At 34.4% G+C, this 72,089-nt stretch overlaps 5 protein-coding genes across 9 annotated transcripts; 3 read left to right on the top strand and 2 right to left on the bottom strand.

Moving 5' to 3' along the window:
• The first annotated feature begins 5,403 nt into the window (after positions 1 to 5,403).
• On the top strand, positions 5,404 to 6,124 carry LOC122587577 (serine/threonine-protein phosphatase 7 long form homolog). Its single transcript, XM_043759757.1, has 2 exons — positions 5,404 to 5,745; positions 5,846 to 6,124. Exons 1-2 carry the CDS (start codon positions 5,404 to 5,406, stop codon positions 6,122 to 6,124), a joined length of 621 nt encoding a protein of 206 aa, XP_043615692.1.
• Positions 6,125 to 16,761: 10,637 nt separating this feature from the next.
• Positions 16,762 to 23,759, bottom strand: LOC122589470 (translation factor GUF1 homolog, mitochondrial). Its single transcript, XM_043761761.1, has 11 exons — positions 23,222 to 23,759; positions 21,739 to 22,468; positions 20,516 to 20,672; positions 20,378 to 20,432; positions 19,708 to 19,775; positions 19,531 to 19,635; positions 19,319 to 19,390; positions 19,091 to 19,204; positions 18,331 to 18,471; positions 18,192 to 18,251; positions 16,762 to 17,673 (listed from the first exon to the last, which is right to left on the bottom strand). Exons 1-11 carry the CDS (start codon positions 23,567 to 23,569, stop codon positions 17,508 to 17,510), a joined length of 2,016 nt encoding a protein of 671 aa, XP_043617696.1. The 5' UTR covers positions 23,570 to 23,759; the 3' UTR covers positions 16,762 to 17,507.
• A 1,191-nt stretch (positions 23,760 to 24,950) lies between these two features.
• Positions 24,951 to 37,289, bottom strand: LOC122590191 (renalase). 4 transcript variants are annotated; one of them, XM_043762525.1, is made up of 11 exons: positions 37,214 to 37,289; positions 36,060 to 36,519; positions 31,347 to 31,613; positions 29,167 to 29,293; positions 28,510 to 28,571; positions 28,196 to 28,426; positions 27,631 to 27,752; positions 27,387 to 27,525; positions 26,127 to 26,306; positions 25,813 to 25,938; positions 24,951 to 25,208 (listed from the first exon to the last, which is right to left on the bottom strand). In XM_043762525.1, the coding sequence occupies exons 2-9, from the start codon at positions 36,414 to 36,416 to the stop codon at positions 26,148 to 26,150; spliced, it is 1,464 nt and encodes a 487-aa protein (XP_043618460.1). In that variant the 5' UTR covers positions 36,417 to 36,519; positions 37,214 to 37,289; the 3' UTR covers positions 24,951 to 25,208; positions 25,813 to 25,938; positions 26,127 to 26,147. The 4 variants fall into 4 exon arrangements, with proteins under 4 accessions (XP_043618460.1, XP_043618461.1, XP_043618462.1 ...); XM_043762526.1 differs by lacking the exon at positions 37,214 to 37,289 and adding an exon at positions 37,169 to 37,191; XM_043762527.1 differs by lacking the exons at positions 24,951 to 25,208; positions 25,813 to 25,938 and having other exon boundaries at positions 26,213 to 26,299.
• An 8,187-nt stretch (positions 37,290 to 45,476) lies between these two features.
• Positions 45,477 to 50,628, top strand: LOC122587250 (protein IQ-DOMAIN 31-like). 2 transcript variants are annotated; one of them, XM_043759363.1, is made up of 7 exons: positions 45,477 to 45,560; positions 46,495 to 46,612; positions 47,303 to 47,569; positions 48,232 to 48,435; positions 48,797 to 48,865; positions 48,942 to 49,845; positions 50,271 to 50,628. In XM_043759363.1, the coding sequence occupies exons 2-7, from the start codon at positions 46,538 to 46,540 to the stop codon at positions 50,300 to 50,302; spliced, it is 1,551 nt and encodes a 516-aa protein (XP_043615298.1). In that variant the 5' UTR covers positions 45,477 to 45,560; positions 46,495 to 46,537; the 3' UTR covers positions 50,303 to 50,628. The 2 variants fall into 2 exon arrangements, with proteins under 2 accessions (XP_043615298.1, XP_043615299.1); XM_043759364.1 differs by lacking the exon at positions 50,271 to 50,628 and adding an exon at positions 50,174 to 50,258.
• A 19,145-nt stretch (positions 50,629 to 69,773) lies between these two features.
• On the top strand, positions 69,774 to 71,873 carry LOC122587576 (protein FAR1-RELATED SEQUENCE 5-like). Its single transcript, XM_043759756.1, has 3 exons — positions 69,774 to 70,458; positions 70,576 to 71,313; positions 71,419 to 71,873. The coding sequence occupies exons 1-3, from the start codon at positions 69,774 to 69,776 to the stop codon at positions 71,871 to 71,873; spliced, it is 1,878 nt and encodes a 625-aa protein (XP_043615691.1).
• Positions 71,874 to 72,089: the final 216 nt, after the last annotated feature.

Here is a 72,089-nt window from a genome sequence, read left to right as displayed (position 1 = left end):
ATTGCTAGATGATCGTCCCGAGGGAGATAATTGGCACTTTATCCCAAAGAAGTATTGGAAAGACACTTGGAGTTCTTACAAGAAAAGAGCTTTCTGGGGATCTAAGATTGACAAGCCATCAACTTCAACTGCTGCACAAAGTTATCAAAAGAGAAAGAACAAGAAAAGAAGAGCAAGCAAGAGGAGAAGACAACAAAGGAAGAGATGATGATGGATGAACAAGATAACAACCAAGCACTAAGGGGGAGAATGTTAGAGATTCAAAATAGTGCTTAGTTGTAATTTAGTTTATAAACATTTGTGTAACATCTATAAGGTTGAGGGGGAGCTTTTGTAAGTTTTCCATGTGGTATAAATACCCCTCAATCCTTTATTACTTGTAACCTTTGAATACCTTTAATAACTTTTCAGTAACAGGTTAACATTTCAAGGATTGAATCAAAACACACACACATCCTTCTCTCTCAAGAACACACACAAACACACACTAACCTCCATTGATGATTACCTAACTTCCGCACCGTAACACAAACTTTTCTACATTTATCAAAAATGCATGAAGAAATGATGGGGAGCAAAGTGGAAATGTGACTAAGGAAAAAAGATGGGAGGCTGGCACCCTCCTGTAATGCCATGACCCAAAATAAAAATAGTGGGTATTTTACCCGCTATCCGCTAAAGTTCCAACTAAATAAACCCCATATCCAAAAATAAAATACTGGAAAATTATTTTAATGTCAAAACTACAAAAAGGGTTAATTTATTTATCTTAAAATTATTGGGGTGTTACACAGAATCTTTATTGTGTGCACAAACTTGTTAAAAATGTTTAAAGTTATGCAACTAACTACGCCGACAAATAAAAAACTTGTGTATGATAGCTCATATGGGATGCCACGTATTTCATGTTCCATGATTTGAAACTGTTCACTAAGTTCATGCATACAATAAAATTTTGATAGCTTGTGCACATTATAATTTTTTATAGGGCTAAGTGTGTGCACGAGCTCTAGTTCGGCTTTATTGTATTCAAGAAACTTAAAATTATGTTTATTGTGAATATAAAACGGATGTGGGATCGATTACTTTACATAAAACTTGTTTATTTATATATATATTTTTTTATTGTGTGCATAAACTAATCCCAAAAAGTTATTGTGTGCATGCCACGTAAGCAGTCAACGTCATAGTGATGACCGGCTAACTTCTTACCTAGTAACTTTTGTTTACTATGAGACTCTTGAACAAGTTTCCTGAATATAATAAAGCCGACCTAGAGTTCGTGCACACAATAACTTTTCAGGATTAGTTAACTCTATTCCAGCGCACTTAACCCTTTTTTATATGTTGTTACCTACATTTCGGTCCATTTTTCCTTTTAAGATATATGATCCATAGTTCCATACACACATCCTTACTATTTTATTGATCCATGACTTTCAGAAAACTGCACATGAAAAAATCGAAAGTTCAAGCAAGGAAATCAATCTTTGAATTGTTCGTGGCCAAATATTATTACTAGATTCTTTTTTTGTGTGTGAAGGTTTTTAAATTGGATAAGGTAAAATTCAGGAAGAGGGCAAGGCTCGAACTTTTACAAAAAACTTTCACTCAAATATGCTTGGCGGCAAAACAAACTTTTCTAATGGTAAAGCTTGAAATTGGCATTGTAGTTAGAAATATAGATCTCGAATATACAAGTAGCTTGTATTATTTTTCTTCCTTGGGACTTAACTTATGTAAGCATAAAATACCAATATAAAGGTTACTTTTTCATTTAATTTGCTTAGACTTTTTCTCTTTCATATTATACTTTCTCTCTCTTAGATCACATTTATAACCCCACTCTATTACAAAATAACCGAGTTTTTTTTCTTAAGTAGTGTAGTTGATAAACTTATTTACCAAATTAGTATAGTTTTAAAAATATTTACCAAATTAGTATAGTTATAAAAAAAATTTCTAACACATTTTTATTGTTTATAATTCGTTTGATTTGAAACATTTTTGCTATTTGATTATTACAGTAGTATACAAGATATATATGATGTAATTTTGTTATGTTTGATTTATTCTGAAAATGGTCCTGCATAACATTTTACAACCTTGTATCATGCTTTTATTTTGTTAAAATTTTAACATGCGATTATAAATCCGTTGATTATTTTAGACTGATGATGTGTCTACAACATTATAACTGGGTATTCTTATAAAAATCTATTCAGTTTCATGTTAAAATCACAATACCAAGAAACAATATTTGGAGTAACTGAGGACTTAAACTCATAAACTTGTTGATGACATAGATGAACCACCGGTTTGCTAAGTATATTCATTAGATGAGAATGTGATAATGAGTCATCTGATTTACTTATTTAAACAATCAGATATAAGTTATGCAGTCCTTCACTGATTATCTCAGTGGTTGGACACCCGGACTTTTGTCCAAGAGGTCACAGGTTTGATACTCTCGGTTTGTGATTGCCGGTCAGGATTTTGTCCTAGCTTTCATGGAGCTTTTACCGGGTGGAGCGGGCGGGGGGAGGGGATCGGGTAGGTCTATAGTATCTAGTCCGGATACCCGTGATTCGGCCCTTGCTGTTCTAAAAATAAAAAAAGAAGATATAAGTTACGCAATAACTAAATTTCCATAGGAACGCTTTAAATATTGGAAATGAGAAACCAATACAATTTATTGCAATACTTGTTTAGTAATATATACAATAAAACATATATTTGGTTATCATATATTATACTTTTGTATATAAGTTGTAATGCAATCAGGTGGCTTCAAGTGTTCAACCATAAATTTATAGAAAATCTTGTTTTTGTCAAATATTGAATAATATTGTGAAATTATACTAATTTAGTAAATATTTTTAAAATTATACTAATTTGGTAAATAAATTTACTCACTACACTACTTTGGAAAAAAACTCCAAATAACCTATTAAAAGAAAAACATATAGCCAATGTGTTAAAACCCCAGCGGCATTCCAAAGTCCTGCAATGATGCTTGGATTCTGGGTGACCAGGGTTCGAGTCTGAGCATGCGAGGTTTTACCTCCAATTTAACGTCGTGCCTTCGGTAACGGTTAAATTGGTGGGTTTTTCCTCCCCTGTGGTCCCTGACTTCGTGGATCGGTCGCTAGTGACTACCTGCATGTATGGATGTAACGGCTAACCGTCCCATGACACGAACGTTCATAAAAAAAATAAAAAATAAACAACAAAAAAACAAACAAACTCGATATTTCCTTTTTAGCATTGGTAAATCATTTTACCTATTCATCTTCACCTAATCTCTTAAAGTTCACATTCATTTCATTTATCTTTTTCAACCATCCTTAAAAAAATTTTATTTGATTCTCAACCTACTCAAAATATCTATTGATATCACCTACTCACTTAATATTATCCTTTATTTCACCCACCTTGTAAGATTTCATTTCACAAACATTTCACTCACCTTTTTCATCTTCTTAAATGAATTATTTCACCGAATCAACTTAATCAAATGATTTCACCTTCCATTTTTAAGTTCATATTCATTTCATTCACCTTTTAGGCTTTTATAACTACCCTTATAAGATTCACCTTCATTTCGTCAACTTTATTTACTCTCCGTTTAAGAGATCCTCTTTTGGTTTTACCTTAAGCTTACTTTTCATTTTACTCACTTACATTCCTTTCCTTTCCCTTCATTTCACTCACTTGATTTACAACTATTATGATAGTAAACAAGATCTTCGTTTCAAAGGTAGTTTGCTCAGATTTGTTATGTAAACTTTTTGTTCATATATACTAGTATCAGTACTGCCAGCTGCACTCAAGTTCAATATTCCCACAGACCAATAATTTTGTGTGTGTATTTATTAAACGCAAACCATAAATGGAAATTTTTTTAGTTTTGTCACCCCTTTATTTATAGTATAAAATCTTCATCACTGGGAAAGATTAGGTTCCATATACTTGTTTTTTGAGTTTCAGGATTTAATATCAAGGAATATTACCAAAATTTTCTCTACTTTAATCAAAGTTTTTGTATTACAATTCAAAACCAGAAAAGGCTGTAGGTTGTTTCGATACTAGGATATTCTATAAGGCGACTTGGATGCTCACATGTAGGATATTCAGCTAGCCCTTTTTGCCCTAGGGCCTCCCCCCAAGGCTTGATCTTTTATTGTGATTTAGCAAGTTTTTTATTTTATTATTGAAACTAATATCTTTTACCCTTTGGTTTGTATATATAGAACAAGTTCAAAATGTTAGAAACGAAGAAAATCATGTTGAGTTTGACGATCTAGAAGTTCTTATATTCAAGTATGATTGTTATTTCTAACCGTTCACCCTTATCACATGCACTTTAATTTCCTGTCACATCGGCGTCACCTTGTCATATTTTTCACTTTTTCTTTCCCCTTAGTCATTCACGTTCAAATTTAATACCTCACCATACAATATATCCAATCAAAATAAAACAAATAGTACAATAAAATAATAACAAATGGACTCCATATTTATCTCTTTCACATAAGTGATTGTTTTCCGACCTACACCCTTTCATCTACCCTCTTCACCTACCCAATTCACTTATTTACTATCTCTTTTCACTCATCTTTTATTAGTGGTCTAAGAATGGTTGAAACTTCTAAAAATGGTCCCTTGTGGATATACACTTTTAATGGTTATAAACTTGTAGTCTTGCCTTAACCTCAACCTTATTGTTTAAATGAAATATATATTAAGAATAGAAAAAATTTTCGAAACGGGCGTATTTCAAGGGTGTTTTGTCAAACAAGTTTTGGAAAAAAAAATTTATAAAACCAGTCAAACCGGTATTTGAAATACCGGATTCAAATTTCCCGGTCAAATCCGGTAATTGAAATACCGGTTTCAAAAAGGGGAATTTGAATCCGGTATTTCAAATACCGGACTCAATGCATGATGTGACAAGAGAGAGAGAGTGGGACAGTGGTGGAACAGAGCACAGTGATCAGACAGACAGACGTGCAGGCAAACAGAGACAGAGTGTGCAGTGATACTTTTGAGTCCGGTTTTTCCAATACCGGATTCAACCAAACCCTACTTTGAGTCCGGTTTTTCCAATACCGGATTCAACCAATCCCTAACACGTGTCGATGCCTGGTGATACCCTGGTTGATGTGATGTGACCTTGGTTCAGAGGTGCAGGAAGATGGCAGTAGGAACAGTACGAAATGACTATGAATCCGGTAATTCCAAAACCGGTTTCAAGTTCAGACAAAAAAAGCCCATGCAACGTAGCAGACTATGTATTATATATATACATGCATATTTTCTCATAGATGATCACCCAAAAATATATATTTTTCATAAACAATCAACTAACAATTTATCCAAGTAGTATTTTCATAAACAAAAATGGCCTTTATCAATGTTAGTTGTTTTCCTAGAAACCCAGAGTTGTTGTGGCTACAAGCTGCAGATGAACATCGGTCATACAACATCTCCCATGACCGTGCCCTCACAGAAAAGCCACGTTGCAGAAGAGGTAATGGAGGGCTTAACAGACTACTGCAAGATGGTGTGCCCGACGAGGTTGTACGTTATATCAGGAGTGCTGGGTTTTACGAACTCTTCCAGGCATATACAAGCCAACTTGATCATTCTCTGATCATCACGTTGGCTGAGCGATGGCGTCCTGAAACCAACACGTTTCACTTTCCTATCGGTGAAGCGACTGTCACCTTGCAAGATGTGCAGGTGATATGGGGTTTACCCTTTACCCATACAGGGACCACCGGTGTGTGGTAAGTGGGTTACAGAGACCCGAAATGTTGAGTATTGGAAGAATTTGTGTCAGGAGTATCTGGGTATTTACCCGGAAGATGACGACTTGCGCAAAGGTCGGATGAAGTTTAATCGGTTGGCGGGTTCAATTACTTTTGAACATTGGGACCCGAATGATGAGGAGCGTTGCCAACAAATGGCTAGACGGGTTATTCTAGCTCTTATTGGTTCGCAGCTTTTTCCTGATTCTAACAGCTATGATGTTAGTCTTAACTATTTGTCGTTTTTGGGAGACCTGAGCACAGCGGGTCCAAGGAGCTGGGGTTCAGCAACCCTTTTGTTGTTTGTATAGGAATTTGTCTAAGGGGACTTGGCCTACTAGACAAGGCATTGATGGACCCTTGTTGTTGTTGCAGTATTGGGCGTGGGAAAGATTCCCCACGCATTGCCCCACGAGTCACGCCATTCAAACCGAATGACGGAGAAGAAGAAGAGGTGTATGAATACGGAAGCTGTTTAGCAAACAAGTGGTGTGGAGACCACTCAAATCGTGATACACCGGGACACTGTATAATTTCGTTTCGTTCTTTTTTCAATGCGCTAACACCTGACCAGGTAATAATTAATATGTTTTAATACGTTTTAAGTTATATTTACTTATTAATCTCTAAGTTATAATATGTTAATATCTTTGAATACTTTTTAATTAATGCAGTTCGAATGGACTCCGTATACCAACTTCATCAACATACTCCCCGCGAGTTGTAAGACTGGGCGAAGCATATGGAGATACATAGGCCCCTTGATTTGTTGGGAGGAAGTGGAGTTCCATCTAGCAGATAGAGTTGCTAGACAGTTCGGCTTGATACAAGCCATTCTTGGTAATGATGCTTTGGTGGCCCCAGCACAGCATAAGACCCTCATCAAAATGAGAAAAGCGAGGGTCGATTACTGTGAAGTACATGCCGACTATATCGACCAGTGGAACAACCGGGCGCAGCGGATCCACCAGGGAGACCGAGGGGCCACCTGTGTACCAGGGTATATGCAGTGGTATTTGGAGCGTACCGTCTTAACAGTCGGTAAGCCCGGTCAGCAACAGCCTCCAGGCCAGTACCCTCAATGGGGCGTTACCCAACAGTTTTATGTAAGTGTATTTTTGTTAAATAAACCTTACTATTATTAAATATTTATTTGTTACTAATATTTAAATGTGCGCAGCAAGACAGTTTGGTACAGGTTGACGAGCGAGCTCGTCAACAACAAGAAGCAAATCCGCAGATAAGTCACTTGTTTGGGGATTTTAGAACAATAACGAGGGAGACATTTTCGTTGACTCAACAGGAAAAACGAATGAATTATTCGTCTCAAAATTGGCAGTTTCCTGAGCCACAGCCATTTGAAATGCCTCCCTCCCAAAGTTATCAAGCTCCTTCCAGTGCTGGTCCTTCTAATTGGGCAGGTGGTCCTTCCAGTTTTAATACCCAAACTGTGTTTAGGCCGACACCCAATTCAGGGTTTCAAAGTTACCAACCGGGTAACCCACAGGCTGGAGCCTCGACTTCGCAACCCATCAAATGTTCCCGGGTAATTTCTTCATGGGTAGCTTTCAAACCCCGAATTATTATACCCAAAATGCAGGACCAACTAATTTGTTTGATCTACCTCCACATCATTTTAATCCTGATTTTTACTACAGAACTGGTCCACCGACTCGAAACATTTCTCCTTATCCGATGCAAGACTTCTCTCCTTATATTGGTTCTTCTCAACTGCCAGCTACAAATCTGGAAAATGATGAAGGAGAAGAAGAGGACGACGTGTTCGAACCAAGAAGAAGTAATCGAGAACGTGGCAATCCACCGGGATGTGGAACTAGGGGGCATAGATAAATTATATTTTTCTTGTAATTCTTTGTTAGGTTTGTGTTAATAACTATCTGTATATTTTATAAATAATATATTTTTTTAATAATATTGTTTAATTGAATTATTAAAAAAAAAAGCCAATGGATATAAAACTTACATCAAGTTATATTAAATTAATATATTCAAAATAAAGATATCAAAGTAAGGATAAATGGAATACGTAAACTTAAATAAACATAATACATATTTGAAATACTACATAAACCTTTTAACTGAAACCGTCTTCAGCTTCCAATTTATAAATTGTCGCCAAGTCGATTTTTTTGTTAACCAACTTTAACATTTTCTCAAGTTCAGATGTTATTTCGTCGATACTTGGTAATGCCGTCTCAAGATAATCCTTATGCATTTCTTCACTTATAATCATTCCGATGACCTTTTTGCTTATTTCTTTTATTTTCTTGTTATGTTCGAGCTTCCTTTGTTCCATAAGCAGCTTACAGTCATTAATTTTCAAGTAAAGTTCATACCCGTTGCTTATATCTTCTTTACATTGCGCTTTCAATGCATGAAATGTTACCGTAGGAGGTGATGATGGGTCAGATGACGATGAAGAAGCCATAACTTACAAATCGTTATGGGTTTTTAGATGTCGGATATATATGTTACAAATGCTTGAACACCCGAGTTATATATATATATACTATATTTAGAACCGGGATTTGGAATACCGGTTTCGAAATTGATGCACGCGACCACTGTAGCCAACAAACTGTAGCCAGTCAACAGACTTGTCACATCACCTGAAGACAACAGGCTTAATCAATGTTGCTTTTTGAATCCGGTTTTTCAAAAACCGGATACTGCAGGTTTCTGTCAGGTTGATATGATCGTGAATAGGAGTAATATTTCAGGAAAAACAGATAAAAACAGATAACCAATTAAAAACAGATTAGGAATTTAGGAAAAAACAAACCTAAATTTCAAATTCATCAATACAAAGAGAAATTTTAATTTCAGGTAAAACAAACAAAAACAACATTTTAATTGAGGTTGAAATTACACGGCATGACATATTCAAATTTCAGGGCATGTCTTCCTGTTATGGCCCAATTGACCGCAAATACCACAACTAGCTTCTTGTCTTGAGGTTGAAGATCTGCTCGTAGAACTCTCATCCATCTCATTCCGGTACCGTCTGGTGCGTCTCCTACCCCTTTGCGTGACCAGTTTTTCAGGGTCTCCCTGAATATGCCAATCTACCGACGCCCAGTAATTCACCTCTCGAAGGGGAGAAAGTGCAGCATTATACTGATTTATCCATGTCCTAGTTGTGTACCTTTTACTTGGAAGATTAGCAGCTCTCTCTTATCTATACCCGCAAACAGCAATGGCATGAGAACATGGAAACCTTTGATGCTGCCAAGCTCCACAAGAGCATTTTTTCCTATTCTCCCCCATGACAACATTATATGTGTACTCGCCTTGTGCATTTCTTTGGTTTGTTCTGACCGTGTAATTACCTGTTCGTTCATCAAACACTTCCACTCTATGGCTTGTTGACGCTCGTTCACGCATCTGATAAACCTGCCACATTTTGCAAGCTAGTGGTGGGTTCCAGCTACTTGCCTTCCGGTATTGGCTGACAAAATGGTCTCTTGTCCAAGTAAAAGTGCTCTCAATTAAAGCTCTAATAGGTAGCATTCGAGCCTTACCAAGGATATTGTTTTAGCACTCGGCAATGTTTGTCGTTAAGTTACCACAACGACGAAGCGCCGAGTCGTGCCATAGAGTCCACTTGTCCAAACCAATGTTCCTCAAATACGGCCAAACAGCATCATCTTCACCTTTGATTGTGTTTATCGCCCAAGTATACTTGGATGATTGGGAGGTGGAACCGATAACCCAAGCCAGATTCTTTATTCTCCTGTTCTTGAAGTGCGAGTTGACGTTGCTACAAATGTGCCTCAAACAATACCGATGATGCCACCCATCAATTTGGCTCACTGCATTAAGAATGCCTTGGTGACGGTCTGAAATGATACACAAATCACCTTGCCTCTGCGACCCGACATGCTCTTCAAAGAGATTTAGAAACCATCCCCAACTTTCATTAGACTCTTCATCAACCAAGCCATAAGTAACTGGCAATAGTTGTCCATTGGCGTTCTTTGTCACTACAGTTAGCAACTTACCTTTGTAGCTGCCTTTCAAATGAGTGCCATCGACAAAGATCACCGGAATACAACGTTGGAATGCCCTAATTGCCGGTCCAAATGCCCAAAATACATACTTGAATGTATGTATATGGCTTGAACTGGTTGGAGAATGGAGCCATTCCACAACAGTGTCTGGGTTAGCACGTTGTAATTCAGCAACATACTTGGGCAGTGCATCAAAGTTACTCGGCCAAGTTCCATACAACCTTTCAATTGCTAACCTTCTTGCATTCCACGCCTTGGCGTAGCTCACATCAACATTGAACGTTGTTTTTACTTGGGCCTAGATCTGTCTAACTTTTAAAGTTAAATCCTCCCGCACTTGTGACAAAATTTCATAAGTAATCATACTTGCTGTCATACAACGATTGTTATTAGATATCACTTCTCCATAACAATTGTGACTCTCCACCCACTTTGTGATCTGAAACAATCCTAATATGTTTCTGTTAGATCCAGCTACAACCCACCTACACGGGACCCGGTCCAAAACACCACGATAATTCTTCCCCCTGGTCATGCACTGTGTTTTCCAAAACGCTGGCCTTGTATCCATAACAATAAGTTCCCTGTTTTCTCTTATGTTCCAAAGCCTAACAGCGTGTATAAGTTCCGCCTTGCTCTGAAAAAACATTCCTTTTTCTATCACATTTCTATCCGGCGACCAAAATTTCACATCTTCTTGAACTTCATTGAATGGCATTAGACGATCTTCATTATCATCTTCAAGATTAACAAGTTCTTCATGCTCCAAAGGACCTTGTGCATGAGCCCCTTCTTCTACTTCATCTCCAGATACATCCCCATCAACGCTATATGCGTCGATGGTATCATCACTTGTATAAGGTGCCTCGTCGCTTGATCCACCAACCATTGGGTCAATTTCATGATCTTGAACATGTTCATCGTCTTCATCGTCATTGTCTTCATCATCATCATTGTCTTCATCATCGTCATTGTCTGCATCATCTTCGTTATCTTCTGGTTCGTTACTTCCTTGGAAATAACATTGGCTTTGAGTCAAGCTTAACAACTGGTTTGTAAAAGTAGGCTCGAACTTCACTTCAAATTGCGCTTCACCGAGATGATAAATCATTGCCAAAGTATTATCATCCGTAATTAAGTTCCTAAAAGGAACACCCTTAAATTCATACCACAAATATAATTGCAGTTTGAATTTTTGTTTTGAAACACCAAAACAACTGTAAATTATATCACAGATTTGTGAATAAGTCATCATGTGGAAAATGGGAAAACTTCTTCTTTTCGATGGATCTGTATTTTGAAAGATTCCATTTATGAATGATACTTGATCATCCCATACTAACTGAACTACAATGGGTTTGAATGATGAAGAAGAAGCCATTTGTTTTGAAAGTGTTTGAAATGTTATCTGAAAATGTTTGTTTTTTTTTTAAAGTGTTTGAAATGTTATCTGAAAATGTTTGTTGACTGTTAATGTTTACTAATGAAGAAGAAGCCATCACATACTATATATATACAACAAAAATCTAATTAAGTTAACCTAGCATATTAGGGTTTCACCACGAGATGACACGTGTTAGGGTTTCATCGAAACCGGTTTTTCAAATACCGGTTTCGAGAAACGTGATGACAACCACTGTACCACCAGTACAACCACTGTACGACCAGTACCACGACACTGTACCCCCTCTGTCTCTGTCTGCCTGCACGTCTGTCTGTCTGTCTGATCACTGTGCTCTGTTCCACCACTGTCCCACTCTCTCTCTCTTGTCACATCATGCATTGAGTTCGGTATTTGAAATACCGGATTCAAATTCCCCTTTTTGAAACTGGTATTTCAATTACCTGATTTGACCGGGAAATTTGAATCCGGTATTTCAAATACCGGTTTGACTGGTTTTATAAAAAAAAAATTTCCAAAACTTGTTTGACAAAACACCCTTGAAATACGCCCGTTTTGAAAAAAATTTCATTAAGATTACCTAGGTTAATATGATCCACTAACTTTGTTTTGATATTGGTTAGGAAAACTCTCACTTTTACTGATGCAGGAAGCAACGCTTAGAAGATCCTTTAGATAATGTGTCCTTTTCAGATGCTTATGTCAACGATAAATACCGTTTGAAGTTTGATATAGATAGCAAAGTCAAAGAAAAGGTTTTTTCCCGATTAACTTTTCTTAGTTGTGTGATAGTTTTCCATTTTATACATAATCTCTATAAAGTCCCTTATTGATCGGCTACATGAACTAGTTTTTCACATTCCTGATCACCACGGCCCTCCATCGGTTTGCATGGGAGGCTAGGGATCACATGTTGATTTTAAATCCGTAACTATATATGATTTAAGAAATTGAAATTTTGCTCACATATGTATAACTATAAATTAATGTATTCTCACAAACATATAAAGATAACTAGTAATTATGTTTACAAATGTGAGAAACACGATATATACTAGTCATCTTTTAAGTTCATATATGTAACAATAATATGTTTGTGAGAATCACACTTATTCACAGTTTCACATATACGAATACACTTTCAATTTTTTGAATCAAAGTTACAAGATACGGGATTTGAAACCAGTATGTGCTCCTCCCCTGCAAAAACTAAGTTGGGGGTAGGAAGGTAGAAAACTAATTCATCATTCATGTTGCTGAATAAGCGACTTCAAATGATTAGAGATTATGCATAAAAAGCAAAACTATCACATAAATGAGAAAAGTTAATTGGGATATAACATAAACATGAACATGAGACACTGTCTAAAGGGATTTCAAAGCGTTGCTTCCTGCCATCAGCGAAAAGACGAGTTTTCCCTGAACAATATCAGAACAAAGTTACTAAATCATATTAACCTTAGAAATCTTGACATATATATTTCATTAGTGCAATAGGATTGTTATTAAGGCTGGTATAGAACTAAGAAAAATGGGAGACGGGAAGTCCACGGCTTATTGGTCTTGGACTGATTGTTGGATTGGAGAGACACCTTTAGCAAGTAGTTCCCCTCAACTATATGTTGTGGATCTCGGCAAAAAGGCCACGGTTGGAGACAGATGGAATGGATTGACATATTGGTGGCAATGACGCAGAGTAAGGGATAGAGCTGGGAAAGCTTAATCGGAACAAATCATAGGTTGTAAAAAATGTAAATTTCCCTGACAGGTGGGTTTGGAATTGTGGCCAGTCTAAAGATTTCACGATCAATGGCGTAAGAAAATATTCTTGATAACATCCTCATGCCGCGTCATTATATTGCTACTAGGTGGAATAGAATTGCCCCATCGGGAAGTTAACATATTCATAGATTACCAACTAGATTCAATATATGGTTTAGAGGTGTTCCGAAAATAGCTATCGTTTGTCCTAGTTGTGGTAATGGAATTGAGACTATATATATACCATGTGATGATTGAGTGCCGATCGATTTGCAATGAAAGTGTGGAACATGATTTCCAAGTGGTTGGACATCTCTATTCCTTTCACGCAAGACCTCGAGAAGTTGGATTTTGTGGGATTAATGAAAGTGTAGTGGCCCAAAAATTTACACGTGGAAAAAAGAGTGAGATGTGTGTGCATAGTTTGATTTTAAACGTGCAATATATACAACGGTCTATAAATATCGGCTTTAATTTGATACCTAATTAAGCTCACTATCTAATCTGATTAAATTAGTTAAAAGGTCGATCAACACAACCAAATAAGTGGTGCTAATTAAGAGGTCAATATATAACCGAATAAAAGATATTGGGTGCTAATAATATAGAGTCTAAGCACTTCAAATCAGTAAGAGCTTATAAATCTCAAAAAAAAAATTATAATACTCTTGATGAAGGTCGGACAGAGATTTATTTTGAGCTTGATCCAACTTCTCTCTTCAAACGCTTTTCTTTGTTTCTTTTCTTTGCAACTCTCTCGAGCCACTCCTTTTCGATCCTCAAAAGCTGGGCTTCATGTTCACTTACCCTCTTGACGAAATCCTTCCATTGACCTCGCTCATCTTTTTCATCGGGATCCATGGTGTTGGAATAATCTTGACATTAACGGGTCATTCTAGTATGATATTAAGTTTTAATTAGAAAAGTCTCTTTAGTTGTTTAATTCAAGTGTCTTTATTTGCATGTGTCTAAGTCAGTATCTAGTTGGTTATTTTGCAAGATATTAGGATGGTTTTATTTTAAATGTAGTTGGTTTGCTTCATTGTACGTGGTATATGGCTATGAATTAGGAGAGAACATGGCTAGGGGTTGTAGGCGGTTGTAGTCTTGTAGGCTATTTAAAGCCTCACTTTGTTGAATGAAAAAGGCAGCCTTCACATTTTGCAACACAAAAGTTTCATATCTTTTATCTCTGCAAATACTATACATACATATATATAACATATAGTGAGCGTGTAACTGTTATATGAGGGGCCTGATCCTACACATGGTACCATTGGGAAATGCAACCTGGGTCAAGCTTGGTCGCATGACGCTTAGACCTCCACCCGGAAGTCCAAGAAACACTGGCAAAGAGGATGCCTGATCGATGTAAAGTGTTATTAACATATATATGTAAAATTAGCTAAGATACTATCTCAAAGGCACATACCCAGTATTGTCTAGGATTGCTTCTTTTTCAATTTGCAAGAACAAACTTTCCATGATTGTACTTCCCTATAGCAATAGGTTCACACAATTGATGCCCTCTCGTGGATGACAGGTTAACGGTCATGGAAATACATATTGTCCTTGATGCAACTGTCCAACTTTAATCCACCTTTTTTTCCTTTCATATTCAACATTCACCCCTTCTTCTAGCTTGGCATGCCTTTTTATACCACAGTTGAATTTGGTAACTAAGTACAATTTTGTTATATGTGTTATAAATAGGTGTGTCAAGCTAGAAGCAGTGGTGTTAATGTTGAATATGGAAGGAAAAAAGGTAGTCTAAAGTTGGACAGTTGCATCAAAGTTAATGTGTTTTCCATGACTGTTCTCATGGTCATCCACAAGAGGGCTTCACTTGTTTGAACCTATTGATAGGGAAGTACAATCATGGAAGGTTTGTTCTTGCAAGGAAGAAGTTAAGAGGCAAATCTAGATAATACTGGGTATGTGCCCTCTGAGATAGTATCTTAGCTAGTGTTATATATGTGTTAATAACACTAACTTCCATCATGCACTCTTTGCCTGTGTTGCTTGGATTTCCAGATGGAGGTCTAAGCATCATGCGACCAAGCTTGACCCAGGTTGCATTCTCTCAAGGGTACCATGGATCCTGATTAAAAAGCTGCCATGAAAAAGGAGTGTGGTCAATGGAAGGATTTTGTCACGAGGGAAAGTGAACATGAAGCCCAAATTTTAAGGATCGAGAAGAAGTGGCACCAAAGAGATGCAACATAAAGAAACAAAGAAAAGGGTTTGAAGAGACAAGTTGGAGCAAGCTCCAAGTAACCCTCTGCCCGACCTTCATCAGGAGTCTATATGTTGTTTATGAGATTTATAAGCTCTTTCTAATTTGAAGTTGTTGTAATCATGATCGTTACTAGACTCTATATTCTTAACACCTAATTTCTTTTAGCCGCTCATGTGTTGACCTCTTAATTAACACACTTATTTGGTTGTTTTGATCGACCTCTTTACTAATTTGATCAGATTAGATAGTGAGCTTAATTAAGTGTCAAGAAGCATGTTTAAAATCAAACTATGCACACATCTCACTCTTTTTTGCACGTGTAACATTTTAGGCCACTACACTTTCTATCATCATCAACTTGTAGACCATTTATTTGGAGTCTTTTTATTTGTTGTTACTAACATCTCTGGGCTGATTAGGACCATATTAAAAACACCCGAGAGTGAAAAACCGTTGGCAAGGCCTATGTTGGTGGGGGTTTTTACACGTCTTAAATCCCTCTAATATTTTTCTTATGCTTTTTATAGTATTCATAGTTAAGGTCTCATATAGATATTTCTTCGTTGTAAGTCTAGATTGTATTTTTGTATCTTTTAACTTTCTAGTGCTTTGCAAGTTGGTTTATTAATATAATTCATTTATGCCGTTCAAAAAACTAAATTAAAAATACTATCCACAGGACCACAAAGGACTACTCTTAGAAGATAAAACTTTGACATGAAATGGTGTGGGGGTTAGGGTTTCGCAGGTTTGATTTGGTATAGAGATGGGTTAACACTGTAAGCCGTTTATGTTTTCGGGTTGGAAAATGTCAACCTGGCCAAACTGCTACACGCTTGCAAAGTGTTAAGCAAGCAGAAACTGAGATAATCACATTTTTGTAGATTTTCAAATAAATTTTCCTAAGCCTGCAGGATTGTTGGAATGGGTAATCAATCTCAAGTGAATTGTTGTAGATTGAAAATCCATTATAACACAGACATCAATTTTCTTCATGAAGATATGGTCACATGGTGCCATATCAGACAAGACTTTGATGTTATTATTTATAAATAATAATGTATGTGATTCAACATACTTTCTAGAGCATGCCAAATCGGGATGGTCTCCAGGTTGCAATGATGACCTGCTTTTGCCCAAATGCTTGTCAACACGAACAATACAAACCTAGAGGATTATGCAAAAACAGACTCCTCGGTAAAAACTTGTCCCTAGTTCTGGTAGTTTACTTTCACATTGATAGAATCGGAATTTTAGGTGAGCTGTGTTTAAAATCCCAGAATTTTACATATCTGATCAGACTTGATGTTCAAAGTTCACTTCATGCAACCACAACTGTTCTTCGATATAACTGTGAACAGTTTAGAGTTTGTTACATTCTTATCTTCTTGTAAGGAAGGGCTTATTAGCAACCGAATGTACCAGAAATGTTACAGGGTTCTGGTTTACCGAAAACAAATTCTTGAAATAGACATAATTGGACTACCAATCTGGCTTTACAGGTACACCATTCGATTGAAAATCATAAAGCATGACAGAATGTAACAATTTTAAGCAGTAAAAACTGCAGTATTTTGTTCCTGACATTCTGAAATTGATATCAAACAAGGATTAAAAAATCTCAGTTACACAAACAAGGATCACCGTTAATAATATTGCAAAAGACCTTAATTGGGCTCACAACCCTCGGGACATCGTACAGCAACTAACAAGTAAGCAAAATAAATTTGTAGTTATTAACTTTGATGAGTTAAATTGAATAACTGATACCGATAAATATGCTTTCTAACAATGTACATCATGTTGCAGGTGGGATTGTGGGAAGCTGGTCGCAGATATTCGGAAGATTAAAATATGGAAAGAACGTCTTGCACTTGACATATGCAACTGTATGAGGAGCAGCCCATGCAGTTCCTTTCAGTTTGCCCTCACAAACTCTGACCCTTTCCCGTTCTTTCCTAGATGGATCCCCAATCCCATGTCCAAAATTCTAAAAGGTCACTATAGTCTATAGTTCTGAAAGAACTGTGGTACGCATTGTATTTTGCTGATAATGATAAAAAGAAACTAATAATTGTGATTTCATCTTATTTTCAAGAGACGTGTATGCATGGCCTTACGAGTAGCATAACGCAAATATGGAGGGCAAAAGTGTCATCCCATTGTAGGTGCAACCGTACCATGAACGGTCCAACTAGACTACCAAAACTATCACTTTCCTAACAGAACAAAGAGTTCTTGCAAGTTATGTGCTTCACACCCTATGATACCTTCAATATGGCATGAAAAGCTTCTTGAGGTATATCCACAGATCCGACACGCTTCATTCTTTTCTTTCCTTCTTTCTGTTTCTCCAACAACTTCTTCTTCCTCGTAACATCTCCACCATAACACTTTGCGAGTACATTCTTCCTCAATGCCGAAATGCTGAAAAGATGGCACCATCAAAATGAAATTGCAAAGTAAAAAGTCCCATATGGATAAAAAAAAAAATTGGCATCTACTTACGAATTCGCATGTGGAGTTTCTCTCATGGGTAATATAGAAAATATAAATAGCTAAAAGAAAGCAGTTTAAATAGGGTTTAGATAGGTCGAACAAGTTGAGAGTATAAATCCAGCAAAATAATTATACTCTTAAAAAAAAAAAAAAGCTATGATTGAAAAAATGAAGAACTTGTGATCAGATTTGACACACTAGATATTCACAAAAACACACACAAAAAAAAAAAAAAAACTTTGAACAAAAAGCATTCGAGTCGATCCTACCCATTTTGACCCATACCCAAAATATACCCTATTTGATTCATAAACCAACCGGCACAGCCCATCCACTTTGCCACATCAAGCAAAAAATGGGAAGAATTCTTTTGAAATGGGGAACATTATCTTTGGGTTCTCCAAGAAAAAGGTGGATGAAATATTTCAAAAAGGGGGCTGACTTACGTCTCCCTAGCAATGACCTTTGATCCGACAGCGGCTTGAATAGTGATCTCAAACATTTGCCTGATTAACACAGGACATGTCAATGGATTTTGTAATATGAAGAAAAATATGGATGACATTTTGAGAACAGTTGAAAAACCTGTCGATGAATTTCTTGAGCTGGTCTACAAGTTGTCGACCAACACGTTGTGCCTTCAACTTGTGAACGATGGTTGCCATTGCATCTACGGGTTGTCCATTCAAAAGGATGTCAAGCTTCACCACATCAGAAACAACATATCTGTAAAATAAATCAATTTAGTTAACCTTCACAATGAAGTTGTTTTATCCATTTAACATTTCATAATTGTGGAAAGACTAAATATAATTACAGGTCTTATTTACTTCAACTGAGAAGGGATTGAACTAATATATTAACAAAACAAAGAGCATATTATATTTTATGGAATCACAAAATGAAGACAGCATATGGATCACATTTACACCACCTTTCCTTCAATGTCATCATCTTTGTTTTGCAGATCCAAAACATACATATGTACTTTTCTCCCACAATATGAAAATGTAATGTGCATAAGGAAAAGGAACATATAATCAATATTTTTAATTATTGATTCATAAAAAATATACTAAATGAGCAAAGCAGTATTTGCTGTCAACCCAAGCTGACAAGATTGTATCGACCCGAATATAAAAATCAACTCGATCCTGTTTTGACCTGTTTCCCGACTCACCCTTCCTGCCACCTCTCATTACGATCATATAATAGGAAGCAAGATAGTATGTGCATATGGGATTTAAAGAATCTACTGTAAATGTGACTAAGCCACTAGGGGTTTTAAACTTTTAATGTAATAAAAATATGTGCTCTTCGAAAAATATAGGAAGCAAGGACTTACTCTGAATCTTCATAATCGAAAGATGCATAACCAGATGTAATACTTTTCAGTTCATTGTAGAAGTCAACAACGATTTCCCTAAGAGGTAACCGGTACTTCATAAATGCCCGTTGACTGCATTTAATTAGCAAGAAGTTGAGCACCAAGTTTTCCTCAAAACATATTGACATAGCAAAGAGATAATAACCCCAAAGTAGATTATCATGAGATCAAGAGATAGCACATTACCTATCGATAAATGAATACTCTAGTTGTTCCCCTCTTCGTTCAGAGCAAAGAGTGATAACGGCTCCCACATACCTTCAAACGAATAACACAAAAGTAGTTAATTGTTTTTGAACTTAGATGCTAACTATATTATTTTCTTGAGAAACATCAAACGTAAATGAACATGCAGAAGATAAGATTTGCGGAAAAACTAAGGGATTTTGAGAGCTTACTCACTGGGGATAATAATTGTTGCCAATACTGTAGGCTCCCAAGAAGCTACAACTTGGATTTTAGGATTTGAAGTGAATGCAGCTGGATTTTGAACTTCTACTTTACTGGAAAACAGAAATTAGTACATTGTTTCTAAACAAGCAGAAGTAATCTATTAATGACCGAAAGCCACGTACCTCCCGTCTGAATACTCAAATATATATGGAACGGTTGGAACGGTAGAAATTATATGAGTTCCATGTTCCTGTCATTTACAAGACATGTACGCACAATTAAGCATCTACATGATCATAAATTTACAAGTTAGATGCAGGTCAAATTGTGTCCTTTACTGCTAACAAGTCAACAGGATCTAAATGTCTAATATAAAGTGAAATAATAAATTAGCTAGAACGGAAGGGAAATCAAACGGCTTTAAGGTCATCTATAGCATACCAAAGTGTTTATAATTAGATTATTTTATTTAAAAAAAAAAAACTGGATCATCATTCTATAATAGGTTTCTAATCATATTTGATTTGTTAAATTGTTACCGAGATTTTTTTTAAAAAAAAAGAAAGAAGAGTGTTGGCAAGTACAGGGCTTTATGATCAGTCTTAACAGCTAATGTGTTTTGACCCATTACTTGACCTGTCAAACCTGACCACTTTGCCACCCATATTCCATGCTGGACCTCTGTATTTTCATGTGAGTTAATTCTTCAACTGATATTCATCAAAATTTCTGATTATCTAATAATTTAATGATTTCAAACACATTCTAACGAGTAATGCAAGTTAAATCTACAAACATCTAATTAATAATTAATGATTTCATATGCTAATAATCTAAAAAAATGAAGAACACCTGCTCAAGCCGCTGATGAAAAACATCCATGTGAAGTAATCCTAAGAAGCCACACCTGTAAGATCAAACATATATTGCTGAATAAGATCCGCTAGTGTTTCAATTACGTGCAATAAACAAAACTTCATAATTACAGACCTGAAACCAAGACCAAGTGCTGTGCTGCTCTCCCTGGCAACAGAGACGCTAGCATCATTGCATGTTAATCTTTCAATTGCATTACTAAGTGCTTCGAAATCAGAACCATCAGCGGGAAAAAGACCAGAGAAAACCATATGCCTTGCAGGCTTAAACCCTAATGATAATATCAAGTAAAGTCACATGTATCAGGTGTTATGAGTGTCAAGCCAAATTTTAATTAATGTGCAAGCAGAAATTTAGGACTTTGGATGTTATGTTCAGTCAATTTTCATTTTTACAGGTTTAACAGTATACCTTTTACCCGTCAATGGTTCATTCAGCATTAACATAACTCCTTCCTTTCTAAAGCTAACAAAAACTATTTGCTTGGAAGTTGGAACCACATAAATGTACAGCTAATCAGGTTTTGGATATCTAATTACGTAAGTGATTATTGCAGCCTACAGAATCAGATTCATTGATCAGTTTTCTCACCATTACTCCTTGCCTGCTATCCCCAGTCTGATTAACTCAACAGTAAATCGTAGATAATCATAGCTAAAACTGATTCCAGAGATTCTAAGTCAGTAAGTCACAAATCACTTTAATACAGATACATGGCCTGACCAATAGTGCTCAGCTCTTGTGTTGCTTAAATTACAATTATCATTTTTTAAGTTGTTGAACATTTAAAAAAAAAATTGACAATTTAATGGAGCGGCAAGGAAGTAAGGTATCTAAGTGATGTCACTCTGCACACCCTAAATACTACAAATAATCACTTCCTCAAAATAAAACATATAAATACCTTCTCGTATACAATTACACTTACATCCCACCATCAAAGCATTGGACAATTCTAATAAACCTCATGGCTTGTAAAATGGGTGGGTTGGGCAGCGATTCAAGCGGGAAACTTATGGAGTTATGGTACGTATCAGGTTGGGTTTACCCAAAAGTCCAAATCACATCACGTCCAAAAAATTTAAAATAATCTAACTTTGAATTAAACGATTTAGGACATTTAATACAGTAACTCAGTAAGTATCACTTTAAAGGACTTTCTAAGACCCAACCCATTACAAGAATGTCCTTTTAGGCTATTTTTTATTTTCCCAGTTAATTGACAAGTAAACAGTTTGAAACTGTTGGCTCGGCTAAATCGTATCAAAGAGCAATGTTAGTTGGAGATTGAAACCTTTAGAATGCAATAAAAGCACCTATGATCTTTCCAATATTACCTGGTAGAGGCTCTACAGTCGTTCGGCTATGAAACAATGTATCCCCAACACGTGCCTCCTTAGTTGACCGCATGCCAGTAACCACATACCCGACCTGTCCAGTCAAAAGAAAACCGGTAGACCTAAGCTCTGGATGCATGATCCCAACATCCAAAATCTCATAAGATTGCCCCGTAGCCGCAGATGTTATTTTGTCACCCTTACGCAGAGACCCATCAACAACTGCTACGTGACATATCACCCCCTTATACTCATCATAATAAGAATCCAACAGAAACATACGAAGATTTGAATCATTCTTTCCAGGAGGAGCAGGAATTCGTTCTATTACAGCCGGAAGTACATGTTCAAGACCTTGACCAGTTTTCGCTGATGTCAAAAGTACATCACTCGGATCAAGGTCAAACATTGACTTTAACTGTGACTTAACACGATCAGGATCAGCCGTTGGTTGATCTATTTTGTTTATAACCGGTATTATTGTGAGATTAGATTCAAAAGCAAGGTAAAAGTTTGCAACCGTTTGAGCTTGTACACCTTGGGCTGCATCAACAACCAAAAGGGCACCCTGGCAAGCAGCCAAAGATCTTGATACTTCATAGCTAAAATCCACATGACCAGGTGTGTCGACCAAGTTCAGTAAATAGCTTGTGTCAGTCTCTTTTATATTGTAGTTATAAAACATGGTGGCTGTTTGAGCCTTAACCGTGATTCCCCTTTCTCTTTCAACCTATTTCAATCCATATCAAAGGATTATGATTTAAAATTTTACACGAGAATCACAATCAATGTTGAATCAAAAGTAAAGAAGCACTCATATATGAGTCCCAACTACAAGTTTTACATGTCGGTTTATCACTAAATTGATTAACATACTATTCTGATTTGAGCTTTCGCTATGTTCACAGAAAATTCATAACACAACAGATGAAACCTTAAAAAATCAACTTCTCAAGTTTTCTACTAAAAAAAGCTCACAGCTATCCTTTATCTGCTCTCCTAACTCGATTTATCAAAAAGGGTATTTGACGTCCCCTTTTAAAATGATTAGTTTTACTTGGTTAAAGACATAGATTTTGTTACATCAACACTATACCTACTTCTCCAAATATAAATAACTCGGCCTAAAAATTCCAGAAAAACAAAAAAAATATATTTTTTCACACTCATTATCACCTTTTAGTGGATTAGTACAAGGTCAAGGTGTCGCAGTGACTATACAAACACAACAAAAACAAGCTAAACGACTCGTTATATGGATGTTAGAGTTCACGAGTCCTTAACCATACAAAATACTTATCAAATTTCCATACTTTCACTAACAACAACATTTACACACAAAACAAAAGTATAGTAATTATCTTTAAGGGCTTTTATTTTCGCATACAACATTTTACCGCAAGTTACCCGTATCAAAATCCTAAACAAAATATAAAACAAAAATTCATAAAAAAAAAAAAAGAAATGTTAGGAGGATTTGTACCTGTAACTTATCAAGATACTGAGGAACACCATGGCCTCTTTTAATAGTGCCAGTAAGTTCTAGAAGGCGGTCAGCAAGTGTTGACTTTCCATGGTCAACATGAGCTATAATTGAAAAGTTCCTAATTTTATCAGTTGGGTATCGGCTTAAATCGATAATTACGTCGTTGTCGTCTTTTCGATTATTGTTTCTTGAATTTGAGCAAAAGGGGTGTTGTTGTTGATTGGAAATGAAGATTTTGTTATTATGAAGACAACCTAATCTGTTGTAGTAATGATGATGATGATTTGGGCGGTGGTGAATGGCTAACCGGATAGCTTTTGTGGCTCTATGGAAATGATGACCCATTTGGTTGGTGGGGGTGGGTTAGAAGAATGGGTTAGGGTTTATTAGAATCATGGTGGATTTTGAGAGCTAAAGATGGTGTTCTGTCAACAAGGTTACTGCGGGAATGGGTGTTTTCACTGTTTACTGCTGGGTTATTTATGGGCTCGGTAATGGTGTTTGCTGCTAGGTTGCTTGTTGGGCTGTTTGTGTTTTGGAGATAGTTTGGATATTTTCTTTTTCTTTTTTTTTTCCCCCAAACTCTGCTTGCAAATTATTCGAGTTTGAATTTGATGAGTTGGAGTGAAATTCGAGTCTCTTTATAACCAATATCAAGGGTATTTAAAGTTTACTTATGAGTTTAGCCAAATACATAACGTATTTAAACCACAGTTGTTAATATTTTTCAGCAACAACCGCTAGTTATTAAAATAGTGGTTACCGGTCAAATCAAGAATAAACTCTCATTCTTAATTCATGTCTCTCTCTCTTTCTTTTACCTTTTTTCATGTCCACCGCTCGTTCAACATTGTCGAGATCACCCAGGAATCATATGGACCGCATGATGGATTTGTTTTCGAAAACACTCTCACGTACAACTCTTAAAACTTATGGTTCCTTAGGCCGTTACCATCAAGGCTGGTCTAGCCCGTCCTCGAACCTTGACGAAAAAGAGGTTAATGGTAGGAAGCTCGTCCACCTCGTCGTCGCCGACACTCGTCAAAGAGGTGAGGGTCATTGTGGGGTCATGCGGAAGGAAAGAAGGGTTAAAACAGTCGTGAACATACAAGCGTATCAAACTGCTCCAGCAAATCCTTTTGCCGGTAAATATGAGGTCGAAACAGCGATAAACAACACAATACATGCAATAATACAATATGTTTACACAAGTTTTATTGCTCATACACACAACTTAATCTATAAAGATCAATTTTGCCTCTTATTGATTGTTATTTGTCATTTAACTAGGTTGTTTAGATTTGTGTTAGGTATCTTGTTCCGCAAAAACCATGTAAGTCTTTGTAAAAATTTATTCTTAATAAAAGGTTACATTGAAAATTACATTCTTTGTCGAAGAGATCTTTATCTATTTGTTTGAAAAATTACATTCTTTGTCGAAGAGATCTTTATCTATTTGTTTTACTATTTTATTGATTCAAGTTCTTTACTTATATTATATAATTTATCTAAATCCATGTTCTTAAAATCAAGTATTTATGTATGTTATACCTTGGTGTATTTGATACACTTGGGACATATTAAAGAGTATATTCATTTTACACAACATTAACTCAAAAATCGCCCTTCGATCAAACACTATCAGGGCACCACGGTTGTTATTTTTAGTTATGATGTGTTTAAAGAGTCTGTGACCCCATCCCTATACGACATGCGGAACATTAGCTCCATTCAACTATACACATCTATACCTCAAAATTCACTAGAAAATATTAGTTATATATGCAATTATGCATGTCTGATGATGTACTATGACTATTAGATTACAAAAGCTCTAATCTCCCTTGACTACAACGAAGGGTTTGTAAACAAGCTATAGAACACAAACTACTAATTTCCCAGCAACAGCTTTCGACTATAGAGTCACCTTAATCCTCAAAGAAATGCTTTCATGTTCCCACAGACCCACACCATGTATGGTTGACTGCACAAAGAAAGCATTTGACATATTAGTAAAGACTAGTGTGGTCCATGCAAGAATTGAATCAACTTTTTATTAGTGAAGACACATCGTGGTCTTTGAAAAGTTCCCTACCTCAGAAAGATACAATCATCTTTTGGATACACTCCATACTTTCTAAGACCTACGTATGGACTATCATTACATATACTCATTTTAATATGTACTACAATTGTGTCCACTTAACAATGGTACATGATTTACTTCTCCCATATTGACCGTGAGACTGGTAAGTAGAAGGCGTTCATAAAATCAGTTTCTTTTTTGTATAATTGCATCAGGCGGAAAAAAGGCCAATAAAATACAGCAAATTATTCCTTTTTTAATGAATAGAACAAACATATTATGATCTAGAAGTTATTATGTAAGCATAGTTGCATATAATATAGAAGTTATTATGTAAACATACGTACATTTTGGGCTAGTTTTGATTGTTCAACCCCCTTCCTAAGCTCAATTATCTACTCTTTTTCATTCGAATTGTTGAAAAAACAAAATCTAAATCAACACGGTCAAAACTGCCACCTCTAATGTTTGGTATCAAGAAAAATGAACATAGACGTGGTACCTTGGCATCCAGGGTATCAAAACTCTGGCCTATATTATGATCTATTCCATCATATATAGACCTGAAAAGTCACCATAAAAGGCTTCTTGACATCACAATAAGAAGAGATGCTGATAGACTATAGACCTGAAAAATCAAAATAAAATATAAATAGACAGACTTAAATACACAATGCATCATAATGAAAATACACTGAACATTGGAAATTCTAGTAGACATTTATCTTAGATTAACAAAATTATGTAAATTATGTCCCAAATCATTAAACAGCAGAACATCCATATAAGAAATGTGTTACGCATAGATGAACTTACACTGCAAGGAAACATGATTATTCAATATCCAAGTTGAACCTCAACGTCACATATAGCGCTATTGGACTTTATTCCCGGGAATTGCCCGATATCATATCCTTCTAGCGGTCGGAAATCATTGTGTAAGCCGACAGCAAACTCATCTGGCCGTGATCCACCACTTTTTAGATAATCTGCAGTCTAAAAAATACCCATTGTGTTCAATCTACTTACAAAATAACATTGAAAGTAAATATAAAACAGACCAACTCGTAGCTTCAACACTAGTACAGCTAACAAAATGGGATGGTTAAAACGGCAATATACTAAATCTTACAGGGTAAATCCCCTTTTACCCAAAAAACGGCCATATATTATTATATGTAGACACTTTGTGCATGTTCTATAAAATATAATTAACTCATACTTTAAACATGAATACATAACTATAATCTATTAATCTATACTACGTTATAAAGCATTTAGTTCTCTCCAATTTTTTTCAGCTAAGTTGTTGATAACCCCTAAATACCCCTCCCTTTTTATTCATTATTTTAAAGATCTTCACTTAAAATACGTATAACTTCTACTTGAAATAGATATAACACCCTCAATGAACTTAATTTACAACATCTACCCTTAACTTTTAAATAAATACACTACGCCCCTTTCATATCAATTACTTTTACATTGATAACCACAACGCTACCGCACCAATCACCGCTACTACTGCCGACGCCACTACACCCCCATATCGCGTGGGCATATGGCGAGTATTATATAAAGCATGCATGTTTAACAGAACCTCAATTAATTTTTACAATGACTTGGTGGGAGAGAGAGCATTATGTGTCTCAATCAACATCACAAATGAGAATGTAACACATCAGCCTCTCTTCCTCACCTACGAATCTAGCCACTCTTCCTCACCAGCAGTGTCGGTAACCTCCAAAGACCACGCAAAAAACACCGGAAATCAACAAAATCAGAGAAACCGTCTGGTACCATGCTGGTTATAATAATAATATAATATCTAGTATACGAAATGATTTAGGAGATTATAAGCATTTAAATACACATCTGGTGACTTTTAACCGATTCAAACCATCTCATTTTTAGCAAATGTTTTTACATTTTACCTATCAATAAAAATACAAACCCGGGTCACCGATTTTCCATGCTAAAAATTACCACTTCTGACCCTGGTAACTAACCAACAAAAAGTACAGATTTGAATCTCAAAATCATAAGTATTTGAGCATAATAAAGCAAGAAACTTACATGATTTGCTAGGGATACTCCACTAATAGCTGCAGCCTCTAAACTGGAACCAAGTAGCCAATCGCCACAGATGCCAGCTCTTCCAAGAGGATCAAAGATGCAAGGAATACCTGGAGTATTTGTAGGAAGCGCTGCACCCCTATAAAATGTTTAGTATCAACATTCAACACCATCACCATTTATCACATTTAAATTATTGATTGTTGTTAAACCCCTTTAATTGTGACTGAGTCAGAAACCATACCACAGTTGTACCCGGGTATAAATTGGTCTCTTAAGTGAGGCAGTCGGCAATCCAAGGGCAGTCTCAACACCTGCAAGCATCAATTCTTTCACCTTCTCTGCAGTGGCGCTAGGAATATTCTCCTGATAATAAGACAGCATATGAAGCAAGTCTTCCATGAAAAAGAGGGGAAAAAGGCTATTAACAAAGATAGTTCATATGTTTGCCTTTTCTGCAGGTTGAAAATGTCACTTAGAAGCTAAGGACAACCAAAGTCTTAATAAATTTTCTTTATTTAGTAATGGGACTGCCAATGAGGTTGGTGGCTCATTGGTACGGTCTTTGACCTTCGGACTTGGGAGGATCTACCTAGGCTCAAGTCCTACTTCCCACCTTTGTGGGGGTTGAATAATTTTTTTTTGTGTGTGTGGGGTGGGGGGGGGGGGGGGGGGGGGGGGGGGGGGGGGTTGGGAAAAATGGAATTTATCCCAAGCATGTGTACAATGTAGGAGTAGGATAAAATGTCGTTCAAAATAAAAAAATGTTGCACAAGGGGACTAATAATTTATATGCTACTTATACAGACCTGTGGAACTTTATGTCGCTTTCCAAAGGAAGCTGTGCTGAACACCGTCCAGCAATGAGGTCCTCCATTATGAGAGCCATATAGTTTTTGTGTGTTGTTTCCCATCCAGGATACAGACTCTATCCCATTCACAAAAGCTCCTTCAAATGGAATGGAAGCTGCTTTCGGCGGCAAAGGGAGAGGATCCTCAAATGCAGCAAGAAGAGCCCATATAGAGCTAAGTTCTAATCTCTGTAAATACCTATCAACATTTACTAATACTAATTGAACAAGCGAGAGGGTGAATGTAAAAACAGTTGCAAGTCTAAATATACCTTCATCTGTCTTGCAATAAGTGGTAATCCCGATGAAGAAAGTAACCGGTTAGCACATTTTCCTGATGGTACATGTGTAAATTTAAGTTAAGTTAGAGTAAAACAAAATGGTCCAGCCCAGTGGATGTAACATGTGTAAATTTAAAGTATCTAGTGACTGACATGTACAGTTGGAGAGAAACTTTAATCTGCTATTCAGGAAGTGTTTGGATGTACATTCAGGGCAATCACAATCACCACTTTTGAGTGTTTCGTAAAAGCTGATAATAATTTTGATTTGGAGAAGCTGGTAATGAGTTGCCTTAAAAAGCCAATTACTTAGAAAGATGCAAAAGTTACTTGACAATCCCAAAATTTAACAACTTAATAGTAATTCATTATGTTTCTTGAAGTCACAAAAATCTATTTGGAAAAATACATCCAAACATCCCCTTGGTTGTTAAGCATTTATTAGAAATTAAATTACTTGAAGTGTAGTTCTTTTTTAATTCGATAATTCGATTATCGCCGGTCATGGCAATCCATGGCCTCTCATCCTCTTGAGTAGATATATTATGATAACAAATTTAGAGAAATATTCCAGATATTTGGCATTAGGCATGTAAAAATAGCATCCATAAGAAACTGTTTAATGATAATATGTAGCGTAAAGATCACCATTATGTGCAATAACAATTGCATCGAAATGTCCACGATGTTTTCCATTCTCACTCAAGTGCCACATCCCGTTGTATGGTTCAAGAGAACTTATCCAGCAAGGTCGTACCACCTCAATCATGGAACTCTGAAACACAAGTAAAGGTTTCAGTTAAGACGTGAACATTACATGAGAATGTTGAAAGGAACGAAAATAACAGTAACTAACCTCTAATTCTATAGAGTCATAATGTAGATGGTATCACATATTCTGTGTTTGGTACTTCAATGTTATGAGTTATGAATATATGCCTATCAAGTGAAAGCTAATGATTGAACATATGCATCATGTATTTGATACTTCAAGGTTATGAGTTATAATTAGAGGCCCATCAAGTCAAAGCTAATGATTGAACATATTCATCAACAACAAAGTCAATAAACAAAGTCAATATGAAGACCGAAATCATAATCGGTACCATTGAAGACTCAAGCTAATAGTACATCTGCCGAAGAACAATTAAAAACATACATAGTTGTGCTATTTTGACCAAAAACGTTTCCAAAAGGTTGTAAGTTTAAAACCGGGATTCATCTTGCAAAAAACAGACGTGCAACCATCAAGTTAACTTGTCCAGTAGGAAGTAGGCCAAATTCGACCAAGTGAATGATTGTGCTGCAAAAATGGTTGTCCAACTTTGGTCTGTCAAGCAAGTTCTATGTTCACAATAAAAAGAGAAAGTGATCGCGTTGACTTCTAGTCTCCTATCATTCTATCTCTCCCGAGCAAAATCTGGTCCATTAATAATTGTCGAAAATGAAATGTAATGGCCAGCATTTAGTAAGACACAAATACGATTAGAAACCAACAGTGACCAAGCGAGAGTTTTGACTTCATGTTTGGTTTTCAAGTAAGAAAAGTTTCACTGTAATCAATGGACTGAAACGTACTTAGAGCAGAAAGAAAGTCTAGGGTGGTTAAGTGTGAAGTTACAATACTTAAATATTATATTTGGTAATTACTTTGGGTCCAACTTAGGTTACGTGATGTTTATGTTTAAATAAGGCTGCCAGCCATTAGGGTTAGGGATGGAGATTATAATACTGGTTCTTAGAACTTAGGGGCTGCTGGAGCACTATACAAGATTAGGGCTACTGGAGCCAGATTATCTTTAATTAACAGCCGGTTAGGGTTGGTTTAATTTCTCACTTTCTTTGTTTATCTTTGTAAGTGCTTCTTATTCTGTTGGTACTAGCAATTGGTTACTGTTTTCTGGTCTGGTAGACTGGTACATATCATGGACCCACAAGGGTTTCAATAACAGTTTTGCTGATAATTCGATAAATCCGATAATTCCATTACGCATGTCAGGTATTCAAAGACAACAAGATCATATAGAAACCAGTTAAAACAAGTAAAATTGGTGATTAATTAACATCCGTTGTATTAATTGTAGAGGGGCAGCCAACAATACTCTTTCACCAAATATGGGTCAATTTGGTCTATAGTATATCTATCAGGTGAAACAGGTATACTTACACAATTAGCTTAAGAAATAAATGAAACCATGCAGGAGGTTATACGTTATGCATTTGAGTAACTCACGACTTGTAGGACTCATTTCGTTTTACGTTTTCAAGTCACGAAATGAGTCCTACAAGTCGTTAGTTGCTCAAGTGCATAACATATAACGTATTGCATGGTTTTGTTCTGAAATTAAACTATCATCCTAATAAACTAGGTTTTGCAAGCATATTAACACATCATTTATCTCCACTAACTAAAACGCAGGCATAAAGTGTCTGGCATCAAACCAACCCTGCCCATCTTGACTGACACTGAGTAGTCTTTTAGAAACAAACCCATGTTGACTTGTCCTATCAAGATTTAAGACTTTTCCTACACAATAGAACATTCCTATAAGCAGGGCAGTCCCCTAATAATAAGCTGATAGTGAAATAACTTAGTGCATTCCAAAAACTAACGATAAACTTCACTTTACATCCTTGGATACTCCCTGGTTACAAGTAAACGGCAAAGTGGCCAAAAGGCTTCATTCCTAAGTAGAAGGTCCGAATCAAAAACATTATATCTATTTAAGAAATATTGCTATTATATGTCAAAATACCAAAATGCCGTGGAGATAAATTTAATAAATAGTACTGTAATAGAAGTACAAAACAAACCGTAAATAACGTACCTCACAAAGTAGTGAATCTGCAAGTGAACGCATTCCATTGTTAGCTATATATCTAGGAGGCGAAGAAGGAAATGGGGAAAAATCACCACCAGCTTCAAGCTCTCCAATGACACCTAGTGACTGCCGAACGAAACCTTTCTGGGACCATTCATCAACTAACTCAGCAAAGAGAGGGTTACTTACTGTGAAGAATTGAGCTGCATGGTCAAATATAATTGACGGCTCAATCATTCTGGTGCCCATTCTTCCCCCAAGGCCATGAATTCCCTGAAGTTACAGGTCATGAACGAAAGAAATATGAAGTTATGAACTCTACTTAAACATATGTATATCTAAAAGCCTAATCTGATACGAACCAATGGCATGTATCAAATGACAAGAACAATAAGAAAGATAGGATGGTATTTGAGAACCAGTAAACTCCCAAATTAACTAAACAAGAACAATAACCTTCTGAATAATATTCCAAACATCCTCGAACTACAGCCCTATGTTCTATAAATACTAAACCTATGTCTTGGACAACAAGCTATTAAACTAAATAATAATATATATCTAAAATAGAACTTATCTACTAAATAAAATACCATTTTATCATATTACCCCTAATATTTAGATTCGTGTCATAATCATCCTAGAATTACAGTATTCAAGGGAAGCTGCATGTAACAGGTACATACTTTCATTCGATTTCTATCTTAGGTAATTTCAAATCAACATTTCAAAAACTCTGTTTATTAATATTGTGATATACCCTTAACCACGCCACTGGGTATGTTGAAATTGAAATTATAAACCTGTAACATAGGCCCTTAAATATTGAAATTGAAAGCCCGTTCACCCTCTGAAAGTAGACGAAAATTTATTCATTTTACGTACAAATTGCCCTACATCAAATTGCAAGTGGAATATAAAAACAGATTAGCAGTATTGCTTAGGAATGGATTACAAGGGCTCATTATACTGGAAATAGTGGTGAAATGGTCCATCAGGATGCAAGTTATATCTACAAAACTGGTTTGGGTATTGGGACTGGGAGTGGTTGGCATGGAGGACTGAAGACACTGGAGTTGGCTGAGTATTGCTTAGGAAATGGCTTGGGAATGCTCAATGGAAATGATATATGTTTTGCTACTTCTAGTGTTTCTCGTCTTGTGTCTGATGTTGGATATTATCATATTAGTAGTGTGTAATGAATGTGGATGTATGTATATACGTATAGTCGTATAGATAGGCAAAGCTTGGTCTTTAGCCCGATCCTATTTTGCCCAGTTCAACCTTTCAAGAAAAGACCGGTCTTTTTAAAAGCCCGACCTCTTCCAGCCCTGGCTATAATAATTTTTGCCGGCTTTTGTTGGCCTGCCGGGACGGTCTCAGTTCAAGTCCAAGCCTGGTCGCATTTATGGCATAAACCTTCTTGCAAACAAATTTTGTTATGAACACTTAATAATTCATCAAAATATATACAAAACTGGAACTGCAGACTAAAAAGTAATTTTTGTTGAAAAATATAGAAGGGATACAAATTTAAATTGAAGTCATTTTTAAGAACACTTTATTAAAGTTAAAGGCTAACTAAACTTCATGAGAATTGTAGACTGGTGATTTAATATTCATTATAGAGTTAGAATTAGATGCTATACATTTTTGTAAATGTAAATTTGGAGTGATGCATTAAATCAATTGTAGGTGGACATTAGATTTATAGGATGGATTAATTAAAGATGAAATCCATTATTTAATATGGTAGGATGAATTTAAGCTGGAACCATTTAAGTTTACAAGGGTAAAGGGTTGACTTCTGAATTAAACAAATGCATAGTAGAATATTCCTACAGCAAGTTACTAGAACAGTCTTTATCTGAAGCCAGCTGGACAAATAACAGGTCGGGGCAGGCTAGACTAATCACGGGTTGGGCTTTGGACATATCTTTGAACTGATATTTGGATTGAATAAGGCCTGGTCAAGCAGGTTAGGACCGACCCTGTGTCTCATCGGGTCAGGCTTTTTCAGGCAGGTTCGGACCGGTCTCAGGCTAAGCCTGATTTCCCCATCTATATGTCTCTATCTCTACTACATTATAAAGTATTTGTTCCCTCCATTTTTTCAACTTTAAGTAATTGAAAACCCCAAAATACCCCTATCACTTAGTCATAATACCCTTACAAGAAATCTCAACCACTTATTTTTCTCTCTCCATAAATCATTTTTTTCCTCCAATTTATTCAAAATCTTTTATCTCAAAAACCGTACATTGATAAATTATAAAAATTATATAGGTGTTCTTAAAATTTAATGCTCTTTCGTTAGAGATGTCATTCGATATACTTTCGACGAATTTTTAAATCCGAGGGCGGAACCCGGACCGCTAAGGCATTTGGCTCTCACACTCTATCACCTATCACCTCCTATGACTTATTATACTCTATGACCTATCACCCCCACCATCTCACCGCCGCAACGTGCGGGTACTTTGTCTCGTATATGTGTGTGTGTGTGATGACATGGAAGTCGGGTGGGGATGGTATTCGAATGTCATTTTTAGATTGTGTTGCTCAACTACAGCTACACATCTTGTGGGGTGTATTACAAAATGTATTGTAATGCTTATGTTATATTTAGTAAATTGATAAAATTAAAAAAAAAGGCTGGTAGTAGGAAGTTTGATAAGGTTATCCTCAACAAACCTCGACTATGCACCAAAACCCAAATGGTGAAACACTATCCATTACATTACACCATTTTACACAAAATATGGTGAATACTATTCACAGGGAGGGGGGGGGGGTGCCTTTCTGGAGGTTTCGATTCAAACCTGGGCATTTGCGTTTCGAGAAACCAAGTACAGACAAGTAACAAGGATTATAAATGTTTGTTTTGCAGATGATCTTTTCTTATTTGCAAGAGGGAATGTGAGTTCAACTAGAGTTCCCATGGAAATGTTGGAAAAATTTTGAGTTATTTCTGGATTGGTGCCTAACTCGTTGAAAAGTAATGTTTTCTTTTTCAAAGTATCAGATCAAACAAAGCAGACTATTCTGTCGATTTTAACTTTTGATGAAGGCAAATTGCCTGTTCCTACTTGGAAGTATCCCTCATCTTGACAAGATTGATTTACAAAGATTGTAAAATCCTTGTTGAGAAAACGGAAAAACGGATTGATGACTGGAAGAACAAAACTTTATCGTTTGCAGGTAGACTGCAACTTATTAACTCAGTTCTTTCAACCCTCCACATTTATTGGGCATCGGTGTTCATGTTACTCGCACGGATCATTAATGATTTTGAGAAAAAGATGAGAGCTTTCCTTTGGAGTCAAGGCACAGTGTCGAAAGGTAAATCAAAAGTATCTTGGAAAAAGCTTTCTCTCCCCGAGAGTGAAGGAGGTCTGGGTATTAGGATTGTTAGCGAAGTTAACAAAAGTTTAATGGCAAACCATATTTGGAGTATCCTCACAAATCGCAACTCCATTGGGGTCAAGTGGATAGATGCTTATAAACTAAAGGGCAACAATTTCTAGGATGTATTATGGGTTATTGCCCAGTGTCCACCTGTTAGGAACAACTTTAGCTTTAAGCACAGCGGAAGCAATTAAACAAGAAGATAAAGCAAAAAAATAAATAAATAAACGACACAAGAATTTAACGTGGCTCGGACCCAGTGGGGGCCCTAATCCACCGGCTACAACTAGGTTATTTGATTAAGCTCTGAACCATTTGATTACAATTACATAAGAGGGATATATATAGATGACAGATTAGGGTTAATAACTTGGTGAACAAGTTAGGCAGGCTTGAATAGGCCTACGAATCATCCAATAGACAAGCCCATATAGCTAGGACTTCAAACCCAACACCACCTGCCCCCCTAAAAAGTGACTTGGTGGGAACACCACCTAGGTTCGAATCCCTGCAAAAGCATAATCAACTAGCCAAGGATTCTGGGGTTTCACGGCCAAGCAGCGTTGCAAGGTCGCTAGCTTGAGAGGAAATATTCCTCTATGGGACTAAGGGGTTCCTAGGCATTTACCCTAGAGGAAGCACGAGCTAGGGTTGGAGAAAGCTTTTACAGGTTCGTGATGTCATTAAACCGTATTTATACAAGCAGGTTGGGAATGGTCGAAACACATTTGTGTGGAGTGATAGATGGTGTAACGCTGGTCCACTTAGAGACATTATTACACCAACGGATATCGCGAGACCTGGATTCGAGGTAAATTCCAAGGTTGCTGATCTCGTGCATGAAGGAGTTTCGTTGTGGCCGCAAGCATGGTATGATTTATATCCCGTCTTAATAAATATCCAACCTCCTTTGTTGTCTGATAAAAGTGATGAGGTAGTTTGGTGTGACCCAAATGGGAAGGAGCTACCTTTTTCAACAAGGATAGTATGGAACACGATTAGGTACAAAGTACAAACAAGCTGAAATTGATTAGGTTCATTTAGTGTGGTTTCCGCAATGTATCCCCAGACATAATAAATATCCAACCTACTCCTTTTCTTTTGATCTCTATATGATATATATGCATATGAGGCAATTTATTCTTGAGGCAGTCTCTCTACCCCGTGTAGAGGTATCACATCTGTTGTTATATAGATAGGCATTTAACGAACAACTGACGGTACTAGAAAATTATAATTACCATAACCCACAAAGAAAGAAAGAAAGAAAGAAAGAAAGAAAGAAAAGAGGGGGGATGGGTATATACATACAGTATCAAAAACAGTGGATCGAAGTCCTCGTTTTTGAAGCTGAAGAGCGCATAGAAGACCAGACATACCACCGCCAATAATGGCAACAACGGGGTCATCAGAAATGGGGCCATTGAAGTTCACTTGTTCCTGTTTCAATGTTTTTCTCAATACTGACTTCCTGGAGCTTCCGTACTTACTTGTCTTCTTCTTCTTGTTTTTGTTGTTGTTATCCGGAGCCATAGATGGTGATGATGATAAAATTGGGTGGTGTATTAGTACTCTTTGTGTTTGTGTTTGTGACGTGACAGCGGGTGAAGGCCAAGGCGACAAGCGTAGAATGAAAGAAGAAGAAAAGCCGCTAGTAGCAATAGGCATTGTCGATTTGAATTGCTACCAAAGGTTTTGGTTTTGGATAAGATATCGCCTCTCTTTCTTTCTTCTTTCTTTTTTTTTCCCCGCCACTTTTCCTCCGAGCTCACTAACACAAACAGATAAAATTAAATGACCCGTACCCAATTTTGAATAAGTAGTTAACGACACGCTTATTCAAAACAAAATTTTAAGATTACAAAATTCATTTTGAAACAACAATGTCAAACACCTTCTAAATAACATCGAATTTTAATATTTATCTTCAAAGATTATTCTTATAGACTGAAAGTTTTCAAAATGATTCCTTATATTACTACATAACAACAATACCCAATCTCTGCGAGTTCGTTAACTGAATGGCTTATCTTATATACGAATTTAGTATTAATACATGAAAAAATATTAATGTTTTCCTATGTTCGTAAGCTTTCCTATTTTTCGAGAACTAAGAAGGGCCATGTCGAAATATTACTCTGCATATATTCCACTATACGTATACGCCTATACAAGAACTGAACCTTTTAAAGCACAGTAAGTCAGTAACTTACGCAAAAAGCATAGTTTTTTTCTGAGGCATTTCATCAAACAACTTATGTGCATGAAAAACTGCTATCTGCATATACCTAACGATACACCTAAAACACATAATTCAACACTATACAACTTAATATTTCAACATTTTTAAGTTTCATGAACCCCAAAAACATGTACTCTCTTTATAAATTTAAGAAAACTAAGTATATATACATACATACATATATATGCAATTGTGTATCAGAATATGGGAAAACTATGTATACCTGTAGAAATGAATATAAATGATATTTTATTTTGGGTAAGATTGTGCAAGAGATATTTCCCGTTGAGGGGTTTATCTCATCAGCAAAGATTTTAGAGGTCGAGTGAATTGTGGGCTTCAAATTATGTTTTGGATTTTTATATTTGGGCTTTAAATGTGTAAATTGAGACACTAGAAATGGGCTATTTTTTGTAATTTGCTTTTCAGAATGGGCTTTAGATGTGTATATAATAGAGCTATAAATCTTTTATTTTTATCTATACTACTTATTAAAGAAAAACCCCCCATGTTGAAAGTTACATGGGGAGAAATGTTTAAAATGCTCTTCCATGTAATATTTTCATCTACCACCCTTAAGATATGTAATATTTTTACTTAGCACTAAAATATTTTAACTTACACTACCCCTTAACATTAATGATTACGTTATACTATCAATCCTTTATTTTTTAAAATATCCCCATTAATAATATACATCAATCGACGTCTCATCTACCACAAATAGTTGCATCTACCACCACATCGTCGCCGTCACGACTACCGCCGCATTGCGCGGGTAACGTGCTAGTACTTTTAATTCAAATTTCAACTTTCACAAACATATACAATTCTATTAGAAAACAAATACAAAATCATGGAAGAAACTTTTGATCCTATAATTTTTCTTAAAGGTATGTTATTTTTACATATAACATTTTACCACGAGTTACCTATATCAAAATCCTGAACAAACTATATTAAAAAAAAAAAAATGAAATGCGAGGAGGAATTCTACTTGTAGGAATGGAACATTAGAGGAATGCCCTTCACTTATCAAATTTTGACATGTGCCTAACAATCATTAAGAGGGGCCCCAAGGGAATGCCCCTAGTGAAGACTAGCACGGTACCCGCGCAATGCAGCGGTGGTCGTAGAGGCGACGGTGTGGTGGTGGGAGCAACTGTTGGTGGTGGAGGCGACGTCAAATGGTGTAGATAATTGATGTAAACACAATTGATTTAAAAGGTTAATGAAGATATTTTAATAGATAAAAATCTTGTAGTGTAATTTAATTATTAATGTTATTTAAAAAGAGAGTTGTATTTTTATTAGATAGTATAAAAGTATAGATTAAGTGTATATGGTAATTAAAATTAAGAAATAGGGGTATTTTGGAGATAAAGAATTGCTGAATTTCCTTAAATAGAAGAATTCAATATGTTTTATAAGGGTTTATAGATAAGTACATGAATTTTTTTTAAAAAACAGTAATTTAGTTTGTTTATCTAGGAAGCCAGTGGTCATATTGCCACAAAAATCCAAAACGTGGGACGCGTTCGAATTCCAACGGGGCACACGAATTAAGGGAGTGGAACCCCCTCTTGGGCCGATGTGGGTGTTCCGGACGAAAAAAACAAAAACTAACCGGCTACTCCTATCGGTCTAACAGGAACACCATGGCCTCTTATAATAGTGCCAATAAGTTCTAGAAGGCGGTCAGTAATGACTTTCCATGATCAACATGAGCTATAATTGAAAATTTCCTAAATTTATCAGTTCTTGAGTAAGCGGTGCTCCCTTTTTGTTTGCAATTACCGCTGCATAATAGTCATCCCTAAAGCTGTTTTATTGGCTTGAATCGATAATTGCGTTGTTGTCTTTTCAATTATTGTTTCATGAATTTGAGCAAAAGGGGTGGTGGTGCAGTTGTGATTTAAGATGAAAACTTGGTTATTATGAAAACAACTCAACCTATTGTAGCAATGATGGTGGCGAATAAATTGGATTGCTTTTGTGGCTTTATGGAAATGATGACCCATTTGGTTGGGTGGGGGATGTAAGAAGATTGGGTTGGGGATTATTACTATCATGGTTGAATGGTTGATTGATAGGTAAAGATAGTGTCGGTTTGTGAACAAGGTTATTGTGGGAGTAGTGTTTCGGTGTGTTGTTTATGTTTTGGAATATGGAAGTGTTTGGATTAATTTGTTTACTTTAATATATGTATTTTTGAATAGAATTTTAAATCGAACAAAATGTATGTCCCCAATGATACGGCGACGGTTTCGACGGTGACCGATAACGTTAATATTATACATATTTAGTTAAGCATCAAGGAAAGCTTCATACGATAGCAAGAGAGTGGAATGGAGCTGTTTCAAGGAGGCAACACCCACTATTCATCTTTATGGGGAACATGCTACCCTAACAATAATCTCATAGTGATAAGGCTCGATTGATTTTCATGGCTATAAAACCAAGACGCGTTCGAAGAAGAAAAGTGTGCACAGGGGATCCAATATTTAGTAACTACTCCTATTCCTATTTCTCTTCGGTTACTGCGCCACAACCACCATATATCATCATCCACAAAACAAGTTTATGTTATCGTAGCTCTGTTCCAAGTTACCATTGACATACGTAAGCTTTCGGTTTCGTCTCAGTTAAAAATTACATTCACCAACACCTCCACTTTTACTTTCAATCACAAACAATTCATAGACACTGCCAAAACAGTTACTCAAAATCTCGTAAAGTTTCGTTGATCTATATTCAAGTTACCATTAACAACCGTGAAGCTTTCGACTTTGTTTTAACTCTTGTTCTCAAAACATCAACACCACAAATCACTTTGTTACTATAATATAAATAATTTAAAGTATGTTGTATGTCCATTAATATCCATAAGGTTACTTTGCTAATTCTTGTACATCCACTTACAACTTTACGAAAGTAAGCATGGTTTCATATGAATAATATTTCTACGTCGAAGTTGTATTATAAAAGTTGTTATATAATGGTTTTGATAATTTTATTCCCATGAAAAGTATCATGAAATTATGTTATTGTTCGTTCATACGCATATAACCATGCGCATGATGTTTCTAAAATTTAAAGCTAGCATTTGTGTAGGAACTGAAAGATCTTGGTTTGCTTAGTTGATTAAGATAGTTGGGTAGATATAAATTATGCTAGTAAAAATGATGGTTTGTTAAAATTCTTTGTTGAAGTGGTAGTTTATTGAAAGTTGTAGAAGAATATTTTAAAAAAGAAAGAATGGTGCTTCATGACTCCAAAAAGTCAAGATTACAACATTAAGTTAAGTTTTATTTTTATACAACTCATTCTCCACATATATATTATAATAATTGGATCCGTGATTACTTTTTTTTTTTCCGAAAAACAAGATTTATTATATCAAAACTAGCATGATGCTAGTAAAAAGTACATAAGATTTGCATAAAAGAAAATCGAAAAAGGAAACATAGTAGATGGAGAAGTTACAAATTAAATGAGCTTCATCGAGACCAACTAATTGCAGGAGTACCCAATTATAAAATAAATTGTGTAGACATTAAAGGTTAAATATTTCAAATGGTTTCCTAAATGCTAAAAATGAATCTATAAAAAGAATTTTTTTCAAATTCAATGGCATTATTAAAACCAGTTTAATTATAGTTAATGTTTTCAAATGCATCACAAGTAGTTGGCAAGCAACGTGATAACTTGGTCACAAAACCCTCACTTTTCTGGATTAAACATAATACTATTATTAAGATTGATAAACTATCGTTTTCTCTGTGTTTGGTCCTAAACTTACTGATAACTATATTATAAACAATAAGGTACACTGCCTGTGTATAATAGTCTAGATATTGGTATAGCCTAGTTTTATAAATTTAAAACTCGGTTGATTTTTATGAACAAAAAAGATTAAATAAAAGTAACGCAAAAACTACACATCAAATTTTTGACGTCGCTGCCAGAGAAGGCTGTTTTTAGCCCATCTTTATAAAGATACTATTTTTTAATCGATTCATTTTAAAAAAAAAATTATTTCTAAAAAATTATATTAGTTTGTACTGTTTGTTATATTTTTGTCATCTAAATAATTTTAGAAAATAAATAATTAATTAAAAGTAGTTATATAAAAAAAATAAAAAATAAAATAATAAATACTTAATATTTTCTTTTCTTGTTTATTTATATATATAAAAAAGATAATTAATAACTATTCCATATCTTTGTATTTATGTTTATGTTAGTTGAAAAAGATAAGGATTAAGTATACGAGAATAAACCATGTCGGATGATTTACTTATAACCTGACTTGAGCTTATCCGATTCATGACCTTTCAAATTCAAGTAGGATTATTTGACTGTTAGACTAAGGAAGTAAGTTCAATGCCCCGCGTTGCAGGACCTCATTATCGTGTTGATACGGTTTCATTATGTCAGTATAATTGCGTTGAACTTACAAACACCTAATTAAAACTCCTATGGGTATGAATTGTGATAGGTTCGCTCAAACATTTACCATATCATATATATATAATATATATTTCTGTAAGTAATACCATTAAGTTCTGCCACTTTACTATTTATAAGGATTAAGATTTTAAAAAGTTTAATAAATAAATAAATGTGACACCCATTGTTGTTTTTTAAGATTTTTGAGTTCCAATATTTCGATGGTGTATGAGGGAGATTCAGATGTAGAAAGTCTTATCTCTATCTAGGCAGAGAGACTGCTTAATCCTCTTAAAAGAATGGTCAAAAAATCCTCTTAACTATTAGATGAATACATGTAGTAAAATTAGGGGGTAAGATTAGGAAAAAAAAATTAGTGCATAATACATGTCACATTCTTATAGTTTTAACAAGATTTTTAGGCTAATCTTTAGAAGAATCTATTATTTTTTAAAAGTTTAATAAAAATATAAGAGAAATGATTAATCTTCCTAAAAGAATGGTCTAAAAATACTCCTAACTATTAGATGAATAATCAGAGGGTAAGATTAGGAAAAATAATTAGTGCATAATACATGTCACATCCTCATAATTTTAAGAGGATTTTTAGGCTAATCTTTATAAGGATTTATCATTTTTCAAAAGTTTAATAAAAATGATACAATGATTGTACATTAAGCTTTAAACCTTATAAATCACTATTCACAAGCATTTGCTTTAATAAAGTATATAGAATAATATATGTTAGTATCATAAAACATTAAAAACAAGAAAAAGTTATTAATTAAAGTTTGTTTTATTTACTGTTGTGTATTTATTTTGTAGAGTATAGAACCAGTGCTTTTTACAGTATTATAGGTAGATGGATGATCAAAAACGAAGTGTAAGACAATTGCAAAATAAGTGCAAAACTAAAGGTTGACAATGTCTACATATTAACATAGTTTTTATATAAAATCCCGAAACAATTTACGCAATTGCTTTATTTCAAATCGAAAGCCAAAAATAACCGTAAACTAACATAACAAACACACACCAAATTATATATATATATATATATATATATATTGCCGGTAGAGCTGAGATAAAAAAATCAAATTTATAAAGTAACCAAGACCATTCAAAATCACACTCAAATTAATCTTGACCGTTTAAAATCAAAGTCAACTTATTTAACCTAAATAGTCAAACTTTATATATTAAATGACATCTAGCCTTTTCAAAGTTAATTACTTGCAGTATATACAAAAGTAGCGTACATTGATCCTGCCTATAGTCCTAAAACACATACTCAAAAGTCAAAATTTATAATTAATAATAGATCTTTATAAATGTTAAGAAAGATTTTACTCCACTATCATATATATTTAAATATTTTCTTTTCATTTTAGTACATCACAACTTTTAAGGAAAAAGTGAAAATTATAATGTTTTTTATACATATTTTTTCATGTTTTCTTCATATTTATATTATTTCAGTTCATGCAAATTGTCTATATGTACTTTCTTTCCAATTTATATATATTTATACAATTCTCATCTTTATATTTGACAACCTTTAGTAAAAGAATTCAGTGCACATATTTGTTGAATGCTTTTGTAATTAAAAAGGATCAGCACTGTCTTGAGAATTTTAGATGCTCTGCATAATATTTTTTATTAGGCCCTCTAAATATCGAAAGATTTTATTAAATAATTTTAAAAAATAGTAATTACTATGTACATTATATAGTAAAATATAAATGTACCAAAACAGCCATAGCAAAAATACTTAAACTCATAGTAAAATGTATCAATATTTACTCTTTGAATGAAATTTGTTTCTCTAATATCAAATGTATGTAAAGTATATAAAATAATAAACTAAACAATCTTAATATAAATATTAAAGGAAAAAAAAAGAAGTTAAACCGCTTCAAGATTGGTAACCTAGAGCATAAAGAAAAAAATAATCCTTATTTTTATGTCAGACCATTGAAAATAAGTCACACTTTAATCCTAACTATTGAAATGAAATATCAACCAATACGGCTGGAAGTATGGACATTCATAAAATATGTATAAACCTGATGCAACGTACCCTAAATTTTCCATTGTTAATACCATCTGAAATGAAATACAGCTTAAAGTATGGACATTTATTTCTTATACAAAAGCTAACTTCAATTAAAACTTAATCAATTTTAAAAACATGAAATACGAAACTAAAATCAATATCAAATATATAGAATTAAAACTGGATATTATAGAGATTATATGTATAAACGCGATGCAACTATATAAACTAAAATCATACCCCAATATGCGCAAGATGATTCATCAAAAGATTCAAAATTTCACTTAAATCAAGTTTGATAATGATGTTTATAAACTTTATTTATGAAAATAGGTGAGGCTGATGACGATCCACTTCACCAATCGTCGATTTTAATTTTTCTAATAAACTGGTAAATAACGTTATGTAAAATAATACATTAAATAAATAAAAGTATAATTATAATATAATTATAACGGGTTTAGGCTAACGGGCTTGGTTGGCGGGTTGAAAATACCTAACCAGAACCTGATTTGATTTCAAAATCGACTTGAAATTAACCAAAACTTGTCAATCCATTCAATGCGATCCCAACCACCAAACCAAAAAAATGGGGTTGGCAATGGCTGGTTTGTTAATTTCAGGTCACATAGGTTGGTGAGTTAGTAATATGGCGCGTTAAATGGGTTGGTTGATGGATCCCAGGTCATATGGATTAGTGGGTTGGCCGGTTGATCCCCAATTTAATTGGTTGTGGGTTTTCGAAGCAAATGAGTTGATGAGTAGACCTATTAAAAAATACGAGTATTATATAAATTTAAATATTTTTGAGTTGGCGGGTTAATTTGTTAACCCAATAGGTCAACCGACCTCGCCCCAAAAAAATCAAATTAGTGGGTTGTCAGTTTGAGATTTCACAACCTTGACCATTTTCCTGAGTCGGTTTCAAGTCGAATTTCGAGTAAGGTTGAGTGTTGACAATCTTAATATACATCAAACTGATTATATATATATATAATATATATATATATAGTAGAGATCTATAGAGAAGGTTCTTAAGGAGAGAAGGGAAAAAATGTTCGTTTTTTATTTTTTTTTTAGCTTTTTGTAATATATTTATTTTATTTTTCACTTTTTTTTATTCCTTTTTTAATTAATTCAATCCATAAAAAAATTTTAAAAAATAAATAAAAATAAAAAATTTCTAACTCGATTTAGTGAGTTATACATGTAAGCGTACAGTACGGGCTTCGCCTTTAAGGATATTAATAAGGGGTAGCTGGTTGGAGTGATAGGTCATAGGGGGTGATGTCATAGGGGGTGATCGGTGATGAGGTGATCTACCTAATGGGCTTCGCCCTCAGCTATTCCGCCATAAGCCGAGAGGCTTTGCCTATAGCTTACGGCTACGCCTTTGAAAAAAATTTTTTATAATGGAATTACTTAATTAAAGAGAGAATGAAAAAAGTGAAAAAAAAAGTTCAAAAAACAACTTAAAAAAAAACGAACATCTCACCTTTCTCTCCTCAAGGTACATTCTCATTTGATCTCTATCCTATACACACACACACATATATATATATGTTATATCATAAAGTGTACAAGATTTAAAACTTTACTTTAACATTATGCTCAATTTCATAACAAACTTTATTTTTGGTTAAAAGACTTTTAAATTTACTTGATAACCGGTTACCGACCGGGTGTTAATCTAATTAATTTTTTAGATATAAGCCTTTGCTTCCACAATAAAAATATCTGGAAAGATTTTCCAATATCAAAAACCTAAATAATTAAAGTAATCATCTCATTTCCAAATTTTATTTCCAAGATATCACTTATCCAAATTTTTATTTAAAATCTCACGATATAAATATAAAAAAATAATCCAAGAAACGGTCAAGAAAGTATGGAAATTCCAAAATTTGTTTTTATTAGAGTGACATGATAGTCCCAACAACAATTGATATCTGATATTGATAGCATAACCAAAAAATTACAAATACACTCGTTCTCACCCTCAACTCTTTCACTTCGCTTCACTTCACTTCACTACTATTTTTTAACAGACTGGAAAAAAAAGGTACTCCAACAAAATCTGTAAATTTCCATTTCAGCTCATTTTATACTTCAATTCCCTCTTGTTATAATTTTATCTCATTACTTAATAATGAATCTTTATTTTTTTTTGTTTCTAGTTTAGTTAATTTTGATTGTGTGGTTTTGCAGGTTAGGGTTTTAAGCATTTTATCTATTTATAATTTACAATTGATTATTAATAGTAATTATATTAAGGTGCTATATTTCTAGATCTGAAGCACACTATATAAACCCTTACTGTCACACTGGGTTTAACTCTGCTTACTGTATTTGTATTTCTTATTGCTATAATTTCATGCTTATATATAAGGTTTATATATTGTTAAATAAATAATATTTCTTTTTGTATTTTATTACCATTATTATTATTGTTAGTATATTAAATGTGTTTATCATAGGTCCTTTGAATTATGCATAGTGCTAGCAAATGGAGATAGCTCACCTGTCAAATGCATCCCTGGTTTTTCCCATAGGTCTTGGGTTCGACTCTTAGGAGTGACAAGTTTGTGGGTTTTTTCCTTGAATCACCTGTAACGGCTTATGGACTACATCTCGTAGTCTAGAGTACGTGCAGGGCTTCACCATTACACAGTGAGGTGTTCCCTGATGTCGAACACCAACTAACTGTTCAAAAAAAAAAAAAAAAAAAAATTATGCATAGTGCTAGAGGATTTGTTATTAGTCCCTCTTGTCATGGTAAAAAAAATTAATGCGACACCTGAATTCATTGTTGGGAATGTATTTTTCGAAAATGAATACGTCGATAAGTGATGGATAAAATGAGTTTCAGAATATTAAAAATTTATAATTGAGTCGTTATATAAACGTGTTTATGAGTAGAGTCGTTTGTTTTTGTTATGTGGGTTTCTATGCCTTTTACTGTCTAGTTTGTTAAGAGTTCGTTTATGGAATTGCAGGAACTTTTGAGGTTGCACAGCCTATTAAATCTATTTATCAGCGATGGGGAAGTCTCCGGGAAAGTGGATCAAGACTGTGCTTTTTGGGAAGAAGTCATCAAAGTCTAATCTCTCAAAAGTAAGTTATTGCTAGAACCATATATAATATGCTGTTACAAAAACTTGACCACTTACTGTTTGGCATTAGCTTGGGGTCGGAACTTGTATTTTCATAGATGTCGTGTTCCTTTTTCTTTTTACTCTGCAGCTGAGCTGGTATGGATGGTTCTCAATATGTTATACGAAATTTAGGACTGATATCTTTATTAACTATCTGAATTTAGTTGTTGCTCTTACTCAAAATCTTTATCAGAGTTGTCAAATCTGCGTAACATGCTGACCTCCCGAAGATAGTACTTTGGTCTACTTGTGAACCATCTTCATACTCTTGTTCTTTGTCCACCTGGTCTAAAATTTTTAACTTTCATTTCACTGAATTGTTACTACCATGTGGACATGTGGTGTTGTTAGCTCTCTTATCTTTATGCATGGATATGCCCATATAATATGATTCAAGACTAATTTATGAGTATTATCTGTATGCTTTTTGGCTTTTAAAATTTCCGGATAGTCTCTGCATTTGCAGTCATGCACTGCATATTCATGTCTATACCTGTCATATGTGGCAAACTAAGAGCATTGTTCATTGAGTGCTTGTCATGCAATTCTTCACATCAAAGAAAAAAAAGTTAAAGTAGAAGCAATTTGTTTTGTTATAATTACCGACTTAAATAAATAGTTGGATTCTAATATATTGTTACTTTTAAAGGATGCTACTTTAGAGAAAAATGCGTCAATCAAGTCACAGTCAAAGGATATTGGTGCCGATTCTACAGTGATATCCAGCCCAGTTCATCATGTCATCAGTTTTAGCAGCGGAAACACACAATTGGAGAAGAGCTCCAGTGCTAATTTAATGCATGATACAGCTGACAATATAAGAAGTAACTTGGGTTTAGATGCTGCAAGCGATGACGAATTGATCAGACTAGAGCAGGCGGCTACAAAGGCTCAGGCAGCCTTCAGGGGCTATTTGGTATGTTTTTTGAACTTGATTAAGTTAAAAGGAACACACTGCTATGCTTTTTATTAAACTACGCTTTTGTTGCTACAGGAGTTTATAATAGAGTTTAATTTGTTAATAACACATTGTATTTTTCTTGGGATTCTTTTTTATTTTCTATCGTCATTTTGTGATCGTTGAACAATCTGAAAACTTAACTGAAGATAGTGAGATATGTCATGGAGTTCAAATCTATCCCCCACCCAATCAGCCTGATTAATTAGTCATCTTTGTTACCTTATATTATCTTTATAAGTTATTTACTAAGTGCTAATTAATTAGTTATGGGTAGTTTAGCTAAAAATCATGATTAATTCTGAACTGTTACAAACTTACAATGAAGTCTGTCTGATTCCAGTGTCAGTGTGAATGTGTGATAAGAGACTTTTATTTCTATATTTTTTTTGGTTCTTGTTCTTGTACAAAACCGTAACACGAATGTATGCCATTGCTTTGTTTTTTAAGATGTTTATATGTTCAACATCCAACAATTTGTTTGGCGCATGCATGTCTTGTTGAATCTTCTCTAATATTATTTTATTCCTAGTTATATTTATGTATTCTGATATTCCCATCTTTAGTTTAATCTAATTGTGTTTCAAGTGATGATTTCACTAATATAAATTACTCCGAAGGCTCGTAGGGCATTTTGGGCCCTCAAAGGCATTATAAGGCTTCAAGCAGTAGTTCGTGGTCACCTGGTAAGGAGACAGGCTGTTGCCACTCTAAGCTGTATGCGAGCTATTGTAGAGCTTCAGGCACTTGTTCGTGGACAAAGAGTCAGACTTTCTGGAAACGGTTTTCGGTTCCTTCAGAAGGGAAATTCAGGAGAACATGTGGTAACTCTTTTTACTTATTTCATGATACTCTTACTGTATTCGCTCGCTTCTGCTATATCTTTTTACGCATTTTAAAACATAAGTTTCTTTGTTCGGCTACATTGATAAGGCTGTTTTCCCCACCACATTTTCTGCTGCTTGTAGCATAGTTTATCCATAAGTTTCTAATTCATGCTTCTTACGTTCAGTTTTGGAAGGTCTATTCAATACCTTGTTTGTGAGTTGTGACCATCTGGGATAATACCATAATTAATTGTTTGTTTTTTTCCATAAATGAGAAACTTCAAATGGAAAATCCTCCTGCTTAATGATGCTTTGTTTTGTTTATGACTGATCCTTCTTTATCTTTTATTAATACAAGGAACGGGCCAACTTGCTTCAAAATTCTCTCAAATGGGAGAAGCTATCAACAAATGCTTTTGGGGCTAAGGTACCAACGTGAAAGTTACAATACCATTGTTATTGCTATTATGTGAATGTCTTACTCACTGTATTGCTTTTTTCAGCTTGTTGCTTCATCAAACAGTACCATGTCCTTGAACATCCGGTTTGATCCAGCCGAACCCAATTCAGTTAGGAACTGGCTTGAGCGTTGGTCATCGTCCAACTTCTGGGAACCACTTCCCCAGCCCAAAAAGACCCTTAATGTAAAACCAAAAAGAAAACAAACTAAATTACTCTCTCAAGAAACAGAAACAGCAAGGCCAAAGAGAAGTGTCCGCAGAGTTCCTGCACCAATTCTTGACAAAAATAATAAGAGTAATAGTAATCTTTCGAATTCCACCGAAAATGAAAAACCAAAACGTACTGCAAGGAAAGTATCGACCCTCCAAGTGGAACCAGTGCAAGACCAATCTTATAGTGAACTTGATAAAGTGAAGCAAAGTCTTAGGAAAATTTCAGTATCTTCTGCTGGGCCATCTGAAAAATCAGAACCTGAGAAAATAAACGATGTAGATGTTGTGGCTAAAGAACCTGATCCAGAATCACTTCCGGCTCTACCTCTAGAAAACAAACCACTTGAGGTTAATCCTCTTGTTGAGACACTATCGCTTGAAAATGAAACCAATGGGAAAATTGAAAATGTGGAGTCAAATGGCAAGGAAAACCACAAAACACGGAGGAGAAAGTCTTTACCATCAAAACAGGAATATCCTGAAGGTGTTTCACAGAACACACCAACCATGCCAAGCTACATGGCAGCAACTGAATCGGCAAAGGCTAAGCTTAGAGCACAAGCAGCTGCAAAGGCTGCAGAAGATGGAGCCGAAAATGGTTCTGTCAGGCGGCATTCTCTGCCTTCCTCAATTGGTAAACTTAGCTTACAGTCACCTCGTGTTCAGAAACCTTTGCAAGCCAATGGCAAAGGAGGGAGCAGAGTTAACAAATCACAGATTTCACCTAGAGATGGTAAGCATGTCATTTTCTCATCAAACTTCCTAACCCTGCCAGTTGTGTTTCTTTAAATGTTTGTCATATAAAGTAACATATGACTGGATATAGCAAGACGGGTGAGTAGGTGAGGTTTCAGTAACAGGCAAAATGGGTTCAGGTCAACAAATAGACAATTTATGTATGGGTTGAAACTAGCCAGGTTGGATTGAGCCAAAAAAGTTTAGTCGTTTTACAAAAGCATTGTCATACAATAACCAAATTGTCATAATTATAAGAATTTTACTGGTTTTATGCAATTAAATACAATTTGTATGACTTTTGACCTGTTCAATCCATTTGACAGATCTGACCCGTTAAAGATTAATATAACCTTGATTGACCAGTAACTAGGCTGAAATTGCTGCCTCTACTGATTATGTTGCTTGCTGATATTTATTCAGAAAAAGTGGTCTCGGGAGGGTGGAGGAGATGAGTGCAATAAATAAGAGTATCTGCCACAGTTTTTGGTATGGACTTATCCTTGTTAAAACTTGTGTTGTGGTATACAATTACTTGGTTAACTTGTGACAGATGTTGGTTTAGGCGGTATTTTGTTGGTTTATTATACTTTTTATGAGTGTTGTTAGTCAATGTTGTTGGAATGTACAGTAATGGAGGCAGCCATAGGTTTGTTTTGTAGCCATTTTTAAAGATTGTTGGATGTGTTTTTCTATTTGGTTTGAGCATCTTGGGGGTGTGATTTGATTGTGATAATGTATTTAAGCACTTCCGTTAATTAGATCTTTCCTCCTTACGTGATGTACACGTTCGTAATTTATTATAGTTACGTTCATTTTAATAATCTACTAAAAGAAAAGACTGTCTTAGCTAATCGCTTTGTATATTAAAAACTTTGTCTTTGGTACCAAACATTTTATTTGCTATTATTTATAAACCCCTGCTTCTTGAATTTTGGTTTTCTTGTAATCTTTGATCGGGTTTCTGATGAAAAAATAATAGACGATTTGAAAAACTGAATGAAAACCTGTTCTGATGGGATCCTTTAGTTAGGAGAGGGAAAGAGTTTAAAAAAGGTTGTAAGTGGAGGAGTCAAGGCCGGTTGTTGAAAGGTTGGGCTAGCCCGCTGACGGGTACCGCCGTCACCATCTGCTTCGGTGCTGCCGGGCTAAGGTTGGGAGGACTCATAAGCCGTCAGAAGACGTGGGAGGGTTGAGGAGAGAGAGGGGGTGAGGGACCCATTTTTTAGTTAAAAAATAAATAAATTAACTCTTTAATTTATATATACGTTATAGGTATATAGACAAAAGTTATTTTGAGAATTTTAAAAAAGTAAAAATATTTGAAAACCTTTTTAAATTGATCACAACCCTTTAATTTTTCAATCTATGGTTCAAATTAAAGTTCATTAATTATTGCTAATTTAAATTTCAAATATCAACTTAATAATATAAGGACAATGTAGTAATTTTGGCGTCAAAAAAGAAACCACACTAAGTTAGGGGAGTTTTGTTTTTAAAGGATCAAATGGAACGGCCGACCTAGTTCATATCAAATCTATCATACATAAGCCCAACAGATATTATTATTATTATTATTATTATTATTATTATTATTATTATTATTATTATTATTATTATTATTATTATTATTATATTATTATTATTATTATTGAATAATCATCACATTCTGTCAGGAACATAATTCCATTTCCGTTCTGCCATTCATTGAATTTTGTTTTTCAAAAACACTCCATACTTTGATTTTGTTTATAAAAGGATAAGTAATTGTCGTAAACCACAACAACTGAAACCTACTCTTCAATATTATGGGGCGTCGAATCACCATGGTCTCGTGCAATCGAGATGGTTAATATCAAATTTCAGTTGTTGACGTTATTATTAAATGTTATCGATCTAGCAATAGATATAGATTGTGAAGATAAAGATTCAATTAGTGATGTGTGTCTGTGATATTGTGAACAATAAAATTGTATATATCCACATATATCCTTACAATTTTTTTTAATGATATTGTGCATGTACAATTATAATCATATGCGAATATAAATAAACTGTTAAGTATATGTATGCAAGTTTTTGTTTTTTTTTGTTTTTTTTTTTGTGTTTGTGCACATGTACACACATGTATAATTATGATATTACATGAATAAAAATAAATTAGTTGGTGATCACAATTATGAACATATGTGAATGAAATTAAAATAGTGGTGATTACATGTGCGTGAACAACTATATTAATGATCACATGTGCATAAAGAGCCATATAAAAATACAATATTACCCTTGTAATTATTGATGGAAAAATGTTTCTAAAGGTTCTTGTCTATTTAAGGTTCTTAGAATAATTTTTCCATATATATATATATATATAGGGTTAAGTTATATTAGGGACTCCTTATTTTAGAGACCATTAGGAACATGTAACTTATACATGTGTAAATCGTGGTGACGGTGGTTGCAGTTGCCGGAGGATCATGGTGGTGGTCGGAGATGATGGTGGTTGTATAACTTACACATGTGTGAGTACAATGTAAGTTGTATTTACACATGTGTAAGTCTTGGTGGCGGTGGTTGCCGTCGCCGGAGGATCATGGTGGTGGTCGGAGATGATGATGGTGATGGTGGTTGTATAACTTACACATGTGTAAGTACAATGTACAATGTAAGTTGTACTTACACATGTGTAAGTCATGGTGGCGGTGGTCGCCGTTGCCAGAGGATCATGGTGATGGTCGGAGAGGATGGTGTGGTGGTGGTGATGGTGGTGGTGGTGGTCGAAGATGATGAAAAATGAATGATTGAGAAATGTCCCTAATGGTCCCTAAAATAAGGAGTCCTTAATTTAATATTTCCATATATATATATATACATATAATATATATATATATATATATATATAATCTATATGTATATGTGTTGTTAAGGAAGAAGGGGCTAGAAGACTAGATAAGAAGAAGACAAACTTATGCAGATTTTTTTTTTTTTTGAATTTTCATTATAACCCCCTGACTTTTACACGTTTACCAAATACTCTGTAATTATTAGAGTTTTACAAATTATAGTTCTAATCCTAATTTTTAGTATAAAATGTATATTTTGTTTAAAGTTCTATATTCTATCGTTATTATTAATATAATTTAAAATTAAAATATACTTATTTATATATAAATACAAAAGTAAAAAAATAAAATTTTTTTGACAGTGTTGAAAAAGTTATGAATGTCTAAAAATTGGATTGGGAAAGTTGGTTGGGAGAGTTGTAGGAGTAAAATAAGTTGGAGGGATGTGATTGATGGATTAAGGTTAAAAAATTTCTCCTTCATGACTCTCCTCCCCTTAGGATGCCTTCGTGAGTCCATACCCATTTTAATCGACGACTTAAAAAGCCTGTTTATTTTTTAACTATTAAGTAACCAAATTGATAAAGTTACTGAATAAATCAATAATGTTTGTATGGATTACATCAATACAATTATTTTTTTGTTTATTAAGTTACAAAAACAAACACTTTTAATGACTTAATAGATTTTTTTTTTTACTTTAAAATATCCATACGTATAAGAAAATTTTACAAAAAAAGCTAGTTACCAATTTACCATTTACGGATGGAATAGATTTTTCTAAAAATAGATTATATATACTATTAAACGGAATAAACACATGAATAGTAACTCGCCTACATGGCGATTTATAATTCATTCATGTAACATCCCGTAAAATTTTGCTAAATCGCATCCCGTTCGATCCTTTTATTACGGACTATTTATTGTTTTTTTTTTCACACTCTTTTTCCTTTTAGATTCTCAAACAATATATTGTAACTTTTTTTATTCCTATATCATGTACTATTACCGTATTCAGATTTTGTCACATCACATCCTGTTTGAGCTTTCTATTAAGGGTTACTTGTTTAAGTTTTCACACTTTTTTTTCTTTTGTGTTTCCAAACAATATATTACAACTTTTGTATGGTTATTGTAACATCATGAACTTTTTGATTAACGGTTGACTTGATTAATGTACTATGTGTGTAAGGTTTTAAAGCCTTAATGATTCATGTGTTAATGTGTTTAAAGGTATATTTTAATGCCTTTAGAAGTGCTTAAAGTGTTTAATGTGTTGTAAGCATTCTCAGTAGGAGTTTTGAGCTAAATATGAGCTCTATGGAAGTTCAGGGACTAGTTTTGACATAGATGGAAACCTAAAAATGGGATTAAGGGTTTTATATTAGTTCATTTGCCCCTAATTGCAGAAAATTAATCCTCTCTTTGAACCCTAAACCACCCTTAGCCTATATCAATCCTCTATTCGATTTTCTATCGATTTCGGGTCCATTAGGAGCAATTAATCACTTGTATATCGTTCCGGTAATCATCTTCAAGGTAAGGATTGTATTCTCCACTAATTTTAGGTGATTCCTAAGTGTTCATCTCATTCATACTTGATCTTGATCGGTTATTTGTGTTTCATTGCTAGAATTGTTGATTTCGGGTTACACGGTAACCGTTATTGCAATCAATTGGTGTGTTGGGGATTCCGGAAGGTATAATCTTGTTATTACTGATATTTTTATGATATAATGGAGTCAATATAAGTGTCATATCAGATCTAGACCATAGGGTGTGTTAATCGATTGAAAATCGTCCGTTTTATCGATTCGGTAACCTAAAACGTTTGTTATTGTGATGCAAATAAAGTAGGGGTTAATCAATGATTTCATTGCATCATTATGGTCTTAAAATTATGAATTTTGAGGTACAAAAGTCGTTCATGGGGTTTGGGATCGTTTGCAAGTCGTTTAGAAGGATTTCGAAGTGATTAACAAAATAGGTTTTCTCATCGCACAAGATATGAGACTCATACAGCGGTATGAGACTCATATACTGATTGTGTCAATTATTGTTTTACCACTGTTCGACAATATGAGACTCATAAAAGGGTATGAGACTCATAAATTGTTCATGGATAATTTATGTTTTTTACTTTTGTAAATATGAGACTCATATAGGGGTATGAGACTCATAAACTATTAGGTATCGATTTCCACTCCTCACTGTTTGCAATTATGTGACTCATAGCTTTTGCATGAGACTCATAAAGTATCTTTCAGACTTTTAATGTTTGAAACAAGTGTTTAAGTGTCATATAAGTATCCATATGACAAGTATAGGTTCTATAAGTTAATTAGGCCTCGTTTATGTTAGCTCATTGATTCTATACTCGTTATAGGTGGCCGGGAATACTTGCAAAGCTCAATAATTTACATTATCATTTGTTGTGCTCTTCAACGAGGTAAAATACACTACTTCGACACGCCGAGGGTTCAATAAAAACATAGTTTTCATATAATAACTTCCCTTAATGATATCTTCGTTGCTTATGGGTATTCAGCATTATACGGGAGGTGATGTGGGCTATGTATATGCATATTGAAGCCTAAAATGCTACCTCAAAGATATGTGACGTTATGATATGATGTGAAATGCTTTGAGTTGTTATGAAATAGGATATATAATGAACTATCTTATGCAATGAAAGATGATATGTAATGATATGCTATTGTTAACACCTGTCGTTTAAAAATATGGATTTCCAAAAACTTTCGCCTAACAGTATTAAAAGAAAGCAGAATTAAATTTTATAAGTCCAAACTAACAAAACTGTTTGGTTCATTTATCAATTGGTGTTACTAGCCATATCATCAAACGAGTTTAAATGGAAATCCGTCGGTTGCCCAACATTAAACAACCGACAATATAGTAAATGCAAATCATAAATGTCTAATCGTAAATCAATGTCTAATGCAAGCAGCCACTATGGGTAAACTACAACCAGTTTCAAGATCATCTACCCATTCCTCACATCTTCTTACATCTACCTGCTCACTATTGTTGGACTTGAGGGCACAACACATTTTGAAAGAGCAAGTGCTAGCTAACGAATTAGCTAAGTAAGATAACATATCATTAACAAAACATTTGTCCATTTAAAACTTTATAGAAAAGTCATTGAGATCGGTAAGGCAAATATCATCAATCATATCATCTCACATACATATCATAGCATCAACATCTTTCATAGTAGAATGAACTACCCAAAATGTGCCTAGTCATCTTTCATATCTTTTTCACATATCATTTTTGCAATTGTGACATAAGTCACACACATCATATAACATATACATCTCATTAAGTGTGACATAAGTCACACCCGACTAGATGGACAAACTTTACGGATGTACATCAATGCCACCCGGAGATACTCAAACCACGTAATTATGTTGCAAGGAGCCACCCAAGCAACCACATATACGCACCCGCCGGGCAAGGGCAAGTACGGGTTAAACTTAACACTTCTCACATCATTTACAAGCTCGATTTACATCACATATAGTTTAGGTGTCCACATTACCTAAACATCATCACATATTCATCTTTTACATTTGGGTCCTTAAACGTGCGTGTGTTATGACAGCTTAATAAGTCTAGTGAACTAGATGAATAAGCCATGTAATCATGCACATAACATTTCATAGCATATCATTACTTTTCATATCATAGAGACTGCATTTCAGGCTTCAATAGTCGTATACATAGCCCATATCACCTCCCGTATAACCCTAAATACCCATAAGCAAACAAGTTATCATTACGGAAGTTAATATATGAAAACCATGCTTTTGTTGAACCCTCAGTGTGTCAAAGTAGTGTATTTTACCTGATGACGAGCACAACGAACAACGATACACCAAACACAAGTTAACAAGCTTCACAATTATCTGGAGTGACCTATATCGAGTTCATAGTCATTAAACTTGTATAAACCCATCCTAATAAGGTTACAAAACCATCCATTAACTTAGGTACACTTATAGGACCCTTAAATGCTTGTTTCGGACCTCAAATAGAGTACAGACACTTTATGCGGCGCATGCTTTGAATATGCGTCGCATATTTGCTTCAAAAATCACACAAAACCCTCCCAGACCCCGATATGCGCCACACATAAGTTATATGCGCCACATATGGGGTGCTGGTCGAAAGACTGACTCGCACCCTTCACTTGCAGGCGACTTTTCGACCTTAATACAACCAAATGAGTCAAAACTTAGTTCATAAGAACGGCGAGAACACTTTTAAAATAAGAACTGTGAGAACACTTAAAAACATCATTTTGATGCATTAAAAGTCCATAAAACTAACATAGTGCTTAACTAATTATCATTATTTAAGTGTTTAACAACACATTGATCCGTCAAAATCGAAAAAATTACGTTTTTTTTGTGCATCCATCTTGGATGCATATTCATCAATATGATGCATCCAACAAAAAACGAGATTTTTTCGATTTTGACGGATCAATGTGTTGTTAAACACTTAAATAATGATAATTAGTTATGCACTATGTCAGTTTTATGGACTTTTAATGCATCAAAATGTAGTTTTTTAAGTGTTCTTATTTGTTCTCATGTTAATTTTGTTCTAATTTGATTGTCACCACACACACACACACACACACACACACACATATATATATGTTACATAAAAAATGTACAAGATTTAAGACTTTATTTTAACATCATTCTCAATTTCATATAAAACTTTATATTTGAGTAAAGGGCTTTTAAATTTACTTGGTGACCCGGTAACCGACCGGATATTAATCTAGTTATTTTTGGTCATTCTGCAAACATATAAAAAAAATAAATAATAATAATAATAATAATAATAATAATAATAATAATAATAATAATAATAATAATAATAATAATAATAATAATAATAATAATCATCTATCTATAATATAACTAAAAGAGGGGGTTGGGGGGTACACTTGACACCTTTAATCCCTCCCCCCCCCCTTTAGTCTAATACTCCATTTTTATTAATCCTATAATTTTTTAATATTAATCTAAATTAATTTACACTTTTTGGTTTTCCATCACCAATTTACACGTTAACCCAATCTAAAACAATTAATTTACACTTTTTGGTTTTCCATCAACAATTTACACTTTTAACCCAATTTAAAAATTGAAGATATATGTAGTAGTGACTTCAATTTCACATGGACAAAGGCATTAAAGAATAAGAAGTGTGCAGTTCTAAAGAAGTTGGACAGAATTATGGGAAATGAAGAGTTTATTAGAAGATTTCAGCAAGCTGATGGTTTATTCCTACCTTATCTTGTCTCAGATCACAGTCCTGCTAAGTTGGTCATCAAAGATGGAAATAAAGATGAGTTTCTTGAAATTGTTAAGAAGGAATGGGATGAGAATATTTATGGCTGTCATATGTATAGACTGGTAAAGAATTTGAAGAAGTTAAAGAAACCTTTAAAAAGGTTAAGTTGGTACAATGGAAATATATTTGAGAAAGTCATTAGACATAAGAAAAAGCTGAAGCAAGAGCAACAGGCTGTTGATTTGGATCCTTTTAATGAAGAACTTAAAAAGGAGGCCGTCAATACTTTGGCTGAATAAATGGATGCTGCAAATGATGAGATCAAATTGCTACATCAAAAGGTTAAAATCCAATGGTTGAAAGAGGGTGATAGGAATTCTGCATTCTTCCATAGGATTCTTAGATATAGAAGGAATAAGAGTAGGGTGAAGAGTATATGTGATGAGTTGGGTAATAGATATGAAAGTGAAAATGTTGCTGGTCAATTTGTGAAGCATTTTGAGAATTTTTTGGGGAAATCTGATGATGTAATGCCAGTCATGGACGAGATTTTCAAGAGTGTATTAAGTAATGAAGATGCTTTAGCCATGATTAAACCAGTTTCTGAGGAAGAAATTAAAGATGCCATGTTTGGCATAGATAGTAATAAAGCAACAGGACCTGATGGATATACCTCTGAATTCTTCAAAAAAGCTTGGGGAGTGGTGGGAAAGGAGGTGTGTTTGGCAATTAAAGAATTCTTTGCAAATGGTAAACTGTTAGGAGAAATTAATGCAACACTGATTGCTTTTATCCCAAAGGTTAATACACCAAGCAAAGTATCTGAATTTAGACCAATTGCTTGCTGCAATGTGATCTACAAGTGTATAAGCAAAATTATTACACAAAGCATCCAGGAAGGGCTCACTAAAGTTGTGAATATCAACCAAAGTGCATTTATACCTGGCAGACACATTCAAGACAATATAATTGCTCAAGAGCTGCTAAGGGGTTATAATAGGAAAAATGGTCCTAAAAGGTGTGCTATGCAGATTGATATTCAAAAAGCTTATGACACTGTAAGCTGGAAGTTTCTAGAGAGTATTCTATGCAAGTTTGGGTTTCATGAGAAGATGGTGGGTTGGATTATGGCTTGTGTAACCCAACTAAGTTCTCCATTTGTCTCAATGGGGAAACTCATGGGTATTTTAAAGGAGGTAGAGGATTGAGACAAGGAGATCCCATGTCTCCTTATCTTTTTACTTTGGTGATGGAAGTTTTCAGCCTAATCATGTGCAAAAACATTACGGAGTCAACTAATTTCAGGTATCATTTTGGGTGTAAGGAGTTAAGACTGTCTCATATGTGTTTTGCAGATGATCTCTTGGTTGTTAGTAGAGGTGATGTTAAATCTATTGAGGTTATTAGAAAATCTTTGGATTATTTCACTAAAGTATCTGGTTTAGTACCAAATCTGGCTAAGAGTACTATATTTTTTTGAAGCATTTCTGAAAGGGAAAAACAGGATTTATTGCAAGTAATGCCTTTCAAATGTGGAAAGTTGCCTGTAAGGTATCTTGGAGTACCATTATTAGCTAAAAAGCTGGGTGTTACTGATTGCAAAGTTCTATTAGACAAAGTGAGAGATAAAATTGATTGTTGGAGGAATAGGATTCTGTCATATGCTGGTAGAGTCTAGTTAATTGCTTCAGTGTTGGCTTCCATGCAATCTTATTGGGCTTCAGTTTATATGTTGATTGATGTTGTTGTTAAGGATATTGAGAAGCTTTCTAAAAGGTTTTTGTGGAGTTCTGGAGATTCTGCTAAAGGAAAGGCCAGAATTGCATGGAAATAGGTTTGTAGGTCTAAAGAACAAGGTGGGTTGGGAATTAAAGACCTAAAAAGATGGAATGAGGTGCTTTTGATTAGGCAGTTTTGGAAGATTTTAGAAAACAAGGAGTCTTTATGGTCTAAATGGGTGAATGTGGTGAAATTAAAAAAGAAAAATATTTTGGAGGTTTCAGTTCATAAGGATGATAGCTGGGGATGGAAAACAATGTTGCATATAAGAGATATTGTTAAGAAGCATATTTTTTATGAAATTGGAAATGGTGAGCAAGTTTCTATGTGGTATGATAAGTGGAATCCTGAAGGTCCATTGAATGATTTCATTACTAGAAGGGACATTTATGATGCAAGAATTGATATTGAGTGTAAAGTTGCTGATATGGTTGTTGATGGTAGAGTGGAATGGCCTGATGGGTGGACTGAAAAATACCCTGTGTTAAGCAATATTAGTCTTCCTAGAATTCAGGTGAATAAGAAAGACAAGTTACAGTGGGTAAGTAGGGAAGAACAAAAAATGGATTTTACTTCTAAACAAGCATGGTTGGACTTTAGAGAGAACTGGCCAAAAGTGGAATGGAGTCATATTGTTTGGTTCAAACAACTTATACCTAAGCATTCTTTTATTCTGTGGCTAGCTATTTAGGGGAGACTTATGACTCAGGATAGAATGAGTAAATGGCAAACAAGTAGTCTGGAGTGTGTTTTTTGCAAGAGTATGGCTGATAGTCATGAACATTTGTTCTTCAAATGCAAGTATGCACAGAATGTATGTGATAGTATGGGGAATTTGACACATAAAATGATGTTGGAAAATAATCTGCAGGATGTGGTGAAAAATCTAGCTGCAAATAAGGCAAAGAATAACATTCAAATGATTGTTAATAAACTGGTTGTGGCTGCAACTGTATATTTTTGTGGCAGGAAAGGAATTGGAGAATTTTCAAGAAAGAGGAAAGGAATGGGGAAATATTATGTAATAGTATTAAGGAATGTATCAGGAATAAAATGCTGACTTTGCAAGTCAGGAAATCTGATAATGTAGTAATCATGGCAAGAAAATGGAATTTGCAGTGGAGGAATAATTTTTTAGTTGTCATTTGAAGCAGTTGGTTGGCTTTTGATGTGGGATATGGAGTGTAAGCTGAAGTATTCTTATACGGTTACTGATGTTGCAAGGTGTTGAAGATGTTGGTTAAGAAATTGGTAGGTTAATGTGTGCGAATGGGAATAGAGAGCGGTGAAAGATGACGCTTCTTGGTCTCATTCTAGCATTAACTGTAATTTCTTATTTCTGAATTGTTTGGTGTTGTTTGATGCATTGGATTGGTTGGTATTGAGTCTGCATAGTGGTTAGGATTATTGTTGTGAGTATGTTTGAGTCCATGTTTTATCATTCTTTGTACATTTGTGATTAGTAATGAAATTCACTTTAAATTAAAAATAATTAACTTACACTTTTTGATTTTTCATCACCAATTTACACTTTAACCCAATTTAAAAATAATTAATTTATAATTTTTGGTTTTCAATCACCAATTACCAATTTAAAAATAATTAATTTACACTTTTCGGTTTTATTGGTAATCTATAATTTAACTCACGTACGACAAAAAAAAAAAAAGAAGCTATGATCAACAACAAAAGAGTTTTTCTTTTTATATACTTTGCACATAATTAATCATTATTATTATTTTTAACATTGAATTCTTATGTTATTGTTATTATTTTTTTTTTTAATTTAGTTTGTTGTCCATTATAGGTTTGTTATGACTTTTTCTTCAACAACAAAAAATATGACCACATTTGTTGTGCATGTATGGACTGTTTCGGAGTGGAACAACCCGAAGAAAATCAAAACGTTCGAGATGGTTTTTGTTGATGAACTGGTATGTATTTTTCAAGTTATATAACTTACACTTTTAGAATATAATAAATTTTTTATCTAAGTAAAGTTGAAAACAAAGGGGTAAACTGAAATCAATATTTATATGGAGTTAATTTTCGTATGTTTCTCCTTTAGCTTTCGTATTGATTTAGTTGTGATATATGACTTAACTAATCTAAAATATTATATATTAAATTTTGTATTTGTAACCTATATTAACTCTTAGGATTTACGATTATATCTTTCTATAATCTTTTAGATATAAAGTCTAAATTTGCTATGAGTAGGGCATGATTACTTTAATATATTGACTTTGATTATTTTGATTTCGTTTTGAAAGTAGCTCATTAATGATGGGTCACACCCCAACAAAGGCGGAAAACTCGGGGTGCAAGATAAAGCACACGCGCACATGGATGTTACATAGGAAAACTAAATGAGTGCATAGATTAACCATAAATAGTCGAAGTACATAGTTCAAATACGCAAAACATAAGTCACAAACATAGGTTCCATAGCATTCAAATAAAATATAAGATTTGTTCCCACGCAGGGGAAACGATTAGGCATAATGTCAACTAGCACATAAAAAAGCATGCAAAACTCCAATTCCTAAGCCTGAAGTCTACTACGAGTCCCATGCTACGATCCTAGCCACGATTTGCTTGATTACCTAAAAGGAATACTTAAAAGAGTCAACACAAAGGTTGGTGAGTTCGTAGGTTTGAAAACATGATTGTATGCTTGAAATCCTCATCTGAATCACAAATAGTTTACTCGAATAACCACTTGAAAACATTAATAGATTGAATGAATAAGTTTTATGCCGTCAATAGAATACGTGAATAACATAGTATGATGTAGCTATAGACCTACTTATGATACATAAAGCATGAATACATATAAGGGTGCCCTTACAGTCGACATGGCTAGAATGAATACAAGTATGAAGCCGCTTACGGTCATAGACCTGGCTAAGTGAATCCCAATATGAAGCCGCTTATGGTCATAGACCTGGCTAATTGAATACCAAAGTGAAGCCGCTTACGGTCATAGACCTGGCTAAATGAATACCAATATGAAGCCGCTTACGGTCATAGACAAGACCTGGCTAGAATGTATATCAATATCGTACAGTAGTCTAATAGCCATCGAATAGCAATGAAAACAATTTACGGCATAAATGAAAACACATTTTTGTATTCCTTTCACCCCAAAATGTAAGTAAAAAGGGGCTACGAAAACTCACCTGACAGCTAGCAACAAGTTTAAGATACACAAGATGTCAGAAAGCAAGTAACCGGTATACAATCAATCTATTACAAGTTATCACAACTAAGTATGTATTCATTGTAGAAAAGTGTGCTCATAACGTGCCACCAAATGTTAACTAAGTTGTCCAAAAGCGCTCAAGTTTGACTGACCAAAATTTACAAGTTTGACTAACGTTGACCAATTTACGAGTTTGACTAAGTTGACCAAATCGACTAAAGTTGACCAAATTTGACTAAAATTGACTAAATCGAGGTAGTAATCGAAATCCGAGGTCTAAATTGAAAGTTGGAGTCTTAAATTGAATTCGGGGTCTTATTTGAGATTTGGGGTCTTATTTCACTAAAGGAAAAAATTGAAATTGAGAGGCTAAATTGGAAATAAGAGGCTAAATTGGAAATGCGAGGTCGTAAATTGAAAATAAGAGGCTAATCTGGAAATGTGTGGTCGTAAATAGAAAATAAGAGGCTAAATTGAAAATAAGAGGCTAAATTGAAAATAAGAGGTCGTAAATTGAAAATAAGAGGCTAAATTGGAAATGTAAGGTCGTAATTCGAAGGGGTCGCAAATTGGGCTGTTTTTCCCCAAAATTCATTCTAGAAAACCCTAATCGTTTATTTCGATCTCAGAGGTGTTTTTAACATCAGATTATACTTTTAGACTCCCTAATATGATGGGAAAACAATCCTAAAGTCGGAAACTCGAAAAACGGTTTTAAACCCGTAAACCCATTTGAACAAAGTTTATAAAAAAGTGTACAAAAATTCTTATATCTTAAGATTTTGTTAACGAAATCACACAAAACTTTGACAAAAGATGTAGTATACGATTCCAAACGTTTTGGACGTAAAAAATTCAATACTTGGTGGGTGTAGTGTGTGTATCAAAAGAAAAACCGAAAAATACCAAGAGAAGAGCATAAAAAGGGGTTTTGAATTTATACCTTAAATCTGTAAAATAAATGTTTGTGATGATGTTTAGGACGTAAAAACACTATTATTGAAACTAATTCTAAACAAAAAAAGGTTTGATTTTTATAAAACTTGTTGATTTTGGGGTAGTAAAGTGAGGTAGTAAAGATGGGGTAGTAAGGGAAAATGGGGTAGTAAAGGTGTGTATGTTTTTGCTAGGAGGCTAAGGTGGTGGAAAAATGAGAGTGTGAGGAGAATAAGACTATTTATATGTAGGGTAAGATAGGAAGGTTCCATGCTAACATACGAATACGATGCCAGAAATAAAATATGAGGCCACGCAATTACGATGCTACATTAAAATTACGAGGTTGTTTTTGTAATATGACTTCAATTTGAAATACGATGCCGACTGACAAATACGAGGTCGCATTTTCATGTTTAAAATTTCATTTTGACGCAAAAGTTTTTGTGGTCAACTCACGAGTGTTACATGAATGTATACTTAAGATGTACAATTATATCTTTCTATAAGCTTTTAGATAAAATACCAAATTTTGCTATGAGTAAGATTATGATGACTTTAGTATATCAATATTTTGAATCTGTTTTGAAACTAGTTCATTAATGGTGAAATGTTTTAGCGGCTGTTATTCTATCAAGGGAAAATGCTACATATTGAGATGGTGTTGAATGTTTTAGTATGATTATTTAGCATGGTGGAACAATTCATCATTTTAGTTTGTGTATGACAGATATACTCCGGATCTTATGAATAACATGATATCAATTTTAAATAATACCTTTAGATAAAACCCTTTGAACCACGTTATATTTAGGATTTAACACAACATGAGATGGCTTTGCAAGGTTTTTGGCTCGACTTTTATTTTTTATCAAGAATTTGTTTCCCTATCTTTCTTCACCGATAAAATCATTTGATCCACGTTTGGAATGTCCTTGGTTGAGTTACTTTTTTATCCAGAATAATTTTCCTGGATCTGTATGCAAAGATGTTTATTTGATTCTTATGGTTAATTTGTTTGGGATTTATTTTTTATAATTGGATTAAATACATAGAAACACACTAAGAGAACTTACCAGGTTTTTTTTTTTTTTTTTCTAATTTGCATAGCACTATCATACATGGATCGGTCAATGGTGAATAGGCGGAAAATTTTAAGAGTATTTTGACCGATGGAGTGGCTATTCAGCTGGCTAGCAAATTTCAAGTTGATTTCGGTATATCTATTTAATATATTTGAATTTCAAATTTTTAGTTTTGATTAATATATTTTGAGACTACCCGTCCATTGGATGGGCCTGAACACTAGTAATATAGTATATATGAAAACCATATACTGTAACAGTATGAATTAAAAAAAAACGAATTGATATTTAAACATTCTTTTTATCTTGTTAAAGTTATCAAAATATCAAAGTCCCATAAAAAAAAACCTCACCTTTCTCCAGGCACAAACCCAACTGATTTTTTCTACTAAAAAAAGCTAATTTACCATTTACGGATGGAATATATTTTTCTAAAAATAGATTAAAATTATCAAAATACCGAAGTCCCATAAAATACCGAAGGCACAAACCTTAACTGATATTTTCTCCACGTTCACGGAGATGAAACTTTCAAACAAACATTTACTCATGTCATCGATCATCTGTAGTGTATACATCGTAGGAGCTGAAACAGGTGTCTATATATATATATATATGGGGAAAATGAGTATGGGGTTGTTCCCCATCTAAGCTTAGATGTGGAACCATCACACACAAATATTTAAATAATATTTGTATTTTAAATAAATGATGAGCCCCCATGATATTTATAGATTAAAAAACAAATTGTAAGAGGTTTCCCATCTAAGCTTAGATGGGGGCAACCTTATATTCACTTCCCATTATATATATATATATAACTTTTTACTAAAAAAAAAGCCTCAAACATTACTGGTAGTTGAATTCATTAATGTTCAACTGTACCCGTTGGTTTAATTCATTATAACAAGATGGGTACCCGCGCAATGCAGCGGCAGTGGTGGCCAAGAATGGTGCTAGTGGTGGCGGTGATAACGATGTGGTTATATATACTTCTATACTACTATATAAAGATTATACACCCCTTGTTGAAAAGAAAAGTTGCGAAATGACAATTTTACCCTTAATAAATTAAATTACACCATGGGTCCTTTATCTTCTAAATATCTCCACAACCACCTTTATATTTACATCAACCTGCACCATTCGACATTGTCACCATCACCAATAATCGCCACCATGACCACTCGTCGCCGACACCACCAACCGCCATCACGACCACCACCGCCGCATTGTGCGGTTACCGTGCTAGTTAATTTAAAATTAATTGATGTGAATGGTGTGTAGTATTATGGTTAAGGATGTATCTTTTGTAAATAACTTTATTAAGAATATTATAGAGATATTAGATAGAAATATTTAAAATAATGAATGAAGGAGATAGTTTTGATAAATGTGAGTATAATATATTTTAGGAATATATTGGGTAGATTTAGTATATGAGTTAGGAATGTGTTGAAAATTAAGGATATTTTGGATATTTTAAAGATAGAAAGTTATAAAAAGAGAATAGTTTGTTTATTAATAGAGTATATACATAGATAGTTAAAACATGTCGGGTAGTTGAATTCATTGATGTTTAATAGTACCCGGTGGTTGAATTCATCAATGTGAAAATGTACCATGTTGTTGAATCTATTAATGCTGAAAACAATTTACATATTTTCTCCAAACCTTACTCAATTTCTTTTCAAGAAACCCAACACAAACATTCTCATTTGTTTCTCACTAGACACTCCCTATCTCTTTCTGATTAGATCTCTATACAAACACAAATTCTTCACTAAAATTTGTAATCTTAATTAATTATCTAAAAACCCTCGTTTTGGATCCTTTACAAGCAAAATACAGTATTTTTTTTATTGTTTTGATCACATACTTACGGCTTTGAAGACATCAAAGAGCTTGAGTATAACATCTCTACATTCTGATTTTTCACAACATCTTGACCTTCAATTCATAGGTTTGTAAGTTCTTTTCATGATCTCACACATTAGATATTTCATATCATAAGACACTAAAACCACAACTTTTGATGACCTAAAAATCGGTTTTAGCTTGCCAAAAATATTCATCTATGCTTGTGAAAACAGGTTCAAAGGATCAAATATGATCACTCACTTCTGCATATATATTTCTTGATTTCAAATATCTGTTTATTTTTTTTTTCTTAGCTTTCACGACCACATCAAATGGTTCAAGTCCATGAATTGAAAATTAGAATTATAAGAAGCAACTACTAACCAAGTTGTGGAGATTCAAGAAAAATGTCTATTTAAATAAAAAAAATAGACCAATGTTCTCTAAATAAGTGGTTGCCTAAACATTTATGATTGCTATTACCTTTTCAAGCTTTGTAATTTCATATACAAGTTATGGCGTTGCTGCCTAACAATAAAAAAATTGCAGGCATATTGATCAACATTTTTAAGCTTAGAAATATTTATTAGCTCTTACACCTACATATTTAGCTATGTCAGCTGACCAAGATTACTATAAAGCACAAAAAAATATAGTTTATACAACAACAACAACAACAACAATAAAAGTGTTGTTTAAATATAGCTAGAGGCGTGAGAACTCAAATAGTATCGCAACACCCCACTAATTTCTTGTAACTTCTATGAAAATTTAATAAAAGTGTTGTTATGGGTTTCTCCCCTTCTCATTCTCTTCCTTTGGGGAACTCGAGAAGGATGCGTTGACCGTATTAAAGGGAATCTGAAGGTTCTATGTGGCTCAAGACACTAGTGCACGTGCTGCTACTCATATATCTATTAGGATTAGTTTTGCTATTGCTAAAGGGGTGGGGGCTCAGATAGTATCTCGGCTTCCTACTAATATCTTGTAATTCCTCCGAATTTCTAATGAAAGTGATTTTTAATAATAATAATAATAATAATAATAATAATAATAATAATAATAATAATAATAATAATAATAATAATAATAATAATAATGAAGAAGAAGAAGAAGAAGAAGAATAATTAAAAAGATCGAAGGATGTAGATATAGTACTACTTTCTTTATAGATATTGAATTTGATATAATAAGATACAACGTATATAATGAATTTGATATAAAAATGAAAAAGGAAAAAAAGTTACCTGAGAAGAAGGAAGGAGAGGCGATGGGGAGAAACAATGGGTGGGAGCAGAAAAGGGATGTATTTGTACAGAGGAAAAAAACTAATGACTTATGTTTAAAAACCAATGTTACAATGGTTTTTATATAATGGGTTTTATAAGCCCAAAAGTCATAAACCAAAAGTCAAAACAAACATTAACACTGCATTCTTGAGATTTTTTTAAAAGAAAGAAAGGAGAAGATTGGATAGGGGTGAAAAGGATAAAAAATATTAGATTAACAAAGGTCATTCTCGAGTTGAAAGGAAATTAAAAGAAAGAATTAGTTAAACATGATGAACCTGCCATGTCCAACACCTCTTCCACCACCTGCCGCTGATGAACCACCACTTCCAACCACCTGCCACTGATCATAACCAATATATATATATATAGTAGTGCTCACGACACATACAATCACTAGTATCACAAAACCCCTTTCATTTTTTTTTTTTTTTTTGACAAACCCTAACTTTTTGGATGAAAAAACTGGTGATAAGAAACAAGACCTAATACCTGATGATTAGATCAAAGAAGGAGTAGAGAGTGAAGAGACAATCATCCACACACACACACTTTTTCATCCAAATTAAGCCATTTTTGGCCAGAAAGGTTTTTCTTTTCCTTCTCTGCACTTTCTTTTCTTTTGGATGAAAAACTCAAGAATACAAAAAGGTTAGATTTCTTATATTTCCCTTTCTTTTTTTTTTTTTAAAAAAAATAACTCAAGAATGTAGCGTAAAGGAGCCATAAGCTTTACCAAAATAGCTAGGCCAAACACCCCTTAAACAATTTTTTTTATCTTGTTAAAATTATCAAAATACCAAAGTCCCCTAAAAAAACCTCACCACTCCTCCTTTATCCAGGCACAAACCCTAACTCATGTTTTCTACTAAAAAAAGCTAGTTAGTAAGTTACCATTTATGGATGGAATACATTTTTCTTAAAATAGATTAAAATTATCAAAATACCGAAATCCCATAAAAAAAACCCTGACCTTTTCTCCTCCTTTCTCCAGGAATAAACCTAACTGATATTTTTTCCTCGTTCACGGAGATGAAACTTTCAAACAAACATTTACTCATGTCATCGATCATCTGTAGTGTATACATCGTAGGAGCTGAAAAAGGTATATATATATATATATATAGGGAAAAGGGAAGGTGTGGTTGTTGGGTAGGCAAGCTAGGTATAGAACCTAGCCAAAACTACACCGTTTTGTTAAAAAAATAAAAATAAACATGGGCTTTTCTTTTAACACAATCCCCAAAATTGATATGAACATCTCATTTAACAACCCCATACTTAATTGCCTCTCACACTGAAATCTCCTCGTAAGATCAAATTCTGGGATTTTTACATTTTCAAATTCGTAAGCCGATACATCAAAAATAGGTAAACCTATCTTCAAAGTTTTGGGATTTTTTTTCAATAATTTTTAATTTATAGTTTATGTCAACATATTTTGTTGTTTAAACCAATCTACTGCTTCGAAAGGGTAGTAATTATTAAACTTGATTGCAAGATTTTTGTTTATACATGCCATTATGAATTGTAAGTTTTGTTTTATCTATCATCTTAGAATTAATTTTTTTTTCTTACAACAACTCATGAATATAGACAATCAATTAGTCCATGAGCACTTTGAAACTCATCTAATTAATGAGATTGACAAGAATGGTTATTTGGTCAATAATGTGGATATAGAAAATGAATTGGAAGGGAATATTGTCGCGAGTGTGAATTTCGAATGTCATGAAGATGAAAACGAACATGACGATAATATTGTGGGAAAAGTTTTTGACACGCCTGAAGATACTTATGCGTTTTATAATCGATATGCTCTGCTTCATGGATTTGGTATACGTATTCATTGGGATTTTAAAAATAAGATAACAAAGGAGATTTATCGAAAGATATTCGTGTGCAATAAAGAAGGTTTTAAAAGGCTCAAATCTGGAACCTGTGGGAAAAGCAGAAGAGAATTAAGGGTCGGTTGTAAAGCAAAATTTCGGATTTCAAAAACAAAAGATGCGAAATGGATTGTGGATATGTTTGATGATACACATAATCATGAATTGACAAAATCACCAGCAAAGGTCATTAAACATCGTTCTCACAGTAAGCTTCATCGCTCCATGGCTTGTAAATCTCTTATGTTGGACCTTGGTAAGTCCGGGTTGAGACCTTCAAACATTAAGAAAGCTATAAATGCAATGAAATATCCTTTTGAAGCCAATATTACCTCAAAGCAATGTGTTGATGTCTTGTCCCAACAAAGGAAACAATACAAAGGTAAGGAATTTTAAGGGCTGATCAAACATCTTCAAGATAAATCAAAAGAAGATATTAACCAGTATTTTGAAATAGACTTGTTCGATGATGGGTCTCCTAGAAATATATTTTGGGCAGATGGAAGATCAAGAGATGCTTATCTTAAATTTGGAGATGTCGTTGTCTTTGATGTTACATACATGACCAATAGATTTAGGTTGCCATTTGCTCCATTTGTTGGGGTGAATCATCATGGACAGTCTATTCTTTTTGGTGGTGCATTACTAGAGAATGAAAAGGAAGAGTCCTTTCAATGGTTATTTAAGCATTTCTTGAAATGCATGTTTAATAAGTATCCCTCTGCAATAATAACCGATCAAGACAAAGCAATAGGCAATGCAATCTCCACGGTGTTTCCAAACACTCGCCGTCGCTATTGTGTATGGCACATTAAGAGGCATCGGTTGGAACATCTTCGACCATTTTCTAGCAGACATAGTGATTTCCAAGAATCTTATAATCGGTGGGTAAACAGTGATACAATTGAAGAATTTGAAACTCACTGGCCTACTATATGTGATAAGTATAACCTCGAAAGTAGTGGATGGATGATGGATATGTATAACCAACGAAGAAGTTGGGTTAAAGCATTTTGGAATGATATCTTTCTGGCTGGAATGACCACTAGCCAACGAAGTGAAAGTATCCATTCTTATTTTGACGGATATGTTAATTCAAATACCATGTTGAATGAATTCGTTATCCAATATGATAAAGTTGTTGCTGATCGAAGAGCTGCCGAAGAAGATGAAGACTTTCATACAATGAACACGATGCCGGTTCTTTCATCTTGTCATCCAATAGAAGCAAAAGTAGGTCACTTTTCAATATGTCATCTTCCTTATATTAATTACTCTTATTTTAAGGAACTCTATTCTAGCTAGTTATAACATGTATATAACATATGATATCAATTTGTAGGTAAATGTTATACTAAAAGGATATTCGAGGTTTTCAAAAAAGAATGGACTGATGCAACGAGTAATATAACTCACGAGACTTTAAGCAAGAGTCTAGAACTAACCATTTATAGAGTTGGTCACTTAAATGCTGAGAAAAAATATTGGAAAGTTGTTAAATTTCAGTCACTAAACGAGGTGGAAGTGACATGTTCATGTTCTATGTTTGAAACCTTCGGGATTTTATGCAAGCATATCCTATATGTGATGAAAAAGAAGCATGTTGAAATCCTTCCTGATCGTTATATCTTACCAAGGTGGACACTTGATTCTAGATACAAGGTTAGTAATGGTAGCATTGGACTAGAGGAAAAAGATTGTGAAAATGAAGTGAGCGCCTTAACCTTGTGGTGTGTGCATGGCAACTACACCAAAGCGATCGACCAAGCAAGAGACTCTCCTGTTGAGATAAAATGATTAAATAATTTTTTGCTAGAGTTTCTAAAAGAGCAAATGACTCGCAGAAATAAAATAGAACTTGAAAATGCAAATAAAGATTCTGGTGTGGAAATTTCTCAAGTAGACATGATGCCCCAAATGTCCGTTCGAGATCCTGCTGTCATTGCTACTACCAAAGGGCGTCCAAGAAATGCAAATAGGATCAAAGCTTCTTTAGAAGAAAGGAAAAAGAAG

The sequence above is a fragment of the Erigeron canadensis genome, chromosome 2 (genome assembly GCF_010389155.1).
Source record: "Erigeron canadensis isolate Cc75 chromosome 2, C_canadensis_v1, whole genome shotgun sequence".
In the NCBI taxonomy this organism is placed as follows: domain Eukaryota; kingdom Viridiplantae; phylum Streptophyta; class Magnoliopsida; order Asterales; family Asteraceae; genus Erigeron; species Erigeron canadensis.
This window is presented reverse-complemented; position numbering and strand designations above follow the sequence as displayed.

Excerpts from the sequence above, each read along its gene's own strand:
- LOC122587577 (XM_043759757.1), top strand. The coding sequence starts at position 5,404 with ATGGCCTTTATCAATGTTAGTTGTTTTCCTAGAAACCCAGAGTTGTTG. Across the intron at positions 5,746-5,845 it reads TCACCTTGCAAGATGTGCAG|GAGTATCTGGGTATTTACCC; the intron begins GTGATATGGGGT and ends AATTTGTGTCAG.
- LOC122589470 (XM_043761761.1), bottom strand. The coding sequence starts at position 23,569 with ATGGGTCATCATTTCCATAGAGCCACAAAAGCTATCCGGTTAGCCATT. Across the intron at positions 20,673-21,738 it reads GACTGTAGAGCCTCTACCAG|GGTTTAAGCCTGCAAGGCAT; the intron begins GTAATATTGGAA and ends TATTATCATTAG. Across the intron at positions 19,391-19,530 it reads ACAATTATTATCCCCAGTGA|GTATGTGGGAGCCGTTATCA; the intron begins GTAAGCTCTCAA and ends ATTCGTTTGAAG.
- LOC122590191 (XM_043762525.1), bottom strand. The coding sequence starts at position 36,416 with ATGCCTATTGCTACTAGCGGCTTTTCTTCTTCTTTCATTCTACGCTTG. Across the intron at positions 31,614-36,059 it reads GATCCACTGTTTTTGATACT|GGAATTCATGGCCTTGGGGG; the intron begins GTATGTATATAC and ends CTGTAACTTCAG. Across the intron at positions 26,307-27,386 it reads GAGTATCCCTAGCAAATCAT|ACTGCAGATTATCTAAAAAG; the intron begins GTAAGTTTCTTG and ends GGTATTTTTTAG.
- LOC122587250 (XM_043759363.1), top strand. The coding sequence starts at position 46,538 with ATGGGGAAGTCTCCGGGAAAGTGGATCAAGACTGTGCTTTTTGGGAAG. Across the intron at positions 47,570-48,231 it reads CAGCCTTCAGGGGCTATTTG|GCTCGTAGGGCATTTTGGGC; the intron begins GTATGTTTTTTG and ends ATTACTCCGAAG. Across the intron at positions 49,846-50,270 it reads ACAGATTTCACCTAGAGATG|AAAAAGTGGTCTCGGGAGGG; the intron begins GTAAGCATGTCA and ends ATATTTATTCAG.
- LOC122587576 (XM_043759756.1), top strand. The coding sequence starts at position 69,774 with ATGAATATAGACAATCAATTAGTCCATGAGCACTTTGAAACTCATCTA. Across the intron at positions 70,459-70,575 it reads ACAAAGGAAACAATACAAAG|ATGGAAGATCAAGAGATGCT; the intron begins GTAAGGAATTTT and ends TATTTTGGGCAG. Across the intron at positions 71,314-71,418 it reads TCCAATAGAAGCAAAAGTAG|GTAAATGTTATACTAAAAGG; the intron begins GTCACTTTTCAA and ends ATCAATTTGTAG.